This window comes from Rhinoraja longicauda, chromosome 24, assembly GCF_053455715.1.
Source record: "Rhinoraja longicauda isolate Sanriku21f chromosome 24, sRhiLon1.1, whole genome shotgun sequence".
NCBI lineage: Eukaryota > Metazoa > Chordata > Chondrichthyes > Rajiformes > Arhynchobatidae > Rhinoraja > Rhinoraja longicauda.
Window position 1 is genome coordinate 888,500 of NC_135976.1, and position 72,089 is coordinate 960,588.

The window sequence follows — 72,089 nt, forward strand, 5'->3', positions numbered from 1 at the left end:
TGGGAAAAGTAACCTACCCCTCAATGTCCTTGCCACAGGGCTTTCAGTACGAGCCCCTTTGCAACAACTCAGAGTGATTTAACAGCTGACCATTTGCTCTCTCTGGCAGCAACAACATGTTTCCCCCGAGCCTGAAGAAAACAGATAAATAGTCAAATGTTAATTGAAACAAAAGTCAATAAAAGTTGAAAATCTTCAAAGAAATGGATAGAGAACTGAGCGAATGGTTTTAATTCTTTTAATGTACCTAAATGTTCCCTGTCAAGTGGTCTAAAGCTCTGGCCAACAACATCCAAATCATTCTCACTGAATGCATACCAAACATCCCCCATGAAATGCCCCAGACAATGCAGGAACTCTCCATGGGTCAGGCAGTCTCTGTGGAAAGAGAAAAACAGCAAGATGTCAGATTGAAGACCCTTTGGCAGAACAAACTCTCTGTGTCCTGAAATGTTAACTCTGTTTCTCTTTCCGCAGATGCTGCCGAACATTCAGGGTGTTTCCAACACCTGCAGAGGACGGCATGGTTGAAATGTTGCCTTACAGCGCCAGAGACTCGGGATTGATCCTGAATATGGGTGCTGTCTGTATGGAGTTTGTTCATTCTCTCTGTGACCGTGTGGGTTTTCTCCGGGTGCTCCGGTTTCCTCCCACACTCCAAAGACATACAGGTTTATAGGTTAATTGGCTTCTGTAAATTGCCCCTAATGTTTAGGATAGTGCTAGTGTATGGGGTGATCGATGGTCGGTGTGGACTCAAGGGCCTGTTTCTGCGCTGAATCACTGAAGTCTAAAGTTCACATTTTACTTCTTTCTTACCACAAAATTTGAATCACCGCACCCTGCCCCTTTCACCTCAGGTTCCTATTAAATCTTTTCACTCTCACCTTAAGCATGTGGCACCTGGTTGTTGTTTCCTCTTTTCTGGGGGGGGGGGGGGGGAAGACTGCAATATTTTCCAAATCAATGTAAATTGTTTTAATTCTCTCTTCTAACAAAATCATCCTAATAACTAAATCTTGGGAGGAGGGCAGAAGGAAGAGAAGTGGGCCCATGTTAAAGGGAATACAGGGACAGAGGTTCCCAGGATGGCCATTCCTTCTCTGACATGGGGATGGGGCCAGTAATTGTCTAGACATCTGAGGAAGGAGGATGCAATATTACCCATCTAGTGGGCAGAGGTCCTAGGGTGACGGAGGAACTGAAGGAAATTCACATTAGGCAGGAAATGGTGTTGGGTAGACTGATGGGACTGAAGGCTGATAAATCCCCAGGGCCTGATGGTCTGCATCCCAGAGTACTTAAGGAGGTGGCTCTAGAAATTGTGGACGCATTAGTGATCATTTTCCAATGTTCCATAGATTCAGGATCAGTTCCTGTGGATTGGAGAATAGCTAATGTTATCCCACTTTTTAAGAAAGGAGGGAGAGAGAAAACAGGGAATTACAAACCAGTTAGTCTGACATCAATGGTGGGAAGATGCTGGACTCAATTATAAAAGATGAAATAGCAGCACATTTGGATAGCAGTAACAGGATCTGTCTGAGTCAGCATGGATTTACGAAGGGGAAATTATGCTTGACTAATCTTCTGGAATTTTGTGAGGATGTAACTAGGAAAATGGACAAAGGATAGCCAGTGGATGTAGTGTACCTGGACTTTCAGAAAGCTTTTGATAAGGTCCCACGCAGGAGATTAGTGGGCAAAATTGGAGCACATGGTATTGGGGGTAGGGTACTGACATGGATAGAAAATTGGTTGGCAGACAGGAAACAAAGAGTAGGGATTAACGGGTCTCTTTCAGAATGGCAGGCAGTAACTAGTGGGGTACCGCAAGGCTCGGTGCTGGGAACGCAGCTATTTACAACATAGGGATGAAGGGATTAAAAGTAACATTAGCAAATTTGCAGATGACACAAAGCTGGATGGCAGTGTGAACTATGTGAGGAGGATGCTATGAGGATGTAGGGTGACTTGGACACGTTGTATGAGTGGGCAGATGCATGGCAGATGCAGTTTAATGTGGATAAATGTGAAGTTATCCACTTAGGTGGTAAGAACAGGAATAACAGATTATTATCTGAATGGTGTTAAGTTAGGAAAAGGGGAAGTACAACGAGATCTGGGTGTCCTTGTACATCTGTCACTGAAAGTAAACATGCAGGTACAGCAGGCAGTGAAGAAAGCCAATGGAATGTTGGCCTTCATAACACGAGGAGTTGAGTATCGGAGCAAAGAGGTCCTTCTGCAGTTGTACATGGCCCTAGTGAGACCACACCTGGAGTACTGTGTGCAGTTTTGGTCTCGTAAGTTGAGGAAGGACATTCTTGCTATTGAGGGCGAGCAGAGTAGGTTCACGAGGTTCATTCCCGGGATGGCTGGACTGTCGTATGTTGAACGAATGGAGCGAATGGGCTTGTATACACTGGAATTTAGAAGGATGAGAGGGGATCTTATTGAAACGTATAAGATTATTAAGGGATTGGGGACGCGAGAGGCAGGAAACATGTTCCCGATGTTGGGGGAGTCCAGAACCAGGGGCCACAGTTTAAGAATAAGGGGTAGGCCATTTAGAACAGAGATGAGGAAAAATCGTTTCATCCAGAGAGTTGTGTATCTGTGGAATTCTCTGCTTCAGAAGGCAGTGGAGGCCAATTCTCTGGAAGCTTTCAAGAGAGAGTTAGATAGAGCTCTTAAAGATAGCGGAGTCAAGGGATATGGGTAGAGGGCAGGAACGGGGTACTGATTGTGGATGATCAGCCATGATCACATTGAATGGTGGTGCTGGCTCGAAGGGCTGAATGGCCTACTCTGGCACCTATTGTCTATTGTCTATTGTCTATTGTCTAACATCTCAAGGGAATTGAATAATACACAAATAGAAAATAGTTGCAGGGCGCAGCGTTAGAGCTACTGCCTTACAAACCCAGAGATCCGGGTTTGATCCTGACTACGGGTGCTTGTTTGTACAGAGTTTGTTCGTTCTCGCCATGGCCTGTGTGGCTTTTCTCCGAGATCTTCGGTTTTCGCCCACTCTCCCAAGACATACAGTTAGTTGGTTAGTTGGCTTGGTATTAAAAAAATGTTTAAATTGTCGGGCATAGTTAATGTGCAGGAATCGCTGGTTAGTGCAGGCTCAGTGGGCCTGTTTTCATGCTGTATCTCTAAACTAAACTAAACAATGGGGAAAGTGAAGGGGGAGAGAGGTAATTAGCAAACAAAGGGCTAGCGCAGACGTAGTCAGCCTGAGTCACCTCCTCCCCAGTCATGTTTCTCTGTGGACACTACCCGGTCCATCCCAGGTACCAACTTCCCCATCTACAGGGGGGATCTACAGGAAACGTTAATTAATTAATTAATTAAAATCGTTGCGAACATTAGCGACGCAGTGGTGCTGGTTTGCGATGGGCACGGTGATGGATGCTCCACACATCTCTGTCCTCCACACAGCTGGCCAGCTCCCCTTTAAAAGAGGACAGTGCCTCAAAATGCATCCAGCATCATCAGAGACCCACACCACCCTGGCCACGCTCTCATCTCACTGCTACCATCGGGAAGAAGGTACAGGAGCCTGAGAACCGTGACCTCCAGGTTCAAGAACAGCTTCTTGCCAACAACCATCAGGCTCTTGAAAGCTGCTGGAACTGGGGCTTAGCAACCCTCTGTGTGCCTGGGTCCTGGACTTTCTCACCGCCAGGCCCCAAGTGGTCAGGATGGGGGAACACACATCTAGCTCCCTCACCTTGAACATAGGATCCCCCCAGGGTTGCGTCCTTAGCCCCCTACTGTACTCCCTGTACACACATGACTGTGGGGCCAGGTTCAGCTCAAACTCCATCATCAAGTTTGCTGATGACACTGTGGTGGTGGGCCGGATCTCCAACAACGATGAGAAGGCCTACCGGGAGGAGGTGGCTGATCTGGCACTCTGGTGTCAGGACAATAGCCTCCTCTTGAATGTCACTTAAACGAAGGAGCTGATTGTGGACTTCAGAAGGGCTAAACATCCAAGGACGGACACACCACTGGAGATAAATGGGTCTATTGTGGATAGGGTGAGCAGTTTTAAATACTTGGGAGTCCGCATCACAGAGGATCTGACATGGGCAACACACATTGCCGCACTGGTGGGTAAGGCAAAGCAGCGCCTTTACTACCTTAGACAACTGAGGAATTTCAGAGTGTCTCTGAGGATCCTTCATTGCTTCTACTCTGGGGCTGTAGAGAGCAACCTGTCCGGCAACATTACAGTCTGGTTTGGGAACAGCTCTGCCCAGGACAGGATAACCCTGCAGAGAGTAGTGCATTCGGCAGAACACACCATGGGAACTACACTCGTCTCCCTGCAGGACCTATACATCAGGAGGTGCAGATCCAGAGCAAACAAGATCATGAGGGACCCCTGCCACCCCAGTAACGGACTGTTCCAGATGCTACGGTCAGGCAAACGCCTCCACTGTCATGCTGTGAAAACGGAGAGGATGAGATGGAGTTTCTTCCCACAGGCCATCAGGACTGGCAACTTTTATAACTACAGGGACTAAATTTTTGTCTATATAGTAACTTATTAACTTTATTTATATGCTGTAACTGTAATTCTTTTTTGTGCACAATCCGCAGGCATTGCCACTTTCATTTCACTGCACATCGTGTATGTGTATGTGACAAATAAACTTGACTTGAACACTAACCTCAGCAACTATGACCTTCTATGGACCGTGTCTTTGGTTGCACTATGTACTTCGGCTTTAGATTATTAGGGTTACCTAATATTATAATTGTTAATTCATTGTATTATTATTATATATTCATCTGTGTGTCACTGTGTTTATGGGCCTGTAAAGCAGCTGCAAGTAAGAATTTCATTGTTCCATTGTCGATACATGTGTCAATGAAACATTCTTGACTCTCAATGATCCTGTTTCTGTACAGCTCCATTTTGAGACAACAAAAATAAGAAATAAAATAAAGTGAAGATGACAAGTGTAACCATTTATTTTCTTCCCAGCAGGGCAGCACAGAGATTGACAGTCTACAACATACAGACGTGAAACGGAAACAGCAGAGAGTGCACGCACTGAATAGTGCAACAACCCATACAGAAGATCGCACAACCCCAGCCTCTCACCCACATCACAACTTCCCACCACAGTTGTACCATGTCTAGAGTAACAGCAACACTCTGGAAATGCACAGTGCAGCCAGCACCAGAAAGCAACTCAAAGCCAATCTGAAGCAGGGTCCCAATCTGAAACGTCACCTATCCATGTTCTCCAAAGATGCTGCCTGACCCGCTGAGTTACTCCAGCACTCTATGAAACGTCACCTATCCATGTCCTCCAGAGATGCTGCCTGACCCGCTGAGTTACTTTAGCACTGTGTGTACTTTTGAAAAGCAACGTAGTGCTTGAGGTGCATAATGTGCTCTGCAGCTGTTGTCCAGCTGCAGGTATACTTCCATTTCCCATACAAATTCCAGATTTACCCAGGCACTGGGTGCTTTATTCTTCCAGCATCTTTGATTTACTTCAGAACACCAAAGATCCATTATTGTACCAGTGCCAAAGAATGCCTCTCCAGCGTGTTTGAATGAGAAGGCCTATGTGAGGATGCTGTTCATTGACTTTAGTTCAGCTTTCAATACCATAGTCCCCACCAGACTGGTTGAGAAGCTGCTGGAACTGGGGCTTAGCACCCCTCTGTGTGCCTGGGTCCTGGACTTTCTCACTGCCGGGCCCCAAGTGGTCAGGATAGGGGAACACACATCTAGCTCCCTCACCGTGAACATAGGATCCCCCTAGGGTTGCGTCCTTAGCCCCCTACTGTACTCCCTGTACACACACGACTGTGTGGCCAGGTTCAGCTCAAACTCCATCATCAAGTTTGCTGACAACACTGTGGTGGTGGGCCGGATCTCCAACAATGATGAGAAGGCCTACCGGGAGGAGGTGGCTGATCTGGCACTCTGGTGTCGGGACAATAGCCTCCTCTTGAATGTCACAAAAACTAAGGAGCTGATTGTGGACTTTAGAAGGGCTCAACATCCGAGGACGTACACGCCACTGGAGATAAATGGGTCTACTGTGGATAGGGTGAGCAGCTTTAAATACCTGGGAATCCGCATCAAAGAAGATCTGACATGGACAACACACATTGCCGCACTGGTGGGTAAGGCAAAGCAGCACCTTTACCACCTCAGACAGCTGAGGAAATTCAGAGTCTCTCTGAGGATCCTTCAATGCTTCTACTCTGGGGTTGTAGAGAGCATCCTGTCTGGCAACATCACAGTCTGGTTTGGGAACAGCTCTGCCCAGGACAGGAAGGCCCTGCAGAGAGTAGTGCGTTCGGCAGAACACACCATGGGAACTACATTCGCCCCCCTGCAGGACCTATAGATCAGGAGATGTAGATCAAGAGCAAGCAAGATTATGAGGGACCCCTGCCACCCCAGCAACGGACTGTTCCAGCTGCTACGGTCAGGCAAACGCCTCTGCTTTTCTTCCCACAGGCTATCAGGACTGTTAACTATTATAACTACAGGGACTACATTTTCTTTTCTGTATTAATTTTAATTTATATGCTGTAATTGTAATTTTTTTTTTGCACAATCCGAAGGCATTGCCACTTTCATTTCACTGCACATCGTGTATGTGTATGTGACAAATAAATTTGACTTGACTTAACTTGACTTGAAATCAAACTCATCTCTACAAAGACAGACGTGACTGGGATCAATGTGGGAAAGAGACTTGATCACATGAAATAACCATCAGCTTCGAAGAACTCTTGACAGTTGACCTCTGCTGCTACGATACGACACAAACTGAAACAACAGCCATCACAATAAAGCACTCGGATGTAACGTTTGTACATCGTGCATCTTACCCAATGTTAGACAACAGTACATCAGTAGGAAATATGCAACGGAATTGTTACAATGAGATCATCAATCTATTGCTGCGATTCAAGGGTTTGTGGACATTATGATCGGGATGGTAACAAATGCCTATAATTCATATAGAAATGTTTATATATAATATATATCTATATAGATTTTTCTTCATAATACATAATTTACAGAACCACCATGCATTCATGCTTCTACAGGAATAACTATATATATTACAACGTTGATGAGTTTATGGATGCTCGTTGATGCGAAGCCTCTGATCTTCCGCCATGTTGGTGACAGATCGAGCCTCATCCAGCTCTCCTCCCTGGCGTAGCGTTACACAAGGCATCCCGGCCCACACTCACTGCCTGTTACGAGAGGGTCACCACCTCTGCTTGAGAGTAGTTAGCTGTGAGGACATCTTTGCAGTTCTCTGCATTTCAAGAATAAAGCAGGAGACAGCTCAACGTAAATAAGATATCGCAACCCTGACAAAGTCTGGGCTTAGGAACTCAAGGAACAAATGACAAGGGAAGGAAGAGCAGTCAATGCAAAGGGGAACTCACCCTGCAAAGATGGTATGTGTTCACTTGTGTTTGTGTCTGTGTGAGAGAGTGAGAGAGTGACAGAGAATGTGAGAGTGAATGAGGGTGAGAGAGAGTGGGAGAGAGTGAGAGAGTGAGAGAGTGTGAGAGACTGAGAGACAGTGAAAGAGTGAGTGAGAGACAGTGAGAGACAATGAGAGAGTGACAGAATGTGAGAGTGAATGAGGGTGAGAGAGAGTGAGAGAGTGAGTGAGAGAGAGTGAGAGAGTGTGAGAGACTGAGAGACAGTGAGAGACAATGAGAGAGTGACAGAATGTGAGAGTGAATGAGGGTAAGAGAGAGTGAGAGAGAGTGAGGGAGAGTGAGAGAGAGTGAGAGGGAGTGTAAGAGAGTGAGAGATAATGTGAGAATGTGAGAGAGAGAGAGAGAGAGAGAGAGAGAGAGAGAGAGAGAGAGAGAGAGAGAGAGAGAGAGAGAGAGAGAGAGAGAGAGAGAGAGAGAGAGAGAGAGAGAGAGAGAGAGAGAGAGAGAGAGAGGGAGAGGGAGAGAGGGAGAGAGGGAGAGAGAGGGAGCATGGATTGTTTGGTGTGTCTGTGTGTCAATGTCCATGTGTGTGCATGTCCATGTGTGCACGTGTGTGTCCATATGTGTGCATGTCCGTATGTGTGCCTGTCCATGCGTGCACGCGTGTGTCCATGTGTGTGCGTGTCCGTATGTGTCTGTGTCCATTTGTGCACGTGTGTGTCCGTGTGTGTGTGTCCGTGTGTATGTGTCCGTACGTGTGCGTGTCCGTGTGTGTATATATTTCAGATTGCTCAGTTGTGGATTGCGTCACATTCAGGGTGGCACCGCAGCGCAGTGAATAGAGCCGCTGACTCTCAGCGCCAGAGACCCAGGTTCGATCCTGACCTTAGGTGCTGTCTGTGTGGAGTTTGCACATTCTCCCTGTGACCGTGTGGGTTACCTCCATATGCTCTGTTTTCCATGCCAAAGACATGTGGGTTTGTAGATAATTGGCCCTCTGTAAATTGCCCTTCGTGTGAAGAGAGTGGATGAGACTATGGAATAACATTGAACTAGTGTGAATAGGAGATCAATGGTCAGAATGAACTCGGAAGGGCCTGTTTCCATGCTGTATCTTTAAACTCTAAACATTCAGTTAATTGGCCACTGCTCACGAGCCACCTCTCCCCCCGTGTAACCTAAAAGATAGGAAAGGTTTAGAGAGATAGGGGCCAAACGAGGGCAGGAGGGGCTGGTGTAGATGGGGCATCTTGGCCAACATGAGCAAGTTGGGCCGAAGGGCCTGTGTCGGTGCTGTGTGAGTATATGACCATGAACCTCCCTCCTCTGTCACTGCGGGGATACTCACCGGCCGTCAGTAAGAAGCAGGCAGGCGTGGTCTTGGTCCTGTCCCGGGTGGAGGAGCGTTTGAGAGAGTGGTTGGTGTCGGGGGTCCGAGGCCAGTTCAACGCCGTGCTCTCCTCATCCGACACAGCCACATTGGCATCACCATTCTGCTTTGAGTCTAGGAGACACACACAATTCCTGCTCAGATCCTTGAACCCACGCAAATCCCAGTCACACCTATCTTAGCCTAGTCAACTTCAAGAAATCCAAATCAATATGAAATATTTTGTGGCACAGTCACACTTTTAGTCATCAGGTTAACTTGGTGTAAAGTGCTGGAGGAATTCAGCAGCACAGGCAGCATCTGTGCAGAGAAAGGGCTGGTGATGGTTCAGGTCCAGACCCTTCTTCAGACCAAAAGCATCTTCTGTCCATTTCACTCCACAGATGCTGAGGGCACGCTGAGTTCCTCCAGCACTTTGATTTTAGATCAAACATTCCAGCATCTACAGTTCCTTGTGTCTCCATTTAGTGTGTCAGGGAATGAACAGCACATGTATGTGAGCTCACGTGTGCACTCTCATACTCAGGCCATTTGGGCATTGTGTGCTACATCAGAATGGCAGGAAATGCAACATGCATCTCAGGACACGTGTGACATGACAGGAGTGCAATGTAACATGGAGACACAAAATGCTGGAGTAACTCAGCGGGACAGGCAGCATCTCTGGAGAGAATCACAGGTCTCGACCAGAAACGTCACCTATTCCTTCTCTCCAGAGAAGCTGCCTGTCCCATTGAGTTACTCCAGCATTTTGTATCTATCTTTGGTGTAAACCACCATCTACAATTGCTTCAGTACAGCACAGGAACAAGAGCTTTGGCCCACAATGTATATGCCCAATGTAATGGCAAGATAAACTAATCTCCTTTGCTTGCACATGATCCATACCCCTCCAATCCATGTGCCTATCTAAAACCCTCTGAAATGCATATCCTACCATCTTCTTGGGGTTTGACACAAGGGGTTTGTTTAGTACATTTGATCGTATATCCCACATTCATCCGCACTGCCATGCAATTAATCACACCCACTGCTCATTTATTCACTGAGAATTTAGAGTCATAGAGTGATAGAGTGATACAGTGTGGGAACAGGCCCTTCGGCCCAACTTGCCCACACCGGCATCATGCCCCAGCTACACTAGTCCCACCTGCCTGCGTTTGGTCCATATCCCTCCAAACCTGTCCTATCCATGCACCTGTCTAACTGAATGTGTCCGTTCTCATGGACTGTACGATTGTTGCTGCTTTCAGGTATTTGATTTCCAGATCACACCAACCAGTGGTGTAAAACAACATATTTTCACCGAATGCTTGATCAAACTGATTAAATCTGCATCCTCCGGTTACTAACTGCAGACAATGTCACTTTGAACATTCTCAAATCTCTCTTTGACCATCTCTGCTCTGTACTGAATTCCAACTTCTTCAGTCTCCTATCAAAACAACCATAGAGCCAATTTTAAAATTCACTTCAGCTTGTTACTTTTAACATGCATCTCATTTTCCCCTCAGTATCTGTTTGCACGGTAGCGCAGCGGTAGAGTTGCTGCTTTACAGCGAATGCAGCGCCGGAGACTCAGGTTCGATCCTGACTACGGGTGCTGCACTGTAAGGAGTTTGTACGTTCTCCCCGTGACCTGCGTGGGTTTTCTCCGAGATCTTCGGTTTCCTCCCACACTCCAAAGACGTACAGGTATGTAGGTTAATTGGCTGGGTAAATGTTTAAAAAAATTGTCCCTAATGGGTGTAGGATAGTGTTAATGTACGGGGATCGCTGGGCGGCACGGACATGGAGGGCCGAAAAGGCCTGTTTCCGGCTGTATATATATGATATGATATGATATGATATACACCTCGCTTAATCCACTACCATCCCCTCTCTCTGTTTATCTTTCTTTAACTAATTAACTTTCTCCGTTGTAAAGCTAAATATTATTTTTATGTAAACTCCTCCCTAGCAGGGCAGTGCCTATCAGGCTGTGATGATGCATTATGTAACTATGAGGAGATGGTGAAATGTTCAAAAACTAGAGGGCACAGGTTTCGAGTGAGAGGCGGGAGAATTAAGAGGTACCTCAGGGACAATCTTTTCACTCAGAGGGTAATCGGTATCTGGAATGAGCTGCCTGAGGAAGCTATAAAAGCAGGCATGGTTACGACTTAATAAACAATTTGGACAGGAATATGGATAGGAAGGGAAATGTGGGCTAAATGCAGGCAAATGGGACTATCCAAGATGTCAACATGGTCGGCAAGGAGCAGGTTGGCTGAATGGCCTGTTTCCATGCTGTAATGCTCAATGAGCATATGACTGAAAATTCTGGAAACCTGTAATCCCACAAATACTCAACCACAACATCTATGGAAAGAATTAAAACTTCAGCTTAGTGTTCTGCTGAAGAAATAAACTGAGGCATTAACCGTTTTTCTCTCCAAGGACACTGTCTGAATTGCCAAGTATCTCAAGCATTTTATGTTTTTATTCGGTCTCTGTCAATACAATTTCTTCCTCCATCCTTTACAACCTATAGTTAAGGAGGTAGGTTCCAGCTGTCCCAGTCAACTCCCCATAACAATATCTGCCCACATTACCAGCACTGTGCCACGTTAACTATGTAATGCAACAGGAATAAACTAACATTAATTTGACAGATAAAAGGCCAGAATGTGCTTGAGCAACTCAGCGGGCCAGGCAGCATCTCTAGAGACAAGAAGGGTCTCAATAGACTGAAGAATGGTCCCGACCCAAAACATCACATATCTGTGTTCTCCAGAGGTGCTGCCTGGCCCATTGAGTTACTCCAACAATTTGTGTGTCTTTTTGTGAACTAGCATCTGCATATAATTCGCTAGAATGACCAGTAAGGACAGGACTGTGCAGACATCCTGAAACTCTCTCCAAGTAATACTGGGGTGTAGGCAGCGGAGTACACATTGTGTCTGGAAAGCTGTTCCTTCAAGTCTACAAGATATTCGTTTTTCACATTTGCACTGTTATGGTCTGATTACCGAATGTTACTTCAGTTTCGTTTAATTTAGAGATACAGGGCAGAAACACTCCCTTTGGCCAACCAAGTCCGCGCCGACCAGTGATCACATCATACACTAGCACTATCCTACACACAAGGGACACCGTACACTTTACAGAAGCCAATTAACCTACAACTCGAGCACCTGGAGAAAACCCACATGGTAACAGGGAGAATGTACAAGCTCCGTAGAGACCATGCCTGTTGTCAGGGTTGAACCCGGGTCTCTGGCACTGTAAGGCAGATGCTCTACCATTGCACCAGTGCCGCCTAGTTACTAATTCTTATATTTATCATATTACTGATGATTGTATATTTTGTTTGTGTGTTATTGCATTAATGCGTCTGTAAAGTGCCTGTTCCAGTTAGGCGATTTTTTAGGGGACTGCCGGCGACTGTTATAGTCGTAGCAGGTCACTGAAAAACCAGCGACTGGACCCCCCACGACAATGTCTATGACAAGCTACAACAACCTAGCATCTAGTCGACGTCAAGCTACGGCAAGCTACCGACAACCGGTGACCCAATCGTTGTGACTAGGACGTCCACCTATGTCAACCTACGACCAAAAACGTGACAAACTACGACAACCTACGTCAACCTACGTCAACCCGCAACAAGCCCTGGCAAGCTACGACCCTGTCGGCGACAACTAAAGGCAACTGAAGACAATGGAATCACCCAGTTTTCCTATAAAGGGTAGGATCTCCCTATATAGGGTAGGGTTTCCAATCATTCTGCATCAAGACTACCATGGAGCAACATCAGAGGGCATTGCTCACACAAGAAGAAGCCCAGTTGCTTGCAGCGGCCCTCATGCTTAAAGATCAGCAAGACAGAAGGACAAGAAGAATGGTGAAGAAGAAGCCCAAGAAGATGTCTGTGTGGTTGAAGCCCTTGTCCCTGAAGAGACCCAGGTTGGGCCAGTATGACAACCTGATGACTGAGCTCCAGCAAGAAGATGAGGCTATCTTCAGAAACTTCACTAGACTCCCCCCAGAGCTGTTTCACGAACTGAAGACACGGGTGGGTGCACTCCTGGAGAAAAAGGAGACCTTCATGAGGAAGCCACTGGAACCGGGCCTGCACCTAGCCATCACCCTCCGCTACCTGGCATCAGGAGACTCCTACAAGAGCCTCTCCTACAGCTTTCTTGTGGCCCACAACACCATCAGCAAGGTTGTACGAGAGACCTGTGAAGCCATCATCAACGTTTATGAAGATGAAGTCATGGACTGCCCTGGTACACCAGATGAGTGGAAGAGAGGGGCACAGGGCTTTGAGAACACATGTGGGGCAGTGGATGGCAAGCACATGGACATCAGGTGCTTGGAGGTTGGATGTACTTCAACTACAAGAAGTTCCATTCCATCGTACTGATGGCTGTGGCGGATGCAGACTACAACGTCCTGTATGTGGATGTGGGCACACCTGGCAGTGTCACAGATGGTGGGATCTGGAGAGAGACCTCACTTGGGGAAGCACTGGAAGAAGGAAGAGCAGGCTTTCCTGATCCAGAACCTCTGCCAGGAGAAGACAACCCTGCCATCCCATACACACTGGTTGGTGATGATGCCTTCCCACTCAGGTCATGGATGATGAAGCCATACTCTCACAGGGGGATGTCAAGGGAGCAGAGGATCTTCAACTCCAGGCTGTCCAGGGCTAGGAGGGTGGTGGAAAATGCCTTTGGCATCCTCGCTAGCAGATTCTGATGCTTGCTGACTACGATACAGCAGGAGCCCAAGAATGTGCAGACCATTGTCTACGCAGAATGTGTCCTCCATAACCTGATCTGTTGCAGAAGTGCAGCAGAAGCCATGGTGGAGGGTGACTGAGTGGACAACCAGACAGGCAACATCACACCAGGCTCATGGAGAACTGGAGGACACGCAGCACTGATGGTGGGACTGGAGAGATTGCCAGGAAACACCTCCAACAAGAGAGCCAAGGACCAGAGAGACCATCTCTGCACTTACTACTACTCTGAACTAGGCAGTGTACCAATTCACCAAAGTCAGCATCGACGACCACCGACGTCACCTGGCGACAACCTACGACAGCACCTACGTCAAGAGACATCAAGCTACATTCATTGGCGTCAAACCCACTGACACTGACTGTCACCAAAAATATTTCAACATTCTGAAAATCCAGCGGCGACCAGAAAGACGCTACAACTCTTTGGGTGATGGAGAAGATTACTCATGACCATACAGGCAACACCCCAGCAACCATGTGGTGACAGCCTAGTCACCTGTAATCGCCTAAAAAATCGCCAGTGGGAGATGCCCTTTAATCTGCAGCAAGTAAGTTCATTGTCCTGTTGCTACTACAGATTAGATACTTTCAACAAGACTATGGCTGAACCCCATTCTCCTGCCTCCTCCACATAACCCCTGACACCCGTAGTAATCAAGAATCTATCTATCTCTGCCTTATAAATATCCATTGTTTCTCCTGGTGGGCAGTCAGTCACCTGCTCTCTGCCTGATCACCATAACGTTGGATATCCTTCCAGACAAATACCTGTCTTTGTAGTATAAGAAAATAACTGCAGATGCTGGTACAAATCGATTTATTCACAAAATGCTGGAGTAACTCAGCAGGTCAGGCAGCATCTCGGGAGAGAAGGAATGGGTGACGTTTCGGGTCGAGACCCTTCTTCAGACTGATGTCGGGGGGCGGGACAAAGGAAGGATATAGGTGGAGACAGGAAGATAGAGGGAGAACTGGGAAGGAGGAGGGGAAGGGAGGGACAGAGGAGCTATCTGAAGTTGGAGAAGTCGATGTTCATACCACTGGGCTGCAAACTGCCCAGGCGAAATATGAGGTGCTGTTCCTCCAATTTCTGGTGGGCCTCACTATGGCACTGGAGGAGGCCCATGACAGAAAGGTCAGACTGGGAGTGGGAGGGGGAGTTGAAGTGCTCGGCCACCGGGAGATCAGTTTGGTTAATGCGGACCGAGCGCAGGTGTTCAGCGAAGCGATCACCGAGCCTGCGCTTGGTTTCGCCGATATAAATGAGTTGACATCTAGAGCAGCAGATGCAATAGATGAGGTTGGAGGAGGTGCAGGTGAACCTTTGTCTCACCTGGAAAGACTGTTTGGGTCCTTGGATGGTGAGGTAAAGGGACAGGTGTTGAATCTCGTGCGGTTGCAGGGGAAAGTGCCCGGGGTTGGGGTGGTTTGGGGAGGAAGGGATGAGTGGACCAGGGAGTTACGGAGGGAACGGTCTCTGTGGAACGCATATTTCGCCTGGGTAGTTTGCAGCCCAGTGGTATGAACATCAACTTCTCCAACTTTAGATAGCTCCTCTGTCCCTCCCTTCCCCATCTCCTTCCCAGATCTCTTTCTATCTTCCTGTCTCCACCTATATCCTTCCTTTGTCCCACCCCCCTGACATCAGCCTGAAGAAGGGTCTCGACCCGAAACGTCACCCATTCCTTCTCTCCCGAGATGCTGCCTGACCTGCTGAGTTACTCCAGCATTTTGTGAATAAATACCTGTCTTTGTCTTGTATATGCAATGACTGGGCAATATGAAAGTCCAAAGTCAAAGATTCACCATCCCTAGGGAGAAGAGTTGACTCCACCATCTCAAGTGGTCAGCCACTTTGTTGTGAGACCATGCTCCCTAATACCAGACTCTGCCCTACAGGAGAAACAAAGGATATTTATAAGGCAGAGATAGATAGATTCTTGATTACTACGGATGTCAGGGGTTTAAGAGGAGGAGGCAGGGGAATGGGGTTAGGAGGGAGAGATAGATCAGCCATGATTGAATGGAAAAGACGATGGGCTGAATGGCCTAATTCTGCTCCAATCACTTACGACCTTATGAGAAACCTCTGTCAGCTCTTTCCTATTGCTCCCTCTGAATCTGCAGTGTTTCCATGAGATTAACTTCACGTTCTGCTCCGCCTTCCCTCTTTACTTTTGATTGATTGAAAGATACAGCATGGAAACAGGCTCTTCGGCCCACCGAATCCACACCGACCATCATTCACCCATTCACACTAGTTCTATGTTATCCCACTTTCTCATCCACTCCCTACACACTAGGCAATTTACAGAGGTCGATTAACCTACAAATCCGGATGTGGGAGGAAACCAGGGTACCCGGAGGAAACCCACGTGCAAACTCCACACAGACAGCACTGGAGGTGAGGATTGAACTCAGGTCTCCAGTCTCCACCCTGACGAATGTGCTGAAAGGCTGCAGGATTGCGGTCCTACCTGAGTTGCTCGTGTCCGGTATGTGCTCAGTGGCGGGTGGTACATTGTCGTTGTGGGCGCTGCTGCCCTGGGAGCTGGCGTCTGGTTTGCACCGCTCTGTGGGCTTGTCTGGAGCCCCGGCAGGGATGTGCTTCCGCCGTTTCTTGGGCAGCTTCTGCTTGGCCATGGCCAGCGAGTAGTACATGCCAAAGTTGTTGACGATGACGGGCACGGGCATGGCGATGGTGAGGACGCCGGCCAGGGCACACAGTGCGCCCACCAACATGCCCGACCACGTTTGGGGAAACATGTCTCCGTAGCCCAGGGTCGTCATGGTGACCACCGCCCACCAGAAGCCGATGGGGATGTTTTTGAAGTGATTGGTACCCCGGCTGTTGGGATTCTCGCCAATCCTCTCAGCGTAGTAGATCATGGTGGCGAAGATGAGGACGCCCAAGGCCAGGAAGATGACAAGCAGGAGGAACTCGTTGGTGCTGGCGCGGAGCGTGTGGCCCAGGACCCTCAGTCCCACAAAGTGGCGTGTCAGCTTGAAGATGCGCAGGATGCGGACAAAACGCACCACCCGCAGGAAGCCCAGAACATCCCTCGCCGCCTTGGAGGACAAGCCGCGAAGAGCCTGCTCCAGGTAGAAGGGCAGAATGGCCACAAAGTCAATGAGGTTGAGCGTGTTCTTGACGAAGAGCAGCTTGTTGGGGCAGAAGATGATGCGGGCGAGGAACTCCAAGGTGAACCACACCACGCACACCCCTTCCACATACATGAGTGCCGGCTCCGTCTCCAGTCTGTACACCCTCACCGCCCGCGTGCTGTTCCCCACTCGCACGTAATCTGTCAAGTTCACAATCTTGTTGAAGGCCTCATGCGTCTCGAGGCAGAAGGCAGTGATGGACAACAGGATGAAAAAGAGGGACACAAAGGCAATACACTGCGGGAGAGAGACAGAGGAAATCAGGCAAAGATCAACAGTGCAAGAGCTTTAGAACATCATCATCACAAACATGGTCCCGACACAAAACATTGCCTATCTATGTCCTCCAGAGATGCTGCCTGACCTGCTGCGTTACACAAACGTGGAACAAAGGGGACTATGAAGGCATGAGAGAGGAGCTGGCCAAGGCAGACTGGAAAGAGATTCGAGCAGGAATGACGGTGGAACAGCAATGGCAGAAATTTCTGGGCATAATCCGGAAGACGCAGGATCATTTCATTCCAAAGAGGAAGAAAGATTCTAAAGGGAGTAGGAGACAACCGTGGCTGACAAGGGAAGTTAGGGATGGAAGAAAACTAAAACAAAAGATGTATAAGACAGCAAAGAGTAGCAGGAAGCCCGAGGATTGGGAAACTTTCATAGGACAACAGAAGGTAACAAAACGGGCAATAAGGGCTGAAAAGATGAAGTACGAGGGGAAGCTGGCCAAGAATATAAAGAAGGGCAGTAAAAGCTTCTTTAGACATGTTAAGAGAAAAAGAGTAGCAAAGTCAAATGTGGGTCCCTTGAAGACAGACATGGGTGAAATTATTATGGGTAACAAGGAAATAGCAGAAGAGTTGAACAGGTACTTCGGATCTGTCTTCACGAAGGAAGACACAAATAATCTCCCTGATGTACTAGAGGACAGAGGATCTAGGGGGGTAGAGGAACTGAAAGAAATTTGCATTAGGTGAGAAATAGTATTGGGTAGACTAATGGGACTGAAGGATGATAAATCCCCTGGGCCTGATGGTCTGCATCCTAGGGTACTCAGGGAGGTGGCTCTAGAAATAGTGGACGCATTGATGATCATTTTCCAATTTTCAATAGATTCAGGATCAGTTCCTGTGGATTGGAGAATAGCTAATGTTATCCCACTTTTCAAGAAAGGAGCGAGAGAGAAAACGGGGATTTACAGACCAGTTAGCCTGACTTCGGTGGTGGGAAAGATGCTGCAGTCAATTATTAAAGAGGTAATGACGGTGCATTTGGATAGCAGTAAAAGGATAAGTCCAAGTCAGCATGGGTTTATTAAAGGGAAATCATGCTTGACTAATCTTCTGGAATTTTATGAGGATGTGACAAGTAAAATGGATGAAGGGGAGCCAGTGGATGTAGTGTATCTAGACTTTCAGAAAGGCTTTGATAAGGTCCCGCACAGGAGATTGGTGAGTAAAATTAGAGCACATGGTATAGGGGGTAGGGTAATGACATGGATAGAAAATTGGTTGGCAGACAGGAAGCAAAGAGTAGGAATAAACGGGCCCTTTTCAGAATGGCAGGCAGTGGCGAATTGAGTGCCGCAAGGCTCAGTGTTGGGGCCTCAACTGTTTACTATAAATATTAATGATTTGGAAGAGGGAATTAGAAGCAACACTAACAAGTTTGCGGATGACACAAAGCTGGGTGGCAGTGTGAACTGTGAAGAGGATGTTTGGAGGTTGCAGGGTGACCGGGACAGGTTGGGTGAGTGGGCAGATGCAGTATAATATAGATAAATGTGAGGTTATCCACTTTGACGGTAAAAACAAGGAGGCAGATTATTATCACAATGGTGTTAGGTTAGGTAAGGGGGAGATGCAGCGAGACCTGGGTGTCCTTGTACACCAGTCACTGAAAGTTGGCGTGCAGGTACAGCAGGCAGTGAAGAAAGTATATGAGTAAAGAGGTTCTTCTGCAGTTGTACAGGGCCCTGGTAAGACCACATCTGGAGTATTGTGTACAGGTTTGGTCTCCTAATTTGAGGAAGGACATCCTTGTAATTGAGGCAGTGCAGCGTAGGTTCACGAGATTGATCCCTGGGATGGCGGGACTGTGATATGAGGAAATATTGAAAAGACTAGGCTTGTATTCACTGGAGTTTAGAAGGATGAGAGGGGATCTTATAGAAACATATAAAATTATAAAAGGACTGGACAAGCTAGATGCAGGAAAGATGTTCCCAATTTTGGGAGAGTCCAGAACCAGGGGGCACAGTCTTAGAATAAAGGGGAGGCCATTTAAAACCGAGGTGAGAAGGAACTTTTTCACCCGGTGAGTTGTGAATTTGTGGAATTCTCTGCCACAGAGGGCAGTGGAAGCCAAATCACTGGATGGATTTAAGAGACAGTTAGATAGAGCTCTTGGGGCTAGTGGAATCAAGGAATATGGGGAGAAGGCAGGCACGGGTTATTGATTGTAGACGATCAGCCATGATCACAATGAATAGTGGTGCTGGCTCTAAGGGCTGAATGGCCTCCTCCTGCACCTATTTTCTATGTTTCTATGTTTACTCCAGCACTTTGGGTTTTGTGCAAGGTTCCAGCACCTGCAGTTCCTTGTGTTGCCATCATAACAGATACTCTGGAATGGTGCCCTGGTTGGGAACCAATTGAATGGTATGCAGGATTTACATGGTGGATATCCGAGACTGAGGAGGCACTAGGAACTGCAGATGCTAGAATCTTGAACAAAACACAAGGTGCAGGGGGAGCTCAGCGGGTCTGGCAGCATCTGTGGAGGAAATGTACAGATGGCGTTTCAGGACTGGACCATCCCCAAAACCTCGCCTGTCCATTCCCTTCAAAGATGCTGCCTGACCCTCTGAGTTCCTCCAGCATTTAAGGAGGTTAGTTGGGTGTGTAACTGCACATGAAGTGAAATAATGAAAGGCCTGGATCGAGTGGATGTGGAGAAGATGTTTCCACCAGGGCACAGCCTCAGAATAAAAGGAAATGAGGAGGAATTTCTTCAGCCAGAGGGTGACAAATCTGGGGGCCAAGTCAATGGGTATTTTTAAAGTGGAGATTAACAAGCTCTAGATTAGTATGTTTGTCAAAGTTTATGGGGAGAAGGCAGGAGAATGAAGTTGAGAGGGAAAGATAGATCAGCCATGATTGAATGTCGGAGTAGACTCAATGGGCTGAATGGCCTAATTCTGCTCCAATGACTTATGAACATAAAACATAGAATGCGGTTAAATAGGTGGACTGAATCTATGTTACGGTAGGATTTGTGTGTGTGTGTGTGTGTGTGTGTGTGTGTGTGTGTGTGTGTGTGTGTGTGTGTGTGTGTGTGTGTGTGTGTGTGTGTGTGTGTGTGTGTGTGTGTGTGTGTGTGTGTGTGTGTGTGTGTGTGTGTGTGTGTGTGTGTGTGCCTGTGTGTGTGCGTGCGTGTGTGTGCGTGTGTGCGTGTGTGCGTGGTGTGTGTGCGTGCGTGCGTGTGTGGGGTGTGTGTGTGTGTGTGTGTGTGTGTGTGTGTGCGTGTGTGTGTGCGTGTGTGCGTGGTGTGTGTGCGTGCGTGCGTGTGTGGGGTGTGTGTGTGTGTGTGTGTGTGTGTGTGTGTGTGTGTGTGTGTGTGTGTGTGTGTGTGTGTGTGTGTGTGTGTGTGTGCACTCTGTGTGTATGTGTGTGTGCGTGCGCGTGTGTGTGTGTGGGTGTGTGCGTGCGCATGTGTGTGTGTGGTGTGTGTGCGTGCGTGTGTGTGTGTGGTGTGTGTGTGTGCGCATGTGTGTGCGTGGTGTGTGTGCGTGCGTGCGTGTGTGGGGTGTGTGTGTGTGGGTGTGTGTGTGTGCACTCTGTGTGTATGTGTGTGTGTGCGTGCGTGTGTGTGTGTGTGGGTGTGTGCGTGCGCATGTGTGTGCAGTGTGTGGGTGTGTGGGGTGCGTGTGTGTGTGTGTGGGTGTGGGCGTGCGTGCGTGCGTGCGTGCGTGCGTGCGTGCGTGCGTGCGTGCATGCGTGCGTGTAACAAATGAATTGACCAGCTTTGTTCACAAGCTTGTCTCTTCATCATCTCAATGATGTAACAAACAACAAAAATATACTTTTATAAAACACTCTAATTATAGCAAAATAGCCCTTTTCAAAGAATTAGATAGAGCAATATGTTCCTTTAGGATCTGTGCGAGTGTAATTTTCCTGTTATTACACATCGTGGAGTCAGCCATGTGAAAGAACTAAATCAACTCTGCTCAATCGAGGCATTTCAATGCTCTTACAGCCTGAACCAAGCTCACAACCGAGGCATATTATTAATTACAGCCTTTCCGATGGACAATAGCATCAGACAAGGTAGTTGGAGCAAAAGGTTTTTAAACTGGAGCAGCGGGTTGAGCTGCTGACTCACAACACCAGAGACCAGGGTTCAATCCTGACCCTGGGTGCTGAATGTGTGGAGTTTGCAGGCTCTCCGTGTGACCGCGTGGGCCTCCCACATCCCAAAGACGTGCAGGTGTATGGGTTAATTGGCCCTGTGTATATTGCCCCTAGTGTGTAGGGAGTGGATGAGAACGTGGGATAACATAGAATTAGTGTGGATGGGTGATCGATGGTCGGCATGGACTCAGTGGGCCGAAGGGCTGTTTCAATGCTATCAATTCAATTCCTCGTAATATGCAACTGTGTGCACACTTGCTGCAGTGCGGGGTCGGTGTACTTTGTGCAAATGGGCAGAGGCAATTTGTGTAGATACAAGGAGCATATAGTGTGTGACAGGTATTCACACTTGCACGAATACCAAACATGCAGCTTTCCGTAAAGTGAAAGGTGGTTTGCAAATTTTCTCAGCCAAGTATCTAATGTTCAGGAGCCTGTTAACTAAAAATCCCCAGTGATCAAAATACAACAATTATTCTGAGCACATGCGTTAAATCTGAACAGAGTTTGGGGAAAGATCTTAATAATGCCAGATGGAAGACACTTTATGTTTTTGATATCAATAGTGAATATTTGCCGAAGCTGGACACAAAATGCTGTTGTAACTCAGTGGGACAGGCAGCATCTCTGGAGAGAAGGAATGGGTGACATTTCGGGTCGAGACCCTTCTTCAAACTGATGTCAGGGGAGTGGTAGGTACAGAGATAATATGTAGTCGGAGACAGTAAGACTGGTGGGAGAACCGGGAAGGGGAGGGGATGGAGAGAGAGGGAAAGCAAGGGCTACTTGAAGTTAGAGAAGTCAATGTTCATTTTCACGCTGGGGTGTAAGATACCCAAGTGAAATATGAGGTGCTGTTCCTCCAATTTGTTCACTCTGACTTCACTCTGACAATGCAGGAGGCCCAGGACAGAAATGTCAGTGTGGGAATAGGAGGGGGAGTTAAAGTGTTGAGCAACCGGGAGATCAGGTAGGTTTAGGCGGACTGAGCGGAGCTGTTCAGCGAAATGATCGCGGAGCCCGCGCTTGGTCTCGCCGATATACAGGAGACCACTGCCACTGTATGTTTCTTTTTTTTTTCTTTTCCTAATCAGATGTGCAGCACTTTGGTCAACGTGGGTTGTTTTTAAATGTGCTATACAAATAAAATTGACTTGACTTGACTTGACACCTGGAACAGTGGATACAGTAGATGAGGTTGGAGGAGGTGCAAGTGAACCTCTGCCTCACCTGAAAAGACTGTCAGGGTCCTTGGATGGAGTCGAGGGGGGAGGTATAGAGGGGGGAGGTATAGAGGTAACAGGTGTTGCATCTCCTGCAATTGCAGGGGAAAGTACCTGGGGAACATTTGCAGAAGTGGGGATTGAGATACTGGTCTCCACCACCTCCCGTTCTAAGATAGAGGCTCTCACTCATCATCTGGGTCTCCAAATCAGGACAATGGGTGGAAGAGACCAGTATCCCAGTTCCTGCTTCTGCAAATGATTCATGATGGTGTCAGGATGTTAAATATCTTCTTCCTGCATGGTTAAGGGACCTGGGTGTGGATGATTGTGGATGATCAGCCATGATCACAATGGCTCGAAGGGCCAAGTGGCCTCCTTCTGCACTTATTGTCTATGTTTCTATGTTTCTATGGGAAATTTGCTTTTACCAAGCTAGAAAATATATTGGTGAAATTCATTACAAAATGATGATGCAGAACAGATGATGAACAGGTGATTGCAGCTGAACCAATTCTGAACCATTGACTGAACCTATCATCCCCAGTCATTGCCTGTGCCAATGTCCATCGTAAGCAGCAACAATCTACACAAGGAAATGCAGACGCTGGAATCTTCAGCAAAACACAAAAGTGCCGGAGGAACTCAGTGGGTTAGGCTGTATCTGTAGATATAATCAATATTTAGCTTTTCAAGCTGTAATACAAAGACATTAAGTTAAATGCCAACATTCCCTTAAATACTGCATAGCAAGGAACTGCAGATGCTGGTTTATACCGAAGTCAGACACAAAATGCTGGAGTAACTCAGAGGGTCAGGCAGCATCCCTGGAGAAAAGGAATAGGTGATGTTTTGGGTTGAGCCCTTCTTCAGCCTGAAAGACAGAGAAGCAATTTTATCTGGAGAGGTGCTGCTTGACCCGCTGAGTTACTCCAGCATTTGTGTCTATCTTCTCATTTATATACTGTGGCCTGTGCTTAGTCTGGGGCAGTACTGTCAAGAGATTAAACCAGAACAAGATAGAGTCCCAGTCTAACCTCACGGACATGATGTGCAGCCCACCGTGGCGCAGCGGTAGAGGCGCTGCCTTACAGCGCCACAGACGCTGATTCGATATTGACCACAGATACAGTCAGTACGGAGTTCATACATTCTCCCTGTGACTGTGTGGGATCTCCGGTTTCCTCCCATATTCCAAAGACGTACAGGTTAATTGGCATTGGTAAAATTGTAAATTGTCCCTAGTGTGTACGATAGTGTTTGTGTATGGGTGATCACTGGTCGGTGCGGACCAATAGAAACATAGAAAAATAGGTGCAGGAGTAGGCCATTCAGCCCTTCGAGCCAGCACCGCTAACCAATATGATCATGGCTGATCAGCAAAAATCAATACCCTGTTCCTGCTTTTTCCCCATATCCCTTGATTCCTTTAGCCCTAAGAGCTAAATCTAACACTCTCTTGAAAACATCCAGTGAATTGGCCTCCACTGCCTTCTGAGGCAGAGAATTCCATAGATTCCAACTCTTTGGATGAAGAAACTTTTCCGTCCTAAATGGCCCATCCCTTATTCTTAAACTGTGACCCCTGATTCTGTACTCCCCCAACATTGGGAACATTTTTCCAGTCCAATCCTTTAAGAATTTTATATGTTTCTAGAAGATCCCCTCTCATCCTTCTAAATTCCAGTGAATACAAGCCCAGTCGACCCATTCTTTCATCATATGTCAGTCCCGCCATCCCAGGAATTAACCTGGTGAACCTACGCTGCGCTCCCTCAATAGCAATAATGTCCTTCCTCAAATTAGGAGACCAAAACTGCACACAATACTCCAGGTGTGGTCTCACCAGGGCCCTGTACAACTGCAATAGGGCCTCCTTGCTCCTAAACTCAACTCCTCTCGCAATGAAGGGCAACATGCTTACTTTCAGTGACTGATGTACAAGCACACCCAGGTCTCGTTGCACTTCCCCTTTTCCTAATCTGACCATTCAGATAATAATCTGCCTTCCTGTTCTTGCCACTAAAGTGGATAACCTCACATTTATCCACATTATACTGCATCTGCCATGCTTCTGCCCACTCGCCCAACATATCCAAGTCACCCTACTGCCTCAGAGTATCCTCCTCGCAGCTCACACTGCCACCCAGCTTTGTGTCATCCGCAAAAATGTCACATTTAATTCCCTTGTCTAAATCGTTAATATATATTGTTAACTGGGGTCCCAGTACTAAGCCTTGCGGCACCCCACTAGTCACTGACTGCCATTCTGAAAACTCCTACTCTTTGCTTCCTGTCTGCCAACCAGTTCTCTATCCATGTCAACACCCTACCTCCAATACCATGTGCGATTGACCAAAGGGCCTGTTTCCGAGCTGTATCTCTAGAGTGTAAAAGTCAAAATTCTAAAAACACTGGCAATAACGCATCACTCCCAGACCAGCTCTGTGCTTGCATTGAACAGAAGGGCAGAACAAAGCAGGACCAGCAACAGATGACCAAGGAAGGATGGAGGCCACAATGGCCCATTGTTGGCTGGCGAAGAGGAGATAACGAAGGGATACATGGATGCGAACACTAGAACTAGTCGGACAATCATGGTGGGGGAGAGGGGGAATTGCAAGGGTTATGTGAAATTGGAGAAAGCCTATTGAGATATGACTTCTAAGGTGGTAAAAGTGATTCCAAAAGTTCAGTTCTCTTCATGAATCTTTGTTTGGCAAAGTTTGCTCTTGTATGGCAAGGACACAAGAGTTGTTTATCATTCATCAATCGATTTCTAATATTTGTGCAGATTTAAACTAGTAATATTGGAATTTGTTCAAAGGGCAACCTGTATGATATCTCTGAATGGCAAATTAAATCTGGGAACAGCAGTCATGTTGAAAACACCAGGAATGAAGCTCTTGAATATCCAGATAAAGACTTGCCTGGGAATCACCAGCAAAGGAGTTGGGAGAAGGACAGGGAAAGAGTGAGAGGGGGAGGGAGAGAGGGGGTGAGGGGGAAAGGGGGAGAGGGAGAGGGAGAGGGGGAGTGGATGAGGGGAGAGAAAGAAAAATGTGTGAGTGAGAGGGGAGAGAAAGAAAGAGAAAGATAGAGAAAGGGAAATAGAGATAGACAAAATAAGTAAGAATAATATAGAGCCATGGCACGGTGGCGCAGCGGTAGAGTTGCTGCCTTACAGCGAATGCAGCGCCGGAGACTCAGGTTCGATCCGACTACGGGCGCCGTCTGTACGGAGTTTGTACGTTCTCCCCGTGACCTGCGTGGGGTTTCTCCGAGATCTTCGGTTTCCTCCCACACTCCAAAGAGGTACAGGTATGTAGGTTAATTGACTGGGTAATGTGTAAAAATTGTTCCTAGTGTGTGCAGGATAGTGTTAATGTGCAGGGATCGCTGGGCGGCGCGGACCCGGTGGGCCGAAGGGCCCGTTTCCGCGCTGTATCTCTAAATCTAAAAAAATCTAAATCTACGGAATAAAAAAGAGAAATATATGCAGGACAAGACAAGAGAAACAGAGATTGTGAAACTGAGAATGTGGGAAAGCATGTTAAAGAAAAAATATAAAAGGCTGTAAGGAATGTAAGAGCATGAGAAGTGGCACATGAGAAGTGGCACATGAGAAGTGGCACATGAGAAGTGGCACATGAGAAGTGGCACATGAGAAGTGGCACATGAGAAGTGGCACATGAGAAGTGGCACATGAGAAGTGGCACATGAGAAGTGGCACATGAGAAGTGGCACATGAGAAGTGGCACATGAGAAGTGGCACATGAAACACTGGAAATAGAGCAATAAATGTTAACTTTTACATCAAGTTGAATTTATTATATGAGATGCTCATTAAATGTTGAGTTAATAGTTCTGAACTCTAGCCCCACTAAATAAAACGGCTGATTATTCCCTATGCTGTTGTCACTAATCGGTAAAAGGCAAGATAATGGTGAAGGCTTCTTCCTGGCACAGCAGGTGAGTGAAAACAGAAAGTGCATGGAAATTTCTCCTTGAAAAAATGCAAAACTGAAGCACATTGACCCAAATGCCAAGGATATCATCAGCTTCTCACCTGTAATTTCCTGTTGCAATGAGATGGAGCAAAGGTTTATCTTTACTGTAGTTTCAAGGCTGAAACCACTCATTTATGCCACTAATTCAGGAAGTGCACATTTTTTTTAAAGTGCCAACCCGAAACGTCATCTATCTGTTCCCTCCACAGATGCTGCCTGACCCATTCAATTCCTCCAGCACTTTGCTTTTTGTTTGATTCTAGCACTTGCAATTTCTTGTGCCCCATGGACTAAAGGAGGTGGGAGCCCAAAATGTGAAGCAAGAAAAAAATGCCTGGCAGGTCAAGCAGACCCTCATTTGCAAAGAAAAAGAGGGTGTGAGAAAGCAACAGGCTGAGTTAGAGTCATAGCTCAAGGGTGATACAGACAGAGAAATCAAGTGACCTTCAGTCATAGAAGTCAATATTGAGTGGAGAGGGCTGCAAAGTGCCAGGAGGGAGATGAGGAGTTGTGTTGGACCTCACTGTACATACAGTGTTGGAGGCACAATCAACAGCTGAGAGAGCAAGTGGGATGGAGGATAAAGGAGTATTTGACCAGAAACATTCCTCTGCTCCTCTTCCCACAGATGCTGCCTGACTGCTGTGTATTTACAGTATTTCCATTTTTATTTCAGTCATACAGCATGGAAACAGGCCTTTCAGCCCAACCTGCCCATGCTGACCAACATGCCCCATCTACACTCATTCCACCTGCCTGCTTTCGTCCCATATCCCTTTAAACATTTCTTATCCATGTGATTGTCCAAGTGTCTTTTAATGGTTGTTATAGTACCTAATTTTAGGTTTCCGCCATCAGCAGTTTTTTTTGCTTGCCTGTTAATTCAGTTTTTCTCTCTCTGCAGATGCTACCTGACCAGCTATATATTTCCAGCTGTTTATCCCCTTTGCTCGTGACCTAGTTACAAGCAAACTATTCGATTCTGGCCCTCAGTTTCACCAGTGCCACCTCCTGCTTTGTCAGTCCTGGTGCTCACAGCCGTTCACACCCTCCAACCTTGCAGATAGATCATGGGGTATCTCTTTCCAATCACAGATGGTAATGGGTTTGGACAACATGACAGAGTTGTAACCTGCATCAAAACTCGAGCGCGATCCCAACATGACAAGTTGGATCGAGGCACTGTTCCAATACATTACATTTAGCAGTGTCTGTATTGCAATTCAGCCCCGAGGCATGTATGGCACAGTTCACCTGTTTATTGATAGTCTCCAGTCTCCGGCAGCCATGTGATCTGATTGACCGTCCAGTTCTTTGCTCTTCTCCTCGCCAGCTGTGGAGCTGGGGGATTGCTTCAGGACGACCACATCGAACATTGCGATCATGCTCAAGCCTCTTGGCAGGAGCAAAGGCATCGTACGCTCCGAGTCTGGGAACAATCCTGCCTTGTGTACCACCTGCTCCCTGTATGGTACCACAGAGAGTGGTCGACACAGCCCAGTCCAACACAGGTACTGACCTCCCCACCATCAAAGGGAGCTACAAGAGGTGCTGCCTCAAAAAGGCTGCCACCACTCTGGCCACACTCTCATTCCACTGCCACGATCGGGAAGATGGTACAGGAGGAGCCTGAAACACAACCTCCAGGTTGAAGAACACCTTCCTCCTCGTAACCTTCAGTCTCTTGAACACTGCACAACACTAACCACAACAACTGTGTTCTTCTATGGACTTTGTCTTTTGTCACACTACGGACATATACATATTATGGTTATCTAGTATTTCGGTTATTATGTTATTGTACTGTTGATTAGTTTGTATTATTGGTGTGTTATTGCATTTATGGATCTGTTAAGCTTCAACAAGCAATGAATTGCATTATTCAGCGGTCGACACATCTGACAATTAAACGCTCTTGACTCTTCATTCCTTTCTCTTTTCCGGGGCTCACATCTTCCCTTCCTTCTTTAATCTCCACTCCTTTAAACCCAACTTTTAAGATCTTTACTTCCTCCTGTATTTTGACCACGTTCTTTCTCACAATGACAATGTCCTACAGGAATCTTTGCAAGGTCAATGTTCAATCTTGGCCCTTTCTCTGAGGATTTTGTCTGCGCTCAAGGTTTTTACGATTATATCCGACTCTAATACATGATCTATGCTATCACCCAAACCTGAGCTGCCTTAACAGAGATGCCCACACTTGCGGCAATTTGTTGAAGTGCAATCCCATGTTCCAAAGAAGAGCAGTCATAATATTTCACCTCTGAAACTACTCCTGAGAGCTAGCATTTGAGGATAAATGATCACGGAACAATACACCACATTCAATGTCCCCATCATTGATAACCAGATCAAACAGTCCCTCATATAACCAGACCACCGGCGTCACGGTGGCGCAATGGTAGAGTTGCTGCCTCACAGAACCAGTGACCCAGGTTTGATCCTGACTATGGGTGCTGTCTGTGCGGAGTTTATGCGTTCCTCCTGTGACCATGTGGGTTTTCTCTGGCTGCTCCGGTTTCCTCCCACACTCCAAAGACGTACAGATTTATAGGTTAATTGGCTTCGGTAAAAATTGTAAATTACCCCTAGTGTGTAGGATAGTGTTAGTGTACTTGGTGTGTCAAAGGGCCTGTTTCCACGCTGTATATCTAAAGTCCAAAGACCAATAACTAAGGTATATTGATAATATACTTTGAAGTGTAGGAGGCTGACAAGTGTTGGAGGTGTACAAGATCATGAGAGGCATGGATAAAGTGAACATTCACAGTCTGTTTCGCAGGCTAGAGGGTTCTATAACTAGAGGGCACAGGCTTATGTTAGGAGGGGAGAGATTTAAGAGGGACCTCCGTGGCAACTTTTTCACTCAGAGGATAGTCCTTATCTGCCAAAGGAAGTATAGAAGTGGATACAATTATGACTTTTTTAAGACATTTGGACAAATATATGGATATCAATGGTTTAGAGGAATATGGGGCAAATGCAGACCAATGGTACGAACCCAGAATGCCAACTTGGACAAGGTGGGCGAATGGTCTGTTTCCGAGCTGTACAGTTCAATGACTATTACTTCATTAAGATCTAATTGGCTTACTCTGTTAGGATGTTTTGTTTATTTAGTTGTGCACTTCCTAAATTGGTAACACACTGTAATCATTGTTAGAGTGTTTGCCAAACAACAGGTATGGACTTGGAATCAACATTTCACTCAGTTAATCTGAAATGAAGCACCTCGATGCGATGAATAGCTTGTTGGGTCTTTTGTCTTGTTTTCCAGTGAGATGGACTAGTGTAGACAGATGGAGACAGGTGGTCACTGAGAAATAAAGGGCCAGACTATTCATTTAATTGCACAATCTACACCCTTAATCCATACAGGAAATCAAAATAAGAGTAAACAAGTGTGTATTAAATGATTTGTTATTGATTTGATAAGTCAGAGTTGAACCAGTGGTTACCAACTCTTGTTGGCACCATTCCTGGAGAATGATCAGGTAACATTTGAACATTTGCCAATTAACTTTATAGTGTGAGCATACATGATTTCCAAATCTCAGAATTGTCCAAAACTGTATTTTTTTAGAGCACAAGAACAGGCCCTTCGCCCCACAATGTCCATGAGGTAACCTAATCTCCTCTGCCAGCACATGATCCATGTCCTCCCATTCCCTGCATATCCATGTGCATACCCAAAGTCTCTTAAACACCACTATCGTATCTGCCTCCACCATCACTCCTGGCAGCATGTTCTACCCACCACTCTGTGTGTAAAAAAACACCTCCTTTAAACTTTACCTCTATCACCTTAAAGCTATGCTGTCCCATCTTTGACATTTCCACCTGGGATAAAGGTTCTGTTTGTCCACCCCATCAATGCTTCTTAAAATTCTATATACCTCGATCAGATCTCCCATCAGCCTCTGAAGCTCCAGAGAAAACAATTCATGTGTGTCCAACCTCTCCTTATAGTGAATGCCCTCTAATCCAGGCAGCATTCTCCACTGCACTATCTCCAAAACTTCCCCACCCTTCCTGAAATGGCATGACAATATTTTCATATTTGCAGCTTTAGGTTTAGGTTTAGATTTATTATTGTCACGTGTACAGTGAAAAGATTTGTTTAACATACTGTCCAACCAGATCAGATAATACCAAACATAAATACAATCATCAAAGGTTAGTACAATAGGTAAAGCAAAGGTTAGTACAATAGGTAAAGCAAAGGAGATGATGCAGAGGGCAGAACATACTTCTCAAAGGAAGTGATATTGCACATCATGTCATTGCTGGTGTTCTGATCAATCCCATTGCTTCTGCCCTTTTTTTTTACACATGCCAATAACATGCCCTCTTTCCCCTCACCCCTATCCCCTTCCCACACATATCTCTCCCTCTGCTTTATATTTAACTCCACCGCTTCTCCCCTTATGTTGCACCATTTTGTCTCCTTTTCATCCCTAGAATTTGTCACTTACTGCACCGATCTGCTAATCACCCCCCTCACCAGTATCCACCTATCACTTGCCAGGCTTTGTCACATCTCCACCTCACTGTTCTAGCTGTCTCCACCCTACAATCAATCTGAAGAAGGGTCTCGATCCGAAACGTAGTCTAGCCTTTCCTACCACAGTTGCTGTCTGACCAGCTGAGTTCCTCCTGCACTTTGTGTTTTGCAATTAATGGATTAGGTTGTTGGACAAAACTGTGACAAATGGTTTTCAATTTTGGTCAATCTAAGTTCATCTACTTTAGATAGAAATAGAACAACTGAATGTTCTAAATAATGAAATCTAGTCCCTCTGGAGAACCAAAATGAATAAACAACGATGTTTTTGACATGTCTGTCTATACTATTAACATTATTAGAAAACTGTGGGGTCGAAGCCATGTCTGAGCTGTACAAAGCCTGGTTAAATCACACCTATGATGTTGAGGATTTATTGAACATGAGGAGAAATTTATGTAAGTTAAGTTATGAGGAGAGATTACCGAAACTATGGTTGCTATGAAATTTAGAATGTAAAAGTTATAAATTTATAAATTCAAAAATTATAGGAGCAGAATTAGGCCATTCGGCCCATCAAGGTTCCTCCAAGGATGTCAGGTACAAGATGGGACAGTCTCACAGATTCCACGAATGCTCCATGTTGATGTTGTTATCTTTCAAAGCATAGATGAACCATCGGAAACTATTATAGACACAAAATGCTGGAGTAACTCAGCGGAACAGGCAGCATCTCTGGTGAGAAGGAAACGTCACCCATTACTCCAGCATTTTGTGTCTATCTTTGATTTAAACCAGCATCTGTCGTTCCTTCCTACACATCAGAAACTCTTGTTACAGTGCAATCTTGGGACAATCAAAATGACCAGAGTGAAACTTTCTTTCTTTTACCAGTGAATAGTTTGCCTTCCACTCCACTAGATGCTACATAGAGTTGACATTGGAGATAGGTGGAAGCATGTAATTGAGTTGGCATATAACTTCCCCTTCAACTCATCTAATTTAATTCTTTGCACGACATAAACCAGACAAATTTGCCTCAAAATTGCTTCAGTCTGTAAAGAAAAGTGGCTTTCAGTCAACATTTCCTAATGTGTACATCATTCTCAGACCCTTCCTGACCCTGCCAGCCACGGCTTCTGAAAGAGGACGCATATTTTCCACAGTTCAAAAGCCAAGAACCAGCCTGTGATGCGAGTGCCATGAGGTGCCCGACCGTGGAGTTTCTGATGACAGCTGAATTGGAATGGTGCAATCAATGGACTATAATGACATGGTGCATGATGGTTTCTCTCTCAAACCTTGGAGGACAACAGTCATTTAAACGGCAAGACGTATAATCTCATGAGATTTCATGCGTTAATATTTTGTCACATTTTCGTTATGTCATTGTGTGATTTAAAATATCCGATGCAGAGGCAGAGTAGAACCACCTCTTGTGCCTGTTCCACTAGGTCTCAGCTTGAGGTTGAGGTCTATCACCTCAACACTATCTTCCTGCTTTGATTCTCAACAACCAGAAATAGATGAACTTCAGTTTTGAATGAAGTAGGTGACTGAATCTGTATTCATATGCTGTACTGGTCTGTTTCTATGAATAGGAAATGTTTAGAGGTATATGGGCCTTTTGCTGGCAAATGGGACTGGCTTGGATGGGGTATTTTGGTCTAAAATTTTGGTATTGAAAATTGGTATGGAAAGATTGAAAAGACTGGGCTTGTATTCACTGGAGTTTAGAAGGATGAGAGGGGATCCGATTGAAACATATAAAATTATAAAAGGACTGGACAAGCTAGATGCAGGAAAAATGTTCCCAATGTTGGGAGAGTCCAGAACCAGGGGCCACAGTCTTAGAATAAAGGGGAGGCCATTTAAAACTGAAGTGAGAAGGAACTTTTTCACCCAGAGTTGTGAATTTGTGGAATTCTCTGCCACAGAGGGCAGTGGAAGCCAAATCACTGGATGGATTTAAGAGAGAGTTAGATAGAGCTCTCGGGGCTAGTGGAATCAAGGGATATGGGGAGAAGGCAGGCAAGGGTTATTGATTGTGGATGATCAGCCATGATCAAAATGAATGGCGGTGCTGGCTGGAAGGGCCGAATGGCCTCCTCCTGCACATATGTTCTATGTTTCTATGTAAATGGACAAGATGGACTGAAGGGCCTGTTTCCGTGCTGTGTGGCTGTGATGCTATGAGCATCTGCAGCCCCTGAGATGAAGAACAGCAAAAATTCACCGCCTATGAAGTGAAGAACCTTCTCCTCATCTCCATCCTAAATGATCTTCCCCTTATTTTGGAGACAGTGGCCATTAGTCCCAGACCCCACAAACAGGTGAAACACTCTGTGCACTGCCTTGTCAAGTGCTCCAAGAACGATACAACTTTCTCCTTCAAATCTCAGGGAGAAAGCACTCAGCATTTCAGGTCAACAACCCTCCCTCAGAACAGGGGAGAGTGAAGGCTTGACATTGTTCAAAGCAAAGCCAGGTGAGGGGGAAAGAAGAGGGGGAATCACTGGTGGGTAGAGGGAATTGAGTTGCAAGAACAAAGACCAGATGAGATGGGGAATACCAATCAGTACATTCTCCAATCAATACTGACTGTTATTTTTAAGCCTGGGATTAAGGGATTCAGAATGGTCCATATTTATCTTAAAGCACTTTGCTGTGCTTTATTTACTAATGCAGGATGTAAATCATGTTGCAGCTCAATGTGCCAACTCTATCTGGTTCATTCATATTTAGAATGGAATGTGGAGGGTCACTAATGTTCTGTTTGTCCAAGGACCCAAAATACCTCAATCCAAAGTTGCCTCACTCTAGTTTATTGTCCATGAACTCAAAGGTTCCTCAATCTGTGAAACTCCCTCTTGTTTTATTCAGGGACTCAGTTCCCACCACCTTTCCCAATGAACGATTTGGAAGATAGACACAAAATGCTGGAATAACTCAGCGGACTGGCAGCATCTCTGGAGAGAAGGAATGGCCGATATTTCGGTGCGAGACCCTTCTTCAGACTGGTTAGGGATAAGGGAAACGAGACATAGAGATGGTGGAACAGCATGGTGGAGACAAAGAACAATGAATTAAAGATATGCATAAAAGTAACGATGATAAAGGAAACAGACCATCGTAAGCTGCTTGTATGGTCAAAATGAGAAGCTAGTGCGACTTGGGTGGGGGAGGGATGGAGAGAGAGGGAATGCCGGGGCTACCTGAAGTGGGAGAAATCAATATTCATACCACTGGGCTGTAAACTGCCCAAGCGAAATATGAGATGCTGTTCCTCCAATTTGCGTTTTGCCTCACTCTGACAATGGAGGAGACTGAGGACAGAAAGGTCTTTGTTGGAATAGGAGGGAGAATTAAAGTGTCCAGCAACCGGGAGATCAGGTTGGTTCACGTGGGCTGAGCGAAGGTGTTCGGCGAAACGATCGCCCAGTCTGCGTTTGGTCTCGCCGATGTATAAGAGTCCACATCTTGAACAACGGATACAGTAGATGAGGTTGGAGGAGGTGCAAGTGAACCTCTGCCTCACCTGAAAGGACTGTCTGGGTTCCTGGACAGAGTCGAGGGAGGAGGTATAGCGACAGGTGTTGCATCTTCTGCGGTTGCAGGGGAAGGTACCTGGGGAGGGGGTGGTTTGGCATGTTCTAGCGTGGAACACCTCATCTTGGGCGCAGATGCGGCATAGATGGATGAATTGGGAGTAGGGGGCAGAGTCTTTGCAGGAAACGGGGTGGGAAGAAGTGTAGTCAAGATAGTTGTGGGAGTCAGTGGGTTTGTCATAGTCGTCAGTCAATAGTCTATTTCCTGTGATGGAGTTTGTGAGATCAAGAGGAGGTGTCTGAGATGGTCCAAGTAAATTTGAGTGCAGGATGAAAATTGGTGGTGAAGTTGATGAAGTCCATAAGTTCTGGATGGGTGCAGGAGGTAGCACCGATGCAGTCATCAATGTAACGGAGATAGAGTTCGGGGTTAGGGCCAGTGTACGCCTGGAACAGGGATTGTTCAACGTACTCTACAAAGAGGCAGGCATAGCTGGGGCCCATGCTGTGCCCACAGCTATGCCCTGGACTTGTAAGCTTTGGAATACTGATATCCTTCTAAGTGATAACATTTCTCCATGTACCCTGTCTTTGAGCAGTGATTAAGAATGCTGACCTGCCAAGTGGAAATGTTTTTTCTCTATCTATAAGGCGTATGAAATCGTGAATGGAAGAGATAGAGTGATTGCACAGTCTTTTCCCCAAGGTAGGGAAATCAAGAACCAGAAGACATAGTTTTAAGCTGAGAGGGGAAAAAATTCATAATGCATATATGGAATGAGCCACTAAAGGAGGTAGTTGAGGAAGGCACTGTAACAACTTTTAAAGGACACTTGGACAAGTACATGGATAGGAAAGGTTTAGAGGGATATGGGTCAAACGCAAAGCAATTGTACTAGCTTATTGCTGTATTCTTTTCAACACAGGAGTTCAGAGGCCTTGAACAAATAAGCAAGGACTAGTCTCTCCCCGGTCATTCCCTTTTCTCCCCACTCCCATCAGGCAAGAGATACAGAATTCTGAGAACGCATACCTCCAGTTTCAGGGACTGTTTCTTCCCAGTTGGTATCAGGCAACTGAGCGGTCCTCTCATCAGCTGGAGTGCGGTCCTGGCCTCCTATCCACCTCATTGGAGACCTTTGAACTATCTTTAAATGGACTTTATCGGACTTTATCTGCGTCTAAATGTTGCACCCTTTATACGTGCACAGTGGACAGCTTGATTGTAATCATGTATGGTCTTTTCTTTCACTGGATAGCATGCAAACAAAAGCTTTTCACAGTACCTTGGTACGTGTGACAATAATCAACTAAACAAAGCAGCAATGGAACAGGCCCTTCGGCCCACAATGACTGTGCACACAAGATGCCAAGTTAAACTAATCTCCTCTACCTGCACATGATCCACATCCCTCCACATCCATGTGCTATCGAAAAGCCTCTTAAACGTCACTCTTGTATCTGCCTCCACCACCATGCCTGTGGAATTTAAACTAACTATTTAAACTAAACAAGATGCAAGCATCAGTAATGGTGACAATAAACTATGGAATTATCTGGAAAATCCTCTTGATGCACAAATATGGAGGCGAAAATATGCTTTGCTTACTTGGTACTTGGTCCTGGTTGCATGCAAAACAAGAATGTCGCTGTACCTAGGTAGACGGGACAACAACATACCATTGAACCGTTGAATGTGACTCCAGACCCATAACTATGTAGCTGACTCTTGGCTACTCCTTGGTTCAGGTTTATGGTTGTCACGTGTACCGAGGTACAGGGAAAATGTTTATTCTCCAGTCAGATGATAATACTATAAATCGATACAATTAAGCCAAACTCAAGTACAACAGGTAAAGCAAAGGGAAAGTTACAGAGTGCAGAATATAGTTCTCAGCATTGCAGCGCACCATAGACAAAGTCTAACGTCCGCAATGGGCTGGAGGTGAATCAGACAGCACCCTCTGAGATGGTCCAGCCAGCTATTGTGGTCAAGGACAAATATAAATGGGTCATGAATTAGTTGGACAGGTGGGTAATGGACAGAGATGGGTAATGAATTCTGTTCTTGCAGAAATTACCACAATTGGTGAAGGAATATTTTAAAACTGTTAAATTTTAGAACTCTCTAACATAATTTACAGACTTGATAATACTGCCCTATAAAGAATAAAACTGAACTACAGAGGTTGTGTGTTAAATCAGCCTTTGTCATTTTCTACCAGACAACACAGGTTCTCAGCAATGTGGAAAGTAATTTCTCTGGTCTTGAGAATGGGCAGGTGTAAATCAGGTTCGGATGTTGCAGTATAAACCGTCGATAATGAGTCAAGGGTCAGCAATGATTCACCCTCTTGGAATAAATCAAACAATTTCAAATGTCAAAAGACATTGTTTGCATTATAAGCCCCTGTAAATTATTAGTGACCAGCTGCCTTGGACTGTTCTTCACACACACTGCACTACCCAATGGTAGCCACATTCACACAGACGCCAAACCTACAGGTGAAGTAAGCAAGATGCTGTGTGTAGCCAGGACTCCATGGTATGTAGAGTGTTTGTCTACAACACAACACCATACACACACACACACACACACACACAGACACAAACACACACACAGCCACACACACACCATACACACACACACCGACACACACAAACACACAGACAGACACAAACACACACACAGCCACACACACACCATACACACTCACACACACCAACACACACAGACAGTCACACACACACAACCATACACACACAGCCTTACATACACACACACACACAGCCATACACACACAGCCTTACATACACACACACACACAGCCATACACACACAGCCACACACACACAGCCATACACACACACACACACAGAGCCTTAAATACACAGCCATACACACACAGCCACATACACAGACAGACAGACACACACAGCCATACACATGCACACACTCCCACACACAGACAGCCACACACATAACCGCAAACACACACACACACACACAGCCACATACACACACACACACACTCACACACACACTCACACACACACAGCCACATACACAGCACATACACACAGCCACATACACACAGCCACATACACACAGCCACATACACACACACACACACACGCAGAGACACGCACATACACAGCCACAGATGCAGTCACACACACAGACTGCAACACACACAGCCACACACACACACAGCCTTACCCACACACACACACACAACACACACACAGCCACACACACACACACACACACACACACACACACACACACAGCCACACACACAGCCACACACACACACACACAGCCAACCACACACACACACACACACAGACAACACGTTTGGTGTTCGGTGTTGTCATTAATTCTCATCTGGCTCCACACAGCTCTGCTAACACATGCAAGGTGAAAGACAGAGAGAAGAGCCATTGCTAATATAAGACGACAGAGTGAACTAGATAAAAGGAGAGAATGCTCATGAGTGGAAACGCTGTCAGATCAGCAATGAACATAAAAGGAACTCCGAAGCCTTTCATAAACACATCACCAGTGAGAGGGCCGTGAAAGGCAGCAGCCAGTTAGAGTTTCAAACAGCGACACTTTTCTTGGTGAACATAAATACGGCCTGAACCCTTCATTATAATGTAGCAGGAAAGGAGCACAGGGCAGAGGGACCCACGGTCACCTTCAGAAAAGGTGTGAGGTACAGGAGCCGCTGCCTCACAGCATCAGAGATCCGGATTTGACCCTGGCTCAGGTGCAGTATGTGTGGAGTTTGCATGTTCTTCCTGTGACCACGTGGGTTTCATCCGGGTGCTCCGGTTTCCTCTCACATTCCAGAGACGTGCAAGTTTGTGGGTTACTTGGCGTTTGTAACTTGCCCCAAGTGTGCAGGAAGTAGATGAGAACGTGGGATAAGGTAGAACTACTGTGAACAGGTGATCGATGGTCAGTGTGGACTCGGTCGGCCTAGCTGCCTGTTTTCATGCCGGATCTCTAAACTAATAATCCACCTTGGCTCTGTTCCTGCATCCCTAAACACCAGTCTCTAGGCGATACAGTTTACTTCATGTTCTATGAAGGAATGGAGATTTGAGGTTGTCACGGTGATGCAGCGGTCGAGTTGCTGCCTTGCAGCACCAGAGACCTGGGTTCCAATCCTGACCACGGGTGCTGTCTGTATAGACTTTGCATGTTCTCCCTGTGACCGTGTGGGTTTTTTCCAGGTGCTCCGGTTTCCTCCCACACTCCAAAGACGTGCAAATTTGTAGGTTAATTGGCTTGTGTAAATTGCCCCTAGTGTGTAGGATAGTGTTAGTACAGGGTGATTGCTGGTCAGCGCGGACTCAATGGGCTGAAGGGCCTGTTTCCAAGCTGTATCACTGTATTCTAAAGTCTAGAACATGGCTGAGAGCGTGAGATAGAAGAACAAAGGGCGTGGAACCAGGCAGTCCAGCTGTGGAGCTGGAGGCAAGGGGTGCAGATACGGCAGTGCCTACTGTCTACATCTCCCCTAAGACTCTGACACAGTCCCTGACATCTACCTATCACTGGGCAAAATTACACCAGTGTGTTCCTGTCCACTAAAAATCCAGTCCGGTAAAATATAACTAATGTCTTGCACCTTGCCGTTTCTTACAGAGATGCTGCCTGGTCTGATGAGTTACTCCAGTACCATGTGTCCTTTTTTAATAACTAATTCCTTTCCTCTTAGTCTACTCTCAACCAGTGATGAAATAGTGGAAACTCTCATTCACATCACAGCCATGTCCCCAGTAACCACTTGCTACTGGCTCCAGTCCTGAGACACTGAAAGACTGAAACACATGAAAACGGCCAACTATCTCTTCCTCAAGCACTCAATGATTCAATACTTTATTGTCACATGTGCCTAGGTATAGTGAAATGCTTTGTTTTGCGTACAACCCGGTAAAATCATACAGCAGACCTCACCTAGGTGGTTGACAAAGAGTCACCATGTTTCTGGCACCAACAAAGTTACAGTAGGTTAATCAAACAGTCTATACTTCCTTGCAGTGGTGAAGCCAGCCAGCCTCCACATAAGACAGCAGGTCCCCCCCCCCCACCGCTGGGTCCCCCTTCGATCTTGGTGATGGGCAATCTCAGGCAGATAATAAACTAAAGGATTTTAAATATTTATCTTAAAAAATATTTTAGTAATATATTTTAAACCTGCGTGTAATATGGACTCTACGGATGTCAGAGGTTATGGGGAGAAGGCAGGAGAATGGGGTTAGGAGGGAGAGATAGATCAGCCATGATTGAATGGTGGAATAGATGATGGGCCGAGTGGCCTGATTCTGCTCCTATTACAGTACTTATGACCTTACCTCTGCAGCATTCCTGGCCTGGTCTTGGGCATACTTTCCAACTAAAGGTGTTCCAGATGCCTCCCCCAATCTCAGGGATGGGTAAAACAGTTGGCATTGTTTGCCCTGCACACATTGAGGACATCTATATACTAAAACTCTTGTTTGTTTGTTTGTTTGTTCCTGAACTACAGCCAAAACAGTACACAATAGCGCGATAATTTTGGCCAGCCTTACTCACCATCGTCCCTTTGGTGTTAATGGAAGAAGTTTCATTGAAATCGGTGTTATATTTTTAAAGTTATTCACGTTTTAAAGTTTAAATCTATCTCCTAGGGAGGGAGGGGGTGGAGGGAGGGAGAGGGGATGAGGGAGGATAAGGGGGGTTGAGGGGGATGGAGTTGGGGAGGGAGGGGAGAGGGGGGAAGGGAAGGGGAGGGGAAGGGGAGGAGGGTGAGGTGGGGGGAGGGGCAGAGGGTGCTGCACCAATGCAGGAGAGGTTTGGGCCCCAACGGGTGGATCCATGGCTCGCTCTGGCTGCAGCGCTGGCACCACGGGGCCCAGATCAGTGACACCCTCTCCCCTTCCCTGTCCCCCCTCGACGAGGAATGGCTCCACTTGGTCTAGTTACTTGTTAAAAAGCAGTAGTGAGAGGCAACTTGAATACTGTAGCTTGGGTTTTAAAGTGTGGCGGTCCCAAAATTACAATAATTGTCTGGTCTGAATAAGAAGCAAACTACATTGTGGAGGCAAACAGGACTATAAAAGGGACAAGGAGAGAGCAACAGAAGGATTGCGACCCGAAACATCACCCATTCCTTCTCTCCAGAGATGCTGCCTGTCCCGCTGAGTTACTCCAGTTTTTTGTGTCTATCTTCAGTTTAAACCAGTATCTGCAGTTCCTTCTTACACACAGCTACTGGTGTGGCCCAGAGAAGCCGAGTTCCATACGAGCTTGGGATTTACCCAGTGCAGGATCCTGAGCAGAAAGAGTGCTGCTCATTGCTGGATATTGAGATACAATTAATGTCTGTTTCTTTCCGATAGGCACAATCTTCGCACATTGTGTACATATGTACAGCACTCAGATACTGTAATATACACTAATTCTGTGATTTGGCACATATCCACCGAGTGCAATCACACATTAGCTCAGTCCCCGTTGGCTCCAATCCACGTCTGCATTCAACAAAGGTTCAAGTACAAGGACAGGAATCTGTGCACTCACGACACCTGGCCTGTATCTCTTTCTCATCTGCACCCCCCAAACCTGACTCGCCATTACAACTCACTGGATAAATTTAAAAGAGAATTAGAAAGAGCTCTAGGGACTAGTGGAATCAAAGGATTTGGGGAGAAGGCAGGCACAGGTTACTGATTGTGGATGATCAACCATGATCACAATGAATGATGGTGCTGTCTCGAAGGGCCGAATGGCCTCCTTCTGTACCTATTTTCTATGTTTCTACGTTTCTATGTTAATCTCTATTTCCCTCTTGGACCTTTGGCTTCTCTTCCTAAGCTGCAACCTCCCAGTCCTTACTCTGGTCCACGTTTATATCCAGGCATCTCGTTCTTGTCCAGAACCTTGGTTTGAGACATTCCTCTCGCCATCCTCCATCACCAGCATCCAGTATCTGTTCAGTATCTGCCTAACTTTACCATGGTTTAGAACATAGAACACTATCGCACAGGAAAGACACAAAGTATTGATGTAACTCAGGTGGACAGGCAGCATCTCTGGAGAACATGGATAGGTGACATTTTGGATCGGAACCCTTCTTCAGGCAGCACTGCACAAGAACAGGCCCTTCGGCCCACAATGTCCATGCAGAACACGATGCCAAGGCCTGCACATAATCCATATCCCTCCTTTCCCTGCATATCCACATGCCTATTCAAAATGCTCTTAAATGCCACTATCATATCTGCCTCCACTGGAAATAAACCGAAGGATTAGACAAAGATATTTATATAAAAAATAATATAAATCATATTTTTTAAACCTGTTCAATATCGGCTTCCTGCCTGCTCCACATTGCTGGGTTTGGGCATTGTTTCCAACTACAGGGTTCCCAGGAGCCTGCTTCACTGCCTTGCTTGGTGCTTGTGCCTGTCGCAGGTGTGAGTAAATGTCAGTGTGGAAGAATCGCAGCCAGCGATTAAGTGCTGGTGTATCCATGCCTGAAGCTACACCCTGCCTCTGCCATCTCAGCTGCCTGGTGCTCAGGGACAGGCAGTCAGAATCATTTTCTGAGGTTCGAGTGATTTCATGAACACTAAAGATTCTGTCCTGGTTGAGTGGAGGCTTTAAATTGTCCTTTGTTCTTTACTGTAGGTTCCTTTGGCTTCTGAGTGCATGTGTGAGAGATCCTACGTTTAACTCAAACATCACAATTTGCTTGCCAGCGTCTCTTCTTAACTTGGACCCAGCCATTTTCCTTCTGAATCCAACTCCCTCTCAACACAGTCCCACAGCACTGACCACTCTCCCCAAGGTGCACAGTGGCTAAGCGGGTCGAGCCACTGCCTCTCACGCCAGAGACCCAGGTTTGATGTAGTGTGTAGGGAGTGGATGAGAAAGTGGGATAACATGGAACTGGAGTGAACGGGGATGCCTGCTTCGTATGGACTCGTGGCTCTAAACTAAACCTTACAGAAAAGAAACAAGCTAATGATTTCCTCCACAGATGCTGCCTGGTCTGCTGAGTTAATCTAGCGCTCTGTTTCTTGCTGTCACCCCAGGTGATCTGTGTTGGTGGCTATGTCCCACACTCCTCACACACACACACACACTTTCCACCCCACCTGCCTCATCCCCGACTCTTTCTACTACCTTTTCCCGCTCATACTTGTCATTTATTTTCTTTGAAAAGATCTGAGCTTTTAAACTTCAGCGCATTCCAGGCATCCACCACTCTGTGTGTGTGTAAAAAAACCTGCCCCGCTCATCACTTTTATACTTTGCCCCTCTCATCTTAAACCTACGCCCACTTGTCTTTCACATTTAAACCTGGAAACAAAAGGTTCTGTCTGCCTACTCCACCTATGCCTCATAGTTTTATACACTTCCATCAGGTCTCCCCTCAACCTCGCATTCCAGAGACAACAATCCAACTTTGTCCAACCTCACCGTATAGCTAATATCCACAAACCCTGACAGCATTCCGGTAAACCTCCTCTGCACCTTCTCCAAGGTCTCCGCATCCTTCCTGTAACAGGACCACCTGAACTGCACACAATTCGCCAATTTTGGCTGAAGCAAAGGTCTGTAAAGCTGCAAATTGAGATTAGAAGCTGGAGTCTTGGCTGATTTCCTCTCTTGGTGTCTGGGCAATGATCATGAATGGGAATATTGGCGCGATGCCCAACTTGATCCCAGGCTTAGCTGACATTGATCAAGGGCCATAAACCAGTCTGATTACTGAGACTCTATCCCAGGGGTCAGTCGGTAACATGAACCGAGATTGATCTCTAGTTTCCTCATTCAGCTGCCAAGGTAGAGTGACCACACGCAGGAATCCTGACGGGCTTCCTCTCTCCAATGGGCAGTGGGCCAATGGTGCGTGGCATGAACCCTGGCTGATTTCCATTCTCTAACCCAAGGATGATCATCAACACTATTAATTCCCCCCCTTCCAAACCAGGGTCACAAACTGTGTTCAGAAGCATGAACTGAACATGTTGCTGGCTGATTTACTTGCTTGCTGAAATATATTCACTCGAGAGCGATTAGGGCTAGGAATTTGGGGTAATTTCTGTCCTCTTGAACATGGTGGGATCGTGGGCACATGATAAAGAACAGGAGCACTGCTTGCTTTCCCCTTCGCCTAACCAGTGGATAGTTAGAAGATCCGCCAACATGCAAGTGTTAATGTTTCAGAATGAAGTGCCCACACATGCTCCCACAAACCCAAGTCCAATTAGACCAGCGCCATGTGGGTGCGACAAAAACAACACAAAGTGGTTGTAAACAGTTCAAACCAAACAAAAACACACTTATTAATATTCTCCTTGGATAACATCAGTCTACCAGTTGCACAAAATGATTAAATTCATCCTCAGTTATAATGTAAGCTCACTGCGGATAAACATATGGTCTTGTTCCCCATATTAATTGTAACTGCAAGCTGAGTCATATAAATGTATAGCACGGAAACAGGCACTTTGGCCCACCTTGTCCATGCCAACAAAGTTAGCATTCCAGGCTAGTCCCATTTGGCCTATGTCACTCGAAACCCTTCCTATCCATATATCTACCCAAATGTCTTTTCAACGTTGTGATTGTATCACTTTTGTAGCTTCCTCTGGCAGCTCATTCCAGATAAGAACTACCTTGTGATTGAAAAGGTTGCCCCCAATGTCCCTCCTAAATCTCTCCCCTCTCATATTAAGCTCATGCCCTCCAGTTTTAGAATTCTTCAAGTCGGGAAAAATACAGAGAGCGTTCACTTTATCCATGCCCCTCTTGATCTTGTGCACCTCAATAAGGTCACCCCTCAGCCTCCTACGCTCCAAAGAAAGGCCACCCATCTTAGAGTCTTAGAGTCCTACAGCACAGAAAGAGGCCCTTCGGCCCATCGTGTCCGCGCTGCCCGTTACCAAACACAGTCTAATTTTAATCCCATTTTCCCGCATTTGGACCGTAGCCCTGAATGTTGTAGCATTTCAAGTGCCCATCCAAATGCCTCTTAAACGTTGTGAGTGTTCCCGCCTCCACCACCACCCCAGCCAGTGAGTTCCAGACTCCAACCACCCTCTGGGTGAAAAAGTTATTTCTCACATCCCCCCGAAACCTCCCTCCCCTTACCCTGTATCTATGTCCCCTCATTGTTGAACCTTCCACCAGTGGAAGAAGTTCCCCGCCATCTACCTTATCTATGCCCCTCATGATCTTGTACACCTCGATCATGTCCCCTCTCAGCCTTCTCTGCTCCAGGGAAAACAACCCCAGTCTGCTCAGTCTCTCCTCATAGCCGAGGCCCTTCATCCCTGACAGCATCCTGGTGAATCTCCTCTGCACCCTCTCCAAAGCTATCACATCCTTTCTATAATGTGGTGACCAGAACTGTACACAATACTCCAGCTGCGGCCTCACCAGTGTTCTGTACAATTCCATCATTACCCCCCAACTTTTATATTCGATGCCCCGGCTAATGAAGGCCAGTAACCCATATGCCTTTTTGACCACCCTGTCCACCTGTCCTGCTGCCTTCAAGGACTTGTGTACCTGTACTCCAAGGTCCCTCTGTACCCCTGTCTTCCCTAGGGTCCTTCCATTCATGGTGTACTCCCTCTCCAAGTTATTTCTGCCAAAGTGCATCACCTCGCACTTTTCAGGATTAAATTCCATCTGCCACTGCTCCGCCCATCTGACCATCTCATCTATATCTTCCTGCAGCTTGCAGATCCCTTCTTCGCTATTCACCACCCCCCCCCCCCCCTACCTTTGTGTCATCTGCAAACTTGCTGATCATGCCCTGTACGTTGACATCCAGATCATTAATGTAGATTACAAACAGTAAGGGACCCAACACCGATCCCTGCGGCACCCCACTGGACACCGGCCTCCAGTCACAGAAGCAACCTTCTACCATCACCCTCTGCCTTCTGTCACTAAGCCAGTTGTCCAACCTCTCCCCATAACTCATGCCCTCAAGCCCAGGCAAATCTCTTCTGAATCCTTCCCAAATGCTGGATGCCCAGAACTGCACATGATACTCAAAGTAAGTATCTCTACCTAAAGGGTAGTCTGTATCTGGAATAAGCTGCCAGGGGAAGCTATGGAATTGGACACAATAATATATTTTAAAAGCCATTTGGACAGATATATGGATAGGAAGGGTTTAGAGGAATATGGGCTGAATCCGGTGGACCTTTAGCTTCCTTTGATTCTACTTTTTAAACCCAGTTATTTTGGATTATTTGGGACAATATTTACAAGCTTGGATCAGAGGAATAGGTTGGAGAGAAGAGGGAGAGCGCTTCCCTACAACAGTTGTTCAGGGTGAGGGTTCCGTACACATCCCCATGAGATGAAGCCCATCGTGGTGGACGTACGTAACTGAGCACCAGTTTTACCTGTGTGCCTCCTCCTTCTCCCACTCAGTCAGTACAGACCAAATGAATGGTGAAAACATTTCAACAACAGGAACTGACATCCGGTGCCCAAGGTTTGGCTATTGATGGCAACCATGCAGGCAGGCCAGCGGGAACATTTTGCACAGTTCAGCATTAACAGTTTGCTGGTTGCCCAACGCTTTATCTCCCCTTTCCATTCCTACACCGCCCTTTCTGTCCTGGACTTCCTTTGCTGTCGGAGTGAGGCCACATACAAATTGAAGGAACAGTATATTTCACTTAGCCAGTTTACAACCCAGCAGTATGAATATTTACAATAGACAATAGACAATAGGTGCAGGAGTAGGCCATTCGGCCCTTTGAGCCAGCACCGCCATTCAATGTGATCATGGCTGATCATTCTCAATCAGTACCTATGGCCTACCCCTTATTCTTAAACTGTGGCCTCTTGTTCTGGATTTCCCCAAAATTGGGAACATGTTTCCTGCCTCTAACGTGTCCAACCCCTTAATAATCTTATATGTTTCGATAAGATCCCCTCTCGTCCTTCTAAATTCCAGTGTATACAAGCCTAGTCGCTCCAGTCTTTCAACATATGACAGTCCCGCCATTCCGGGAATTAACCTAGTAAACCTACGCTGCACGCCCTCAATAGCAAGAATATCCTTCCTCAAATTTGCAGACCAAAACTGCACACAGTACTCCACCTGCGGTCTCACTAGGGCCCTGTACAACTGCAGAAGGACCTCTTTGCTCCTATACTCAACTCCTCTTGTTATGAAGGCCAACATTCCATTGGCTTTCTTCACTGCCTGCTGTACCTGCATGCTTCCTTTCAGTGACTGATGCCCTAGGACACCCAGATCTCGTTGTACGTCCCCTTTTCCTAACTTGACACCATTCGGATAATACTCTGCCTTACTATTCTTACCGCCAAAGTGGATAACCTCACACTTATCCACATTAAACTGCATCTGCCATGTTTCTGCCCACTCACACAACCTGTCCAAGTCACCCTGCAACCTCATAGCATCTTCCTCACAGCTTACACTACCACCCAGCTTTGTATCATCTGCAAATTTGCTAATGGTACTTTTAATCCCTTCATCCGTCATTAATGTATATTGTAAATAGCTGCGGTCCTAGCACCGAGCCTTGCGGTACCCCACCAGTTACTGCCTGCCATTCTGAAAGGGACCCATTTATCCCCACTCTTTGCTTTCTGTCTGTCAACCAATTTTCTATCCATGTCAGTACCCTACCTCCAATACCATGTGCTCTAATTTTGCCCACTAATCTCCTATGTGGAACCTTATCGAAGGCTTTCTGAAAGTCAAGGTACACCACATCCACCGGCTCTCCCCTGTCAATTTTCCTAGTTACATCCTCAAAGAATTCCAGAAGATTAGTCAAGCATGATTTCCCCTTCGTAAATCCATGCTGACTTGGAACAATCCTGTTACTACTATCCAAATGCTCCGCAATTTCGTCTTTTATAATTGACTCCAGCATCTTCCCCACCACTGATGTAAGACTAACTGGACTATAATTTCCTGTTTTCTCTCTCCCTCCTTTCTTAAAAAGTGGGACAACATTAGCTACCCTTCAATCCACAGGAACTGATCCTGAATCTATAGAACATTGGAAAATTATCACCTATGCGTCCACCATTTCTAGCGCCACCTCCTTAAGTACCCTGGGATGCAGACCATCAGGCCCTGTGGATTTATTAGCCTTCAGTCCCATCAGTCTACTCAACACCATTTCCTGCCTAATGTGGATTTCCTTCAGTTCCTCCGTCACCCTAGGATCTCTGGCCACTAGAACATCTGGGAGATTGCTTGTATATTCATTAGTGAAGACAGATCCAAAGTACTGGTTCAACTCGTCTGCCATTTCCTTGTTCCCCATAATGAATTCCCCTGCTTCTATTTTCTAGGGACCAACTTTTGCCTTGACTATTTTTTCCTCTTTACATACCTAAAAAAGCTTTTACTATCCTCCTTTATATTATTGGCTAGTTTACCCTCGTACCTCATCTTTTCTCCCCGTATTGCCTTCTTAGTCATCTTCTGTTGCTCTTTAAAAGAGTCCCAATCCTCTGGCTTCCCACTCTTCTTTGCTATGTTATACTTCTTCTCTTTTATTTTTATGCTGTCCTTGACTTCCCTTGTCAGCCACGGGTGCCTCTTACTCCCCTTAGAATCTTTCCTCCTCTTTGGGATAAATTGATCCTGTAACCTCTGCAATATTCCCAGGAATACCTGCCATTGCTGTTCCACCGTCTTCCCTGCTAGGGCCTCCTTCCAGTCAATTCTGGCCAGCTCCTGCCTCATGCCTCTGTAATCCCCTTTGCTATACTGTAATACTGACACTTCCGATTTTCCCTTCTCCCTCTCAATTTGTAGAGTAAAACTTATCATATTGTGATCACTGCCTCCTAATGGCTCTTTTACCTCGAGTCCCCTTAACAGATCAGGTTCATTACACAACACTAAATCCAGAATTGCCTTCTCCCTGGTAGGCTCCTGTACAAGCTGTTCTAAGAATCCATCTCGGAGGCACTCCACAAACTCTCTTTCCGGGGGTCCATTACCAACCTGATTTTCCCAGTCTACCTGCATGTTGAAATCTCCCATAACCATAGCATTACATTTGCAACATGCCAATTTTAGCTCCTGATTCAACTTGCACCCTATGTCGAGGCTACTGTTTGGGGGCCTGTAGATGACTCCCATTAGGGTCTTTTTACCCTTACAATTCCTCATTTCTATCCATACTGATTCTACATCTCCTGATTCTATGTCACCCCTTGCAAGGGAGTGAATATCATTCCTTACCAACAGAGCGACCCCACCCCCTCTGCCCACCTGTCGGTCTTTTCTATACGTTGTGTACCCCTGAATATTCAGTTCCCAGCCCTGGTCCTCTTGTAGCCATGTCTCAGTGATTCCCACAACATCATACTTGCCCATGACTAACTGAGCCTCAAGCTCATCCACTTTATTTTTTAAACATCACGCATTTAAATACACGCATTTTTATACTTCGCCCATTGATTTCCCTAATTTCAAGTAACTTCTGCATTTGTACCGCGTCCCTCTCATATCCTAGTTGTCCTACCAGTTCCACTGTTCACATTCCTTGTTTCCCTGTTGTTAACACATCTTTCGGAGCCAACAATGGGCCGTTATTGACCATACTTCCTGAGGCCACCTGTGGCTGGCCCAGATTTAGTGTAGCCTTTTCTCACCACCAGTTTCCGCCCAACCTCTGACCCGAAACATACACCAGCATCTGCAGTTCTTTTGTACACAAATAGTTGGTATTTATGGGCAAGTGAGAACATTTTTTTTGTTTCAAGTCAGACTCTGCGGAGTCTGGGAACATGGACCTGTTGATTTGCTGGGAGTTTTATACTGTTCAACTTTGAAACATGAATACTTGGAACATAAGGAAATGCACATGTCGGGATCTTGAGTAAAACACAAAGTGCTGGAAGAACTCAGCGGGTAAGGCAGCATCTGTGGAGTGAATGGACAGACGACATTTCAGGATGGGACCCTTTTTCAAACTGATGGAGCGGGCGGAGAAAGCTGGCTGCAATCAATCTGAAAGGCGATCTTGACCTGAAACGTCCTCTGCCCATTGACTCCACATATGCTGCTGACCTGTTGAGTTACTCCAACACTTCCTGCTTTATAAAATATAAATACCTGCTCCATTTAATCAGCGGCTAAGATTTAGTAGCTGGATATGCCAAGGAATAAAGTCCCAGCCTCTCCCTGTATCTGGCCCTGGAGTCCCGGCACATCCTTGTAAATCCTCTCTGCACTCTTGCAAACTTAAAGACATCCTTCCTATAGTCGGGTGAGTCAAAGTAATTCTTGATTCCCGTACCCTTGGTGTGAGACTCTGTGTGTTCACCCTGTCTATCTATCCCTCGTGATGCTGTACGCCTTTATGAGATGGGTCTAGACTTTGGCGAAGTGGCGGTGAGCGGGCGGGCGGGTGTGTGTGTGCGCTGTGCCGCGCTGTGCCGTGCCGCGCCTTACCCGTGCTGCCCGGGATGAGTATGGGTCTTCACACAGTGCCCACAGCCTGGGCCTCCAACGCCTCCAGCAACCGGCGAGAGATGTCCTCCTGCAGCTCTGCGCTTGTAGCCCCAGCACACGGCCGGAGTCGGGGTCGTGGTCGGGGTCGTGGCCGGGCTCCGGGTTGTCGGACGGCTCGAAGATGTCGAGAGCTTCCTCGGCGTCGCGGTGCTGCCGGTAAGCCATCCAGCAGCACGGCTCCACGTCCGTCTCGTCCAGTCCCCAGAAGGCCAGCTCGTCCTCAAACAGCGGCCCGCACACATCTGCCGGGCAGTGCAACTTCCCCGTGCGGTAATAGTTCAGCACGTAGGCGAAGATGCCCGGGTGGCGGTCAAAGAAGAAGTGTCCGGAGCCGGGGTCGCGTTGGGCTCCGGGCTCGGCCAGGCCGGCTAGCCGGGTACCGGGCAGTGTACGCAGGGTGCTGCGGTAAGTCTCATGCCGGCTACCGCCAACATTAATGGTGATGCGCTCGCACACCTCGCCTCTCTGCATCTCCCCCTTCACACATGGCTTGGACCGACCTTTATTGCCCAACTTGCGTCCCCGGTAAGACGACACACACACCGAGCTTATCATGCGGGCTCCTCTGTCCTCGCCAAGTCCACAAAGTGCTGTCCAGGGAAAGTTCCCCGCTCCCCCTCCTCCCCGCCTCGCTCCCCCTGCCCCTCCGCCCCGTCCCGTCCCTCACAGCCTGGGTCCCACACAGCCTGGGTCACTGACAGCCCGGGTCACTGAGGGTCCCTCACAGCCTGGGTCACTGACAGCCTGGGTCACTGACAGCCCGGGTCACTGAGGGTCCCTCACAGCCTGGGTCACTGACAGCCTGGGTCACTGGCAGCCCGGGTCACTGAGGGTCCCTCACAGCCTGGGTCCCTCACAGCCTGGGTCCCTCACAGCCTGGGTCACTGACAGCCTGGGTCACTGACAGCCTGGGTCACTGACAGCCTGGATCACTGACAGCCTGGGTCACTGAGGGTCCCTCACAGCCCGGGTCACTGACACCCTGGGTCACTGAGGGTCCCTCACAGCCTGGGTCACTGACAGCCTGGGGCACTGAGGGGCACTGACAGCCTGGGTCACTGACAGCCTGGGGCACTGAGGGTCACTGACAGCCTGGGTCACTCACAGCCTGGGGCACTGAGGGTCACTGACAGCCGGATCACATTACCGGCCGGGGACGGAGCGGGGGGTCGATGTCGCAGAGGGAGAGCTTGGCCTCAGACTCGCACTCGCCTCCTCCCGCCCGAAGCCTTGTGTTCCCAACAACCTGTTAATGCACAGCGCTGGGAGACAGACGGCAGCCCGGCGTTGGGCGGCTCCTGCAGCTGTCCCTGGGGTGGGTTGGTGGGTTGGCGTCGCTTCTGCTCCCCACACACACACTACGGGCTCTCTCTCCCCGGGGCTGGGCTCGGCTGGAGCGCTCACTCGGCGAGGCGGTGCGCTGAAGTGGCGGCGAGGACACAGTGTGGGCTGAGCCGAGACGCGGCTGCCCTCCCCTCCCCTCCCCTCCCCTCTCCCCTCCCATCCCCTCTCCCCTCCCCTCTCCCCTCCCCTCCCCTCCCCTCTTCCCTCCCCTCTTCCCTCCCATCCCCCCTCCCCTCCCCTCCCCTCCCCTCCCCTCCCCTCCCCTCCCCTCCTCTTCCCTCCCCTCTTCCCTCCCATCCCCCCTCCCCTCCCCTCCCCTCCCCTCTTCCCTCCCCTCTTCCCTCCCATCCCCCCTCCCCTCCCCTCCCCTCCCCTCTCCCATCCCCTCTCCTCTCCTCTCCCCTCTTCCCTCCCCTCTCCTCTCTTCCCTCCCCTCTCCCCTCCCCTCCTCTCCCCTCCCATCCTCTCCCCTCCCCTCCTCTCCTCCCCCTCCCCTCCCCTCCCCTCTTTCCTCCCCTCCCCTCTCCTCTCCCCTCCCCTCTCCTCCCCTCTCCTCTCCCCTCCCCTCCCCCCTCCCCCCTTCCCTCCTCTCCCCTCCTCTCTCCCCTCCCCTCTCCTCTCCGCTCGCTCGCCTGGGTTCGTCCTGTTGCGTCTTCGCAGCCAACAAGTGTGTATCCGGCTCTCGCCGCCCGCGGCAGCGGGGGTCGCCAAACGTCTCACCTGGCCGACAGGGGAGGAGGAGGTGGGAGGTGGTGGGGGGGGGGGGGGGGGGGTGGTGGGTGGGAGGTGGGGGGTGGGGGTCTGACGCCGGCACGGTGTCTGGTGCTGTGGACAGGTGTCTGGAGCTGCGGGCTGGTGTCTGGAGCTGTGGACAGGTGTCTGGAGCTGTGGACAGGTGTCTGGAGCTGTGGACAGGTGTCTGGTGTCTGGAGCTGCGGGCTGGTGTCTGGAGCTGAGGACAGGTGTCTGGTGCTGTGGACTGGTGTCTGGAGCTGCGGGCTGGTGTCTGGAGCTGCGGGCTGGTGTCTGGAGCTGCGGGCTGGTGTCTGGAGCTGAGGACAGGTGTCTGGAGCTGCGGGCTGGTGTCTGGAGCTGAGGACAGGTGTCTGGTGCTGTGGACAGGTGTCTGGTGTCTGGTGCTGTGGACAGGTGTCTGGAGCTGTGGACAGGTGTCTGGAGCTGTGGACAGGTGTCTGGAGCTGTGGATAGGTGTCTGGTGTCTGGAGCTGCGGGCTGGTGTCTGGAGCTGCGGGCTGGTGTCTGGAGCTGAGGACAGGTGTCTGGTGCTGTGGACAGGTGTCTGGAGCTGTGGACAGGTGTCTGGTGTCTGGAGCTGTGTGGCCAGCACCGTGGATCCCAGTCTGGGACCACGGGGGAGGTTGAGGATCGCTCCCGGTCTGGAGGGCAGGTGTCTGGGGGAGAGGGCGTGTTGGCGCCCGGGACTCCTGCTCGGGGACACGGGTGGGCAGGATGGGTCTGGAGGGGGTGGAAGGATCCGTATCTGAAGGACTGCGGTCTGGGACAGTCCGGGTGGGGCTGCGAGTGACTGTGAACGGGTCCCTGCCTCTGCCTCCCTTCTACTGCCCAACCCTCGACGTGAAGCACTCATGTACAATAAACAGTAGCCTCGCCAGCCCGCGGGCAATCAGTTGGTTGCTCATGATTGCTTCGATATCTTGCTCGGTGACAATTTATGAGGCAGCTCCTCAAGCGGGAATATGTCGCACTTTCCAAACCATCAGTTATTCGTGGTTTTCTCAATCGTTCTTGGATTGGCGGCGATACAAAAGAAAAACAAACGTTTGAGTGAATGAAATGCTGCTTTGTGCGGGCGGTGGCGACAGTCCGGAATGTCAATAGATGACCACTGTAAACTTGGAGCTGCTGTTCGTGCAGCCATTAGACAGCTACAGAGGTCAGCATCCAGCGGAGCGATGTGTCTGATCAACCCCTCCCGACAATATCACCCAGATACCCATCACTCCGGAAGACACAAAATGCTGGAGTAACTCAGCGGGTCAGGCAGCATCTCTGGAGAGAAGGAATGGGTGACGTTTTGGGTCGAGACACGACAGGAAGGGTCTCGACCTGAAACGTCGCCCATTCCTTCTCTCCAGAGATGCTGCCTGACCCGCTGAGTTACTCCAGCATTTTGTGTCTACCTTCGATTTAAACCAGCATTTGCAGTTCTTTTCTACACACATCACTCCGGCCCGCTTTGACTAGACTACAGCCTTTTAGATTTTAGAGATACAGCGCGACAACAGGCCCTTCGGCCCACGGAGTCCGTGCCGACCAGCGATCACCCCTTACAGTAACACGAGACAATTTACATTTGTTTTACCGAAGCTAATTAATCCGCAGCTGCCTGTATATTGATTTCTCCAACTTCAAGTACCCGTGCATGCCCTCTCTTTTCATCCCTCCCCACCCTCGTGATCGTACTGGTTTCACTGTCGTCATGTTAAGTTTCATTATCTGTATAACTTGTTATCACCTCGCCGTCAGCAACAATGGGCCTAGTTAGTCCACCTTTCCTTGATCATCGTTTCTTTTTTTGCATAGCTCTATTTCATTTGTTCTATATCACCATCTCTTGTTTCCCGCTCTCCTGACTGTCAGTCTGAAGAAGTGTCTCGACCCGAAACGTCACACAGTCCTTTTCTCCAGAGTTACTCCAGCTTTTTGTGTCTAGCTTCGGTTTAAATCAGCATCTACAGTTCCTTCCTACACCTACAAACCTGTACGTCTTTGGAGTGTGGGAGGAAACCAGTGCACCTGGAGAAGACCCACGCTGTCATAGAGAGGACATATGAACTCTGTACACAGCACACATGGTCGGAATCGAGCCCGGGTCTCTGGAGTTGTAAGGTAGCAACTCTACTCCTGCCACACGATGCTGCCCATGTTTCAAACACATGGCAGGTGGGATTGGTGTAGATAGGGTATGTTGGTCGACGTGGGCAAGTTGGGCTGAAGGGCTTGTTTCCATGCTGCATGCCATAGGAGCAGAATCAGGCCATACAACCCATCAAGTCGACTCTGCCATTCAATCATGGCCGGTCTGCCTTTCCTCTCAACCCCATTCTTCCGGCTCTCTGCCACTGAGAGGCAGCAGCTCTACTGCTGAGCCACTGTGGCACCCATTAGCTCTTCCATATTCTAAAATTAGACGACTATTGCTAAATGTAAGAGCATCAGCACATATAACAAGCGTGTGATTAATGCAGATTTATAGAGATTAAATATAATAAATAGATGGATATTTAGATATTTGGACTCTGTCCGAGCTCTGATAAGTGTTAAGGGGGCAAGGGCACAGTGAATACTCCAATTTGTAGAGCATGGAAACAGTTCCTTTGCCCCACGGTAAGGGTCAGTATCTTCCCTAACCAAAAACCCTGGGTGGACAGATCTATTTGCGTGGCCTTGAATGCTCGCACCGCTGCTTACAACTCGGGTCTGGCATCCGGCAACATGGACCACTACAAGGGAGAGTCCTACCAACTGCGAAGGGCAGTGAAGGATGCAAAAAGGAGGTACCGGGACAAGATGGAGTCACAGATGAGCAGCAGGACACCAGGCGCCTTTGGCAGGGGCTATGGACTATAACTAGCTACAGGTCCAGCACCCCCTCAACCGGAAGTGCCGGCTCCTCCTTAGCTGATGACCTGAACTCTTTTTATGCACGGTTTGAGACGGGTAACACCACCAGCTCGCCGTCTAAAAACAGCACCGAAGGGGCGCTGGCTAGCGAGGCTGGAGGGGGATCCACCGCCGGGGATGTGCACACATTCTCGGTGTCCGAGCATGAGGTGAGGTGGGCTCTGACGCGTGTGAACACGAGGAAAGCTGGAGACCCAGGTGGTATATCTGGGCGAGTACTAAAGTCTTGTGCTACTCAGCTTGCTCCAGTGCTCACCACAATATTCAACCTCTCCTTGGCAAAGTCCGTGGTCCCTGCATGCTTCAAAAGATCCATCATTGTACCGGTGCCAAAGAATGCCTCTCCAGCGTGTTTAAATGACTGCCGACCGGTGGCCCTCACCTCGGTTGTCATGAAATGCTTTGAGAGGCTAATCAAGAAGCACATCTGCGCCCTCCTTCCTCGCAACATGGACCCACTACAGTTCGCATACCGTCTGAACAGGTCCACGGATGATGCGGTCTCCCAGGTTCTACACACCGCTCTCTCTCATCTGGACAGCCAGGGGGGGCTATGTGAGGATGCTGTTCATTGACTTTAGTTCAGCATTCAACACAATAGTCCCCACCAGACTGGTTGAGAAGCTGATGGAACTGGGGCTTAGCACCCCTCTGTGTGCCTGGGTCCTGGACTTTCTCACTGCCAGGCCCCAAGTGGTCAGGATGGGGGAACACACATCTAGCTCCCTCACCGTGAACATAGGATCCCCCCCAGGGCTGCGTCCTTAGCCCCCTACTGTACTCCCTGTACACACATGACTGTGGGGCCAGGTTCAGCTCAAACTCCATCATCAAGTTTGCTGATGACACTGTGGTGGTGGGCCGGATCTCCAACAATGATGAGAAGGCCTACCGGGAGGAGGTGGCTGATCTGGCACTCTGGTGTCAGGACAATAGCCTCCTCTTGAATGTCACTAAAACAAAGGAGCTGATTGTGGACTTCAGAAGGGCTAAACATCCAGGGACGTACACGCCACTGGAGATAAATGGGTCTACTGTGGATAGGGTGAGCAGTTTTAAATACTTGGGAGTCCGCATCACAGAGGATCTGACGTGGGCAACGCACATTGCCGCACTGGTGGGTAAGGCTAATCAGCGCCTTTACCACCTTAGACAATTGAGGAAATTCAGAGTGTCTCTGAGGATCCTTCATTGCTTCTACTCTGGGGCTGTAGAGAGCATACTGTCCGGCAACATTACAGTCTGGTTTGGGAACAGCTCTGCCCAGGACAGGATGGCCCTGCAGAGAGTAGTGCGTTCGGCAGAACGCACCATGAGAACTACACTCGTCCCCCTGCAGGACCTATACATCAGGAGGTGCAGATCCAGAGCAAGCAAGATCATGAGGGACCCCTGCCACCCCAGTAACGGACTGTTCCAGATGTTCCGATCAGGCCAACGCCTCCGCTGTCACGCTGCGAAAATGGAGAGGATGAGACGGAGCTTCTTCCCACAGGCCATCAGGACTGTCAACTTTTATAACCCCAGAGACTAAATTTTTGTCGACACTAATAGTAACTTATTAACTTTATTTATATGCTGTAACTGTAATTCTTTTTGTGCACAACCCGCAGGCATTGCCACTTTCATTTCACTGCACATCGTGTATGTGTATGTGACAAATAAATTTGACTTGACTTGACTTGACCTTAACCATGCCAACCAAGTTGGAGTATTGAGCTAGTCCTGTTAGCTTGCATTTGGCCCATATCCCTATGAACCCTTCATTTATCTGTCCAAGTGTCTTTTAAAAGCAGATTCAGTGGGAGATAATAAAACGATCTTCCCCATAGATGATGTACCGGGCCAGGTTTAGGTGGATCAGAAAGGACACAGAGTGCTGGAGTAACTCCGAGGGTCAGGCATCATATCTGGAGAACATGGAAAGTGATGTTTTGGGTCAAGACCATTCTTCACAAAGATTCAGTGATTTTGATTATATGGATCAGCATCTGTCACCAACCCTGTCAGCCCATTGGTGGCTCTACCTTAATCAGGTTCTTGATAAAGACTGCATGGCTGCTTTTGCTGCCCCGTCTTCTCTGTGCAGCAGTGATGCAGCCCAGTTGGAGCTGGTGTTATTTGTTTGATGTGCACAGGATGTGTGGACCTGCATGTGCGGACATACATGTGCAATTCATAAATCTTGTAGATACAAGTCAATTTAGGTTTTGTTGAAAATGATAGCAGTCATTACATTACTGTGACAGGCACCCACCCAGGTGGCTATTTGCGTGCTAGCCACAGAAGCAGATCTACAATCACACATTACAATCGCTCCATACTCTCAAATGTCTACTCCTACAGATTCCCTTGTAATGCATCTTTACTCTGTGAATGGCTCTATTGTAATCATGTATAAGCGTTCGGTATTTCGACTGAGCATGCGCAGGTCATAGTTCGCAAGGGCTAAACATTCTCACTGGCTGAGCTGCTGCTTGTATACAGACCTGCGTTTCATCCGTATTTTCCAGTTTTGCCTCGTAGAGGTAAACAAATACTGCTTTAAAAATATTAATTAGGTGTATCTATGGTTAATTTGTACTCCGGTAGACACAAAATGCTGGAGTAACTTACTGGGACAGGCAGCATCTCTGAAGAGAAGGAACGGCTGACGTTTCAGATCTACACCTGAAACGTCAGCCATTCCTTCTCGGTGTAAACCAGCCTCTACAGCTCCTTCTTCCACATTAAAAAATCCCCATGCTTGGTGCTTCATTGTGGGTTACAGAGCTCCCTCCCACCCCAGGCAACGGTGAAAGCAACAGGTGTCCTAAATTTTCTGAGACGCAACGTTTATCATTGTTCAACGTCTATCAAGGAGAAGTTATACTTCACCCTTGTTAGACCACATTTGGACTATGCAGTTGCAGCATGGGATCCATACACAAATAAAACATTTCTTCCATCGAACGTGTCCAAAGACAGGCAGCTCGTTATGTTACAAATACCTATGAGAGAGAAGCGAGTGTTACCAAACTACTGAATTCATTGGGGTGGAACCCTCTCCAAGACTGACGTAAAGCCCAGTTTGACCTGTTTTTACAAAATGTTAAATGGTCAGCTCGACATAGATGACCACATCTACACCAAACCCAAATTTATCAGGAGCAGACCAGGGCATTCGATTCAATTTGAGATACCAGCTGCCAAGACAGATGTGTACAGCAATTCGTTCTTCCTTCACACAATTAAAGCATGGAATAGTCTTCACCCTACTGTAGTTACTCAACCAGACGCAACTAAATTTAAGGCAGCTCTTCTTCTCCAAGAAGCCCTTCTTGCTTAAGTCCATACACCGCCACCTCCAGTTTAAATTCCATTTGGAATATTTTGGAGAACCAAGAACCAGGCAATGCCGTTTGTGCCACTGTCCAGAGGAGACACGGGCGCTGCACAAACTCACCCTCATTCCACACAAACCTCTCTCCTCCCCTACGCCACTCCCGAGGATGGCGGTGCCAGCAGAGGCTGTGGTCACCAGCGCTGGCACCCTGTAGCCGGTTGTCTGGGTCTTGTTCCCTCGATCACACCCCCGCTGTGCGTTTCCAATTACAACACCTGTAACCTGACGGAGCGGCACCTACAGACTCAATCCTCACAGGCAGCGCTGCCGTGAGTGGTGCCTGGGACAGGCGGGCATATACCTCCCACACCTGCCGGGTGCCACTCCTCTCCTCTGCCTTCCTCTGCTCTCTTCTGCTCTCCTCCTCTCTGCCCTGCTCTCCTTTCCTCTGCTCTCCTCTACTTCTGCTCTGCTCTCTTCTCTGCCCTGCTCTCCTTTTAACGTGTAAGAAGGAGCTGTAGATGCTGGTTTACACCAAGAAGGAATGGCTGACATTTCAGATCCAGACCCTGTAGGGTTTTGATCTGCAACGTCACCCATTCCTTCTCTCCAGAGATGCTGCCTGTTCCGTTAAGTTACTCCTGCATTTTGTGTCTGAAATTAACCATAAATACACCTAATTAATATTTTTAAAGCAGTATTTTCTTACCTCTACTTAGCAAAACTGGAAAATACGGATGAAACGCAGGACTGTATACACGTAGCAGCTCAGCCGGCGAGAATGCTTAGCCCTTGCGACCTATGACCTGTGCATGCTCAGTCGAAATACCAAACTCAATTATTGTCTTTCCGCTGACTGGTTAGCACGCGACAAAAACTTTTCACTGCACCTCAGTACACGTTACAATTAACTAAAACTAAATCTATGACTATATTGACAGTTCATCTTGATGTAGATAAGAGTTGGTCTTGGCATCATGTTCGGCACAGATAGAAATATAGAAACATAGAAAATAGGTGCAGGACGAGGCCATTCAGTCCTTTGAGCCAGATCCTGTTTTCTCCCCATGTCCCTTGATTCCTTCAGCCCTAAGAGCTGTATCTGACTCTCTCTCTTGAATACTTTGTGTGCCGAAGGGCCTGTCCTTGTGCTGTACTGCTCTTTATTCTTAAATCTTTATTCTTAAATTCTTAAAAAGGACTGGACAAGCTAGATGCAGGAAAAACGTTCCCAATGTTGGGCGAGTCCAGAACCAGGGGCCACAGTCTTAGAATAAAGGGGAGGCCATTTACAACTGAGGTGAGAAGGAACTTTTTCACCCAGAGTTGTGAATTTGTGGAATTCTCTGCCACAGAGGGCAGTGGAGGCCAAATCACTGAGTGAATTTAAGAGAGAGTTTGATAGAGCTCTAGGGGCTAGTGGAATCAAGGGATATGGGGAGAAGTTGGGCACAGGTTACTGATTGTGCATGATCAGCCATGATCACAATGAATGGCGGTGCTGGCTCGAATGGCCTCCTCCTGCACCTATTTTCTATGTTTTCTATCATTGAGGCGGGCAGCATTTGTGGAGGGATGGACAGGTCGGGTCAGATTCGACCTCACTAACTCAGCGAGCGAATCCATCCAGCGCCCCCGGGTCTGCTCGGCTCCACCCGGCCCCAGACTGTAGCGGGGTGTGTGTGTGTGGGGATGCCCCGTCCCCACCCCAGCGTCCCCATTCCGCCCGTCTCCCGAACGCTCATCAGTCTGATTGTCCATAACACGGGCACTCGTAACTCAGGGAGAGCCTGCGCTGATAGCCCTCCCCTCGCCCAGAAACTACAATATTTCATTACCAGTTCCACTCAGGATCAGAAAGGACTTCATCAAAAGCTTTGCGTGCGATTCCACTTTCATGAGAAAAAATACATTCAACATGAAGCGTGTAGGAGGGAACTGCAGATGCTGGTTCAAACCAAAGATAGACACAATATGCTGGAGTAACTCAGCGGGTCAGGCAGCATCTCTGGAGAGACTGAAGTATGAAGCAGGGTCTCGACCCGAAACGTCACCCATTTCTCCTCTCCAGAGATGCTGTCTGTCCCACTGAGTTACTCCAGCATTTTGTGTCTATCTTCAAGATGAAGCCCATGTTCTCTCGGTCTTTTTCCCGCCTGGGTTCATCCATTTTAGCCGTTAAACTAACTGCCCATTAGAGCTCCGACCCGAAATGTCACCTATCCATGTTCTCCAGAGATGCTGCCGCTGAGTTACTCCAGCACTCTGTGAAACGTCACCTATCCATGTTCTCCACAGATGCTGCCTGGCCCGCTGTTACTCCAGTACTTTGTGTCTTTTTTTTGTAAACCATCATCTGCAATTCTTTGTAAACCATCATCTGCACTTGCCCACTCACTCCAAACATGCCTCTCCCCACTGGAGACATTGGCTGGGAAGCCTCCAGGTCACTCGGACTTGCTGTTTGGAATTTTATTTCAAATTGAAACACTGGATTCTTTTTGTTATCTTAACGACCTTTCTACTTAATATTAGACTTAGACGTAGCTGCGAATCCGTCGCAAAGTTAAAAACACGTTTACCCGGATTTGTTGTTATTTTGTACATAGAGACTTCCGATTGGGGCAGTTTGATTGCAAAGCCGAAGGATCACGGATACGCCGCAAATGATTACAGAAATACATTTATAATGTCAGTTTCTAATTTTAGAACATTCTGCGATTGTGTTTCAGCTTTCAGCGGACTTCCTTCTGAATGATCAACATTTTAATCTGGGGAACACAATTCGGATTACACTTTCAGCAACAAAGTCCCTGGATCCTCGTCTCTTGGCTTCTCTTGGCAGTGGCGCAGCTGGTAGAGAGGTGGTGCATCACGGCGCCAGTGACTTCAGTCCTGGCCTCGGGTGCTGTCTGTGTGGAGTTCGCATGTTCTCCATTGCGACTAAGCAATTGTCCTTATTTCCTCTAGCGTTCCAAAGATGTGTTACTGGCCAATGTAGATTGGTCCCAGTATATTTAAGTGAGCGACCTTGATGGGAATGCGACAAAATACAATTGGATTAATGTAGTATTGGTCTACCTCGACTACCTGGGTACTAGATAGTACAGTGTCAGTGGACCAAAGGGCCTGTTTCCATTGCTGAATCTATGACCACCCATCACAGGTGGTCCCACATGCAGTTGCCTGGTTTCCTTGGTCTAGAATTCTTCTTTTGAAACTTTCTGTGCTCTAACTCAGTGCAGGAGACAGGTGGGTGACCTTATTGGGGTATATAAAATCACGAGGGGAATAGGTAGAGTAAATGCAGTCTTTTTCCATGGGTAAGGGGATTAAAAATGGGAGGATATAGGTTTAAGGTGAGAGGGGAAAGATTTAATAGGAACCCGAGGGTGGTGGGTATGTGGAACAAACTGCCAGAGTAGGTAGTTGAGACCTATAACCACATTCACCAAACACTTGGATGGGTACATGGATTGGGGAGATGTAGAGGGATATGGGGCAAATGCAGGCCAATTAAACCAGTTTATATGCGGCATTTTGGTTGGCAGAGATGTTGGGCTGAAGGATGTGTCTGCATTTCATGACATTATGAGAGGGCATACTCAAATAATCCAATATCATTAACTTTAAGCTTTAGGGAAAAGGTTAACTAGAGGTTAATTCTGAAGTCGAGGAAAGAATCACATGGATGCAGAAATCTCAAATTGCCAATCAGGTCTGAGGAAGGACACCGAAGGATGTGGTGGCATGGTGATGCAGCGGTAGAGTTGCTGCCTTGCAGCACCACAGACCCGGGTTCGATCCTGACTGTGAGTGCTGTCTGCATGGAGTTTGTACGTTCTCCCCGTGACAGTGTGTGTTTTCCCCAGGTGCTTTCATTTTCTCTCATGTTCCAGAGATTTTCTGGTTTGTAGGTAAATTGGCTTTGGTAAAAATTGTAAATTGTGCCGAGTGTGTAGGATAGTGCTAGTGTACGGGGTGATCACTGGTCAGCATGGATTCAGTGGGCTGAGGGGCCTGTTTCCGCACAGTATCTCTAAACTAAACAAGGGAGAAAGACCAAGCAGTCTGGGAAGGATGGAAGAGTGGGGTTGGTTTTCAAAATCTCCCAAAATCCTTACTTTGATGTGGTGAATAATGCTTTCCATGTGTACAAGAATATACAACATACAGGACCAGGCCCTCCAGCCCACAATATCCATGCCATTCAAGCATCCATATCCCTGCACATCCATTTTGCTGATTCAAAAGCCTCTTAAACCCCAAGATCGTATCTATCTCCAGAAGCCACTCGTGTTACATAATATTACTGCTTGTCACACCATGGTACATGTAACCATGGTGTCATGGTTCAGTGATCCTAATTTCCAAAGAATATTAATGCCATTGTTTTGAAGTAAAGACCCCTTCTGTTTTGTGTGCCTGTGGGACTATGGTTTGGCAGCTTTACATTCCAAGCTGTTATGTAATGCTCTAATATCACCGTGCTACTGGTCTGTCTTGCATTGTTCACAGTTCTATGAATCTATCACAGCCGACTGCAACCAGTACAAGACAGTAATTTATGAATTAAAATTTAATTCCCCGATCAAAATAACTTTAAACAGGTGCAGCAGGTGTTGGAAATTTAATTTTCTTGCAATGTTTACCCTTCAACTAATGAAAGTAAACCAGGTGATGTTTAAAGTCAGGATCCTGCTGCAAATAAATGGTCTGCAGGCTATCCCTTACACCAGTGACCACGCATCAAAGGTGGACACGAGGAACTGCAGATGCTGGTTTACAAAAAAAAGCCACGAAGGTCATGCAGCATCTGTGGAGATAATGGAAGGTGACGTTTCGGGTCGGAATCTTTCAAACTGCTATGTTTCGGAGTAGGTCCCTTCTTCAGATTTCAGAGAGTATCTCATTGGACGTAAGACATATTGAAAGGTTTTCCAAAAATGGGAATCAAAGCCGAAAGTGTGTCAGGGCCACCGTACCAAATTTGCCATGTTGTTGATTGTCAATACCTCCTGATATTCTTTAAGACCCAGCCAGCAAAGAAAGTTTATTTCTTTGTTTCTTACATGATTCGCTCCCATGCCTCGAACAATTAACCTAACTGCAGCAAACTGACATCCAGCGTCTAAATAAATACCCAGAACTTCAGGTTATTCAGAACCAGAAATATACAATGCAGAGGCAAACTACAAGCTAAAAGTAACACCGTTACTAATCCCAAATTAAATGAAATTACTGACCCTTAACCAAAAGGGCAAAGCAATCTGCTGATTATTGAACCTAGTCACAGAGGCCCAGCCTGACCTAGTGCCATTGAATCTGCACAGAAACAGTGGCCCAACTCATCCATGCCGACCAAGATACCTCATCCAAGATCCCATTAACCCACATTTGGTCCATCTTTATACTAAAACCCTCGTGTTTGTTTGTTTGTTTGTTTGTTCCTGAACTACATTGTCGCGCTATCGTATACCGTTTTGGTATACGATAGCGCGACAATGTTAGGCCCACCTTACTCACTGTTTAATGAAAGAAGTTTCAATAGACAATAGAGGGGGAGGGGAGGGTGCTGTACCAATGCAGGAGAGATTTGGACCCAACTGGTCCACTTGGTCTAGTATCCTCTAAAATGGAGTGCCTTTGCTTGCTGCATTTCATGGGCATGTACTGACATCTAGTGGGGTATTGTATCCTTGTCCTGCTGGAGCTCATCTCACACTTTGAAATAAACGGTTCTTTGCAACAAGGTAAAGTGATGCAATTGAGAGGATGAACAATTAGAGCAAATACACACGAGCAAGAGAGGTTCAAATACATAAATAGTAATAATGTAAACAAAAATGTGGAGTCCTATAACGTATGGGGTTTAATTTCAAAAAGGTGGTAGAACGCAGAGTGAAAACCTGGACGATTACTTTAGAAAGGTTGTCAAAATTATTCGGAAATACTCAGACATCAGTGGCAATACTTAAGATAAACTCAATCATCTGGGTTAATTTCTTTATCTAATTAAGTTGAGATTGGGAAGAGATAGTCAGTCATACAGCATGGAAACAGGCCCTTCAGCCCAACCTGTCCATGCCGATTAAGATGCTCGTCCCATTTTGGTCTATCTATATACTAAAACTCTCATTTGTTTGAAAGCAAGCGTGCAGGTGCAGCAGGCAGTGAAGAAAGCGAATGGTATGTTAGCATTCATAGCAAGAGGATTTGAGTATAGGAGCAGGGAGGTTCTGCTGCAGTTGTACAGGGCCCTGGTGAGACCGCACCTGGAGTATTGTGTACAGTTTTGGTCTCCTAATCTGAGGAAAGACATTCTAGCCTTAGAGGGAGTACAGAGAAGGTTCACCAGATTGATCCCCGGGATGGCAGGACTTTCATATGAAGAAAGACTGGATAGACTAGGCTTATACTCACTGGAATTTAGAAGACTGAGGGGGGATCTTATTGAAACATATAAAATTCTTAAGGGGTTGGAGAGGCTAGATGCGGGAAGATTGTTTCCGATGTTGGGGAAGTCCAGAACCAGGGGTCACAGCTTAAGGATAAGGGGGAGGTCTTTTAGGACCGAGATGAGAAAACATTTCTTCACACAGAGAATGGTGAGTCTGTGGAATTCTCTGCCACAGAAGGTAGTTGAGGCCAGTTCATTGGCTATATTTAAGAGGGAGTTAGATGTGGCCCTTGTGGCTAAAGGGATCAGGGGGTATGGAGAGAAGGCAGGTAAATGAGGTTCTTGAGGAATATAAAGAATGTAAAAGGAATCTTAAAAAGGAAATTAGAAAAGCGAAAAAAAGATATGAGGCTGCTTTGGCAAGTAATGTAAAAGTAAACCCCAAGGGGTTCTACAGATATGTCAATAGCAAAAGGATAGTGAGGGGTAAAATTGGTCCATTAGAGTCAGAGTGGACAGCTATGTGCTGAGCCGGAAGAAATGGGGGAGATATTAAACAATTTCTTTTCTTCGGTATTTACCGAGGAGAAGGATATTGAATTATGTGAGGTAAGCGAAACAAGTAGAGTAGTGATGGAAATTAGGAGGATTAAAGAAGAGGAGGTACGGACACTTTTGAAGAATATAAAAGTGGATAAGTCTCCAGGTCATGATAGGATATTCCCTAGGACATTGAGGGAAGTTAGTGCAGAAATAGCAGGGGCTATGACGGAAATATTTCAAACGTCATTAGAAACAGGGATGGTGCCGGAAGATTGGCGCATTGCGCATGTTGTGCCTTTGTTTAAAAAAGGTTCTAAAAGTAAACCTAGCAATTATAGACCTATTAGTTTGACGTCTGTGGTGGGAAAAGTTTTTTTAGGTACGTGAAGAGGAAAAAAATAGTCAAGGCAAATGTGGGTCCCTTGAAGACAGAAGCAGGGGAATTTATTATGGGGAACAAAGAAATGGCAGACGAGTTAAACCGTTACTTTGGATCTGTCTTCACTGAGGAAGATACACACAATCTCCCAAATGTTCTAGGGGCTGGAGAACCTAGGGTGATGGAGGAACTGAAGGAAATCCACATTAGGCAGGAAATGGTTTTGGGTAGACTGATGGGACTGAAGGCTGATAAATCCCCAGGGCCTGATGGTCTGCATCCCAGAGTACTTAAGGAGGTGGCTCTAGAAATAGTGGAAGCATTGGAGATCATTTTTCAATGTTCTATAGATTCAGGATCAGTTCCTGTGGATTGGAGAATAGCAAATGTTATCCCACTTTTTAAGAAAGGAGGGAGAGAGAAAACGGGTAATTATAGACCAGTTAGTCTGACATCAGTGGTGGGGAAAATGCTGGAGTCAATTATAAAAGACGAAATTGCTGAGCATTTGGATAGCAGTAACGGGATCGTTCCGAGTCAGCATGGATTTACGAAGGGGAAATCATGCTTGACAAATCTACTGGAATTTTTTGAGGATGTAACTAGGAAAATTGACAAGGGAGAGTCAGTGGATGTGGTGTACCTCGACTTTCAGAAAGCCTTCGACAAGGTCCCACATAGGAGATTAGTGGGCAAAATTAGGGCACATGGTATTGGGGGTAGGGTACTGACATGGATAGAAAATTGGTTGACAGACAGAAAGCAAAGAGTGGGGATAAATGGGTCCCTTTCGGAATGGCAGGCAGTGACCAGTGGGGTACCGCAAGGTTCGGTGCTGGGACCCCAGCTATTTACGATATACATTAATGACTTAGACGAAGGGATTAAAAGTACCATTAGCAAATTTGCAGATGATACTAAGTTGGGGGGTAGTGTGAATTGTGAGGAAGATGCAATAAGGCTGCAGGGTGACCTGGACAGGTTGTGTGAGTGGGCGGATACATGGCAGATGCAGTTTAATGTAGATAAGTGTGAGGTTATTCACTTTGGAAGTAAGAATAGAAAGGCAGATTATTATCTGAATGGTGTCAAGTTAGGAGGAGGGGGAGTTCAACGAGATCTGGGTGTCCTAGTGCATCAGTCAATGAAAGGAAGCATGCAGGTTCAGCAGGCAGTGAAGAAAGCCAATGGAATGTTGGCCTTCGTAACAAGAGGAGTTGAGTATAGGAGCAAAGAGGTCCTTCTACAGTTGTACCGGGCCCTGGTGAGACCGCACCTGGAGTACTGTGTGCAGTTTTGGTCTCCAAATTTGAGGAAGGATATTCTTGCTATGGAGGGCGTGCAGCGTAGGTTCACTAGATTAATTCCCGGAATGGCGGGACTGTCGTATGTTGAAAGGCTGGAGCGATTGGGCTTGTATACACTGGAATTTAGAAGGATGAGGGGGGATCTTATTGAAACATATAAGATAATTAGGGGATTGGACACATTAGAGGCAGATAACATGTTCCCAATGTTGGGGGAGTCCAGAACAAGGGGCCACAGTTTGAGAATAAGGGGTAGACCATTTAGAACGGAGATGAGGAAGAACTTTTTCAGTCAGAGGGTGGTGAAGGTGTGGAATTCTCTGCCTCAGAAGGCAGTGGAGGCCAGTTCGTTGGATGCTTTCAAGAGAGAGCTGGATAGAGCTCTTAAGGATAGCGGAGTGACAGGGTATGGGGAGAAGGCAGGAACGGGGTACTGATTGATAGTGATCAGCCATGATCGCATTGAATGGCGGTGCTGGCTCGAAGGGCTGAATGGCCTACTCCTGCACCTATTGTCTATTGTCTATTGAAAATTAATGGAAAAGATACTTAGGGACAATATATATAATTATTTGGATAATCAAGGCCTGATTAGAAACAGTCAACATGGATTTGTGCCTGGAAGGTCATGTTTGACTAATCTTCTTGAATTTTTTGAAGAGGTTACCAGGGAAATTGATAAGGGCAAGGCTGTGGATGTTGTCTATATGGACTTCAGTAAGGCATTTGACAAGGTTCCACATGGAAGGTTGATTAAGAAGGTTAAATCGTTGGGTATTAATAGTGAGGTTGCAAGATGGATTCAACAATGGCTGAATGGGAGATACCAGAGGGTAACGGTTGACAATTGTATGTCAGGTTGGAGGCCAGTGTCTAGTGGAGTGCCCCAAGGATCTGTGTTGGGTCCACTGTTGTTTGTCATTTACATTAATGATCTGGATGATGGTGTGGCAAATTGGATTAGTAAATATGCAGATGATACTAAGATAGGTGGAGTAGTTGATAGTGAGGTAGATTTTCAAAGTCTACAGAGAGACTTGGGCCTTTTGGAAGGGTGGGCTGAAAGATGGCAGATGGAGTTTAATGCTGATAAGTGTGAGGTGCTGCATTTTGGTAGGACAAATCAAAATAGGACGTACAGGGTAAATGGTAGGGAATTGAGGAATGCAGTGGAACAGAGGGATCTGAGAATAACTGTGCATTGTTCCCTGAAGGTGGAATCTCATGTGGATAGGGTGGTGAAGAAGGCGTTTGGTATGCTTGCCTTTATAAATCAGAGCATCGAGTATAGAAGTTGGGATGTAATGTTGAAATTGTACAGGGGATTGGTGAGGCCGAATCTGGAGTATGGTGTGCAGTTCTGGTCGCCAAATTATAGGAAGGATGTCGACAAAATGGAGAGGGTACAGAGGAGATTTACTAGAATGTTGCCTGGGTTTCAGCACTTAGGCTACAGAGAGAGGTTGAACAGGTTGGGTCTTTATTCTTTGGAGCGTAGAAGGTTGAGGGGGGACTTGATAGAGGTTTTTAAAATTTTGAGAGGGACGGACCGAGTTGACGTGGGTAGGCTTTTCCCTTTGAGAGTGGGGAAGATTCCAACAAGGGGACATAGCTTCAGAATTGAGGGACAAAGGTTTAGGGGTAACATGAGGGGGAACTTCTTTACTCAGAGGGTTGTGGCTGTATGGAATGGGCTTCCGGTGGAAGTGGTGGAGGCTGGCTCGATTTTATTATTTAAGAGTAAATTGGATAGGTATATGGATAGGAGGGGATTGGAGGGTTATGGTCTGAGTGCAGGTAGATGAGACTAGGTCAGGGAGAATGGTCGGCGTGGACTGGTAGGGCCGGACAGGCCTGTTTCCATGCTGTAGTTGTTATATGTTATATGTTATAGGTACAGGTTACTGAGCTGGATGATCAGCCATGATCATATTGAATGGCGGTGCAGGCTGGAAGGGCCGAATGGCCTACTCCTGCACCTATTTTCTACGTTTCTATGTTTGTTTGTTCCTGAACTACAGCCAAAGCGGTACACGATAGCGCAACAATTTTAGGCCCACCTTACTCACCGTTGTCCCTTTGGTGCTAATGGAAGAAGTTTCATTGAAATCGCTGATATATTTAAGAAGTTATTCACATTTTAAAGTTTAAATCTATCTCCTAGGGAGGGAGGGAGGATAAGAGGGGTTGAAGGGGATGGAGTGGGGGTGAGGGGGTGTGGAGGGAGGGGGAGGGGTGAGAAGGGAGGGGTGCTGCACCAATGCAAGAGAGGCTTGGTCTAGTATCCCTTTAAACCGTTCCTATCCACGTACCTGTCCAACCGTCTTTTAAATGTTATAGTATCTATCGCAACTACCTCCTCTGGCAGATTGCTCCATATACTCTCCATGCTGAGTGAAAAGGTTACCCCTCAGGATCCTATTAAATATTGCCCCTCTCACCTTAAATCTGTCTTCTGGCTCTTGATACCCCAACTCTGTGTAAAGAACTGTGGATTCGCCCTATCTATTTCCCTCATGAACTTATACACCTCTATAAAATCACCCCTCAGTCTCCTACACTCCAAGGAGTAGAGTCCTAGCCTACCCTATATTCACCCTGTAGCTCAGGCCCTCGAGTCCTGGCAACATCCTCATTAATCTTCTCTGCATTCATTCCAGTTTAATTCCATTCTTCCCATTGAAGCATGATCAAAACTGAACACAATATTCCAAATGTGACCTCACTAATGTCATGTACAATTGTAGCATAAATCCTAACTTCTGTACTCAATATCAAGAATGATGAAGTCAATGTACCAAAGACTGCTTTTCCACCCTGTGATGCCACTTTCAGGGAGTTATTTGCCTGCACATCTAGATCCCTCTGCTTCACAACACTCCCCAGGGCCCTACCATTCACAGTGAACGTCCTGCCCTGGTTTCACCTCCCAAAATGCAACACCTTGCATCTGCATTAAACTGCATCAAACTGCACTAACCATTCCTCAGCTCACTTGCCCAGCAGAATAAGAGCCTGCTGGAGTTTTGTATAACAATCTTCAGTCATATTTCAGGTGGAATCGATGCCCTGATTGCTGTGAGGAAGGATTAGAGTTTTGGATGAGGAAAGCAGGAAGCATATTGTGCAAGTTATCTACAGGAGCATCTTTTTGCTGTAGGGCGAGTGAGCTGATTGACAGACCGACCTACAGGTAGAGTGACAGTATTGACAGTGGATCGACCTGAAGAAGGATCTCGACCCGAAACATCACCCATTCCTTCTCTCCAGACATGCTCTGTCCTGCTGAATTACTCCAGCTTTTTGTGTTCATCCATTGACAGTATTGACAGCTGATCCATGGGATCATTGATAGGATCAGTGACATGATTATTAACAGGGAGATAAGTTGACAGGTGATGGACAATCTGAGTGATGGGGTGTCAGTGACAAAGCAGGTGAGTGGCTGGCTAACGGGCTGGGCAAGGGGCTGGCTCACTGACGGACTGGCTAATGGGCTCACTAACAGGCTGGTTCATTGACGGGCTGGCTAACGGGTTGACTTGCGGGATCAACAATAGGCTCATTGATAGGTTGACTGACAGAATCAAGTCAGGTTGAGTTCGCTGTCATCTGCACGAGTGCTCATTTACCCTGTGTGCTCAGCTCTGAACTATTCCCTCCGGTCACCACTCTGCCCTTTACTGTGGAAGTGAATTTGAGGCTGTGGATCGTAGAATCACGACGGCTCAGGAGATCACCACTGTGCACACATGCTGGTGCCCTGCAGAGCGACCCAATCAGTTCCCTCTCCCCACTTTGTCTCTGTTCTTGTGCATGGTACTTTCCTTCAAATATCAACCTGATTTCCTTCAAAAAGCAAGCAAGTTGCATTCGTTCAGGCATTCGAACAGTGAGTTCCAGATCACAACAATCTCTGTATGAAACAACTTTCTCAAATCCGCCTTTATCTCTTGCCCTTCGTTGTGAATCTGTGTCCTGATCATTGAAACATCTTCCAACACAAATGCTCATGCAGAGATACAGATCATGCGCATGCAGAGGAGATTCGTTAAGCTTGGCATCATGGTCGGCATGGACACTGTGGCCCGAAGGGGCTGTTCCTGTGCTTTACAAGACCAAGTGGACCCGTTGGCCCCAAACCTCTCCTGCATTAATGCAGCACCCTCTTCTCCCCCACTCCCCCCTGCCACACCTCTCCCCCCCCCCCCCCCCCCACTCATCCACTCCACTCCACCTCCCTCCTCTCCCCCCCCATCCCCCACCCCTAACAGAGGTTGTTTAGCAACCTGCCTCCGGCCGCCATTGCGTTGGTCGAGCAGGGGTCGGGGGGCGGGGGAAGAGAGAGTCCTGTCCGGTCCCGTCCCGTCCCGGTGCGGGGATGTTCAGTGCGTTGGCGGCCGCCCTCCCACTGTTGCTGCGCCGATGCCGCTGGACTCTGGGCGGCGTGGGGGAGGCGCTGAGCCGGCCAGGGAGAGGGGGGGGAACGGGGGAACTAAGGGCTAAGGGCAGGCCCAACGCCAGGTCCAGGCCTCCACCTCCACCAATGCCCGACCTCACCGCTGCTGATGGTGCTGCCGCCTTTCCCCCTGGCCCACCTCAGGCTCGCGGTTACCCGGTCGTGTCCAGGCCCAGGCCCAGGCCCAGGCCCAGGCTCCGGCTGCTTGCCCGGCACCAGGCCTGGCTCTCCCGCCCCCACAGAGCCGGCAAACCCACTCCCCAAGAGACAGGCGACCGAGCCTGCTCAACGGGCCCCAACTGCGCAGGCGCAGACTCGTTTGTTCTGCGCACGCGCGGATGGGGCGGCCATCTTATGTAAATACCAGATCAACGTTGCCCCAGCTGCGCATGCGCGGTTAAAAAACTTAAATGTGAATACTTTAAAATATATAACACCAATTTGAATGAAACTTCACCCATAGCACCACAGGATGATGGTGAGTAAGGTAGGCCTAAAATTGGCGTACTATCGTGTACCGTTTTGGCCGTAGTTCAGGAACAAACAAACAAACAAACAAGGGTTTTAGTACGTAGATGGCCTACATCTGTTCCCTGGCTACTTTAACATGACT

The 72,089-nt window shown here is 47.4% G+C and overlaps 1 protein-coding gene across 1 annotated transcript; it reads right to left on the reverse strand.

Moving 5' to 3' along the window:
* Window positions 1-5,004: 5,004 nt before the first annotated feature.
* kcnc4 (potassium voltage-gated channel, Shaw-related subfamily, member 4) lies at window positions 5,005-50,656 on the reverse strand. The gene is made up of 4 exons (XM_078420521.1): window positions 49,994-50,656; window positions 16,121-17,045; window positions 8,810-8,965; window positions 5,005-7,325 (listed from the first exon to the last, which is right to left on the reverse strand). The coding sequence occupies exons 1-4, from the start codon at window positions 50,606-50,608 to the stop codon at window positions 7,264-7,266; spliced, it is 1,758 nt and encodes a 585-aa protein (XP_078276647.1). The 5' UTR covers window positions 50,609-50,656; the 3' UTR covers window positions 5,005-7,263.
* Window positions 50,657-72,089: the final 21,433 nt, after the last annotated feature.

Bases quoted from the DNA above. Each gene is read 5' to 3' on its own strand.
- kcnc4 (XM_078420521.1), bottom strand. From the start codon at position 50,608: ATGATAAGCTCGGTGTGTGTGTCGTCTTACCGGGGACGCAAGTTGGGC. The intron at 17,046-49,993 runs GTAAGGCGCGGC...TCTCTCCCGCAG, and splicing joins ACTCATCCCGGGCAGCACGG to TGTATTGCCTTTGTGTCCCT. The intron at 8,966-16,120 runs GTAGGACCGCAA...TGTGTCTCCTAG, and splicing joins ACCGGACACGAGCAACTCAG to ACTCAAAGCAGAATGGTGAT.